General features: G+C 44.7%; 1 protein-coding gene across 1 annotated transcript; it reads right to left on the minus strand.

Moving 5' to 3' along the window:
- Window positions 1-432: 432 nt before the first annotated feature.
- CTR9 (CTR9 component of Paf1/RNA polymerase II complex) lies at window positions 433-39,737 on the minus strand. The gene is made up of 25 exons (XM_074997384.1): window positions 39,613-39,737; window positions 35,877-35,975; window positions 34,438-34,677; window positions 32,963-33,080; window positions 31,131-31,220; window positions 28,326-28,474; window positions 26,524-26,631; window positions 25,963-26,070; window positions 25,582-25,818; window positions 24,605-24,694; window positions 24,358-24,486; window positions 24,033-24,216; window positions 23,243-23,331; window positions 22,791-22,976; window positions 22,549-22,636; window positions 21,894-22,042; window positions 18,341-18,457; window positions 18,005-18,150; window positions 6,366-6,437; window positions 4,278-4,413; window positions 3,751-3,891; window positions 3,218-3,372; window positions 2,888-2,984; window positions 2,411-2,523; window positions 433-1,612 (listed from the first exon to the last, which is right to left on the minus strand). The coding sequence occupies exons 1-25, from the start codon at window positions 39,655-39,657 to the stop codon at window positions 1,168-1,170; spliced, it is 3,531 nt and encodes a 1,176-aa protein (XP_074853485.1). The 5' UTR covers window positions 39,658-39,737; the 3' UTR covers window positions 433-1,167.
- Between the last annotated feature and the right edge of the window lie 32,352 nt (window positions 39,738-72,089).

The raw sequence follows: 72,089 nt of genomic DNA on the forward strand, positions 1-72,089 counted from the left end.
TCACTCACACTCACACACACTCACACTCTCTCTCTCTCTCTCTCTCTCTCTCTCTCTCTGTGTGTGTGTGTGTCAGAAAAGGCAAAAGTTGAAGAAAGGTGCCTTGTACTTAGAGCAAAATATAGCCCTTGCTTCCTGGAGTCCATTTCGCAGTCTCCAAAAGCCACCTAAGAAAACACTCTCTGTTCTGACAAGCTTTACTCTCAAAAATAAGAGTTCCATTGTGCCAGAGGAGCATAACTGTCCAGATCACAGTCTTCAGATCTTTTAGATATCCTAAACTCAGGCCCTGGAGCATTCTGAGGAAAAGTGCTGTGACCATAAATTTGATTTGATTTGAGATTTTACGAAAACCCATCTAGAGGGTGGGTCTGCTGGGCTTGCAGTAACCTGTGACCTGTGAAGTAAAATAAAATCACTAAAAAAAAAGGATGGTAGTGACTATTTTTTATTATTGTGACAATGGCAGATATCTTCACTCTACTGTATCAGAATATGGATGGTTTTCTACATCTTTTTCAGCTGTCAACTTAATATATTTGCATTTTATCTATAAACCTGTAACATTATTTCTCAAACTTTTGTTTATATCTGCATCTTAGCTAATTAATTTATTTAAATTGGCATAGAAAAACTTCTGAAAATTAGGAGTCGCATCACAATAAGCTTATCCTCTAACAGAAAGTGAAAAAGTCACCGTTATTTCTATTCAGAATGACACAAGGAAATAAATACCTCAAATTCTTTGTCTCTTTCAATAAAATCTCTAAGATTGGCCTGTATCTTTTCTGCATATAGAAACATGGAACAAATACATCATAGTTTTAACCAACTCTGAACTTGGTGTTTAAGTTCTGCAGTATTTATATACACCTCATCCTCATTATGTGAGGTTACCACCACTCACCGTACAGCACTTGTGATCTTCAGTTATGTTAACTTCAGTGTAAGAATACACCAAGACAGAGAAATATCCATTAATGCCTTGTAATGTACAGCTTGATAGGGAAGGAAAAAAAATATGAAGCAAGTTTCACAACAGTTTTACAAAAACATTAAGCTTTTTTAAATCCGTTTTCAAATATAAAAATTGGATTTTCCTCCTCATAACTGAAGTATTTAAAAAAAAAACAAAACACATTTTTAAAAAATGGCTGTAGTTTAAATCTAATCACTATCATCTGATGCACCTTCCGATCCACGTTCAGACCCCTCAACGTTGGACACCTCTGGTTCAGATTCATTGCCAGACTCTCTAGCAGAGCCCTCGTTGTCAGATCCTCTCACAGAATCTCTATCTGAATCACCACTGCGAGAAGCTGGATGAGATTCATTCTCCGAGCCACCGGACTGGCTTCTTCCTGACTGTACAGATCGACTTCTCCCAGATTGCACAGACTCATTGTCAGACTGTTCGGAATCTGACCGTCTCGTCTTTCTGGCTGACCTGTCACTGTCAGAATCCTCATCAGATGGATGAGCACTGGATCTCCGTGGACTACCAACCTCACTACCAGACTTGTTTCTGTTATCTGAATCACTGTCAGACACGATGTGTTTATTGTGTTGCTGTTCAGCATCATCAGAATCACTGTTGCTGTTCCTGGCATTTCTGTTTTTAAAGAAAAAGCAGTATAAGCAAATATGGTCAGTATAATCAAATCAAAGATTGGCGTACTTTGATCAAGTGAGAATCCTGGATTTCACTGAGATGTTGATACTCGCACCGAGAAGGAAGAAGGGTAAAGGACACAAGTAATTCAGAGAGGAGGATGGTATCTTGTATCACTGTGCAGTTCTCACTACATTCCCACCTTAGTTATTCCCAGTCTTGCTACGAAAGCAGACATATGGCACAACTGTGTGGCTCATGAAGGAAACACGGTAGAGAAAGGTAAAACACAAAGAACCCATTCAGACTAACATGATAACCCTGACTTACTGCTTCAGTGACATAATGAAATATGGGACGTAGGTGGCATGGGGGGTATTGCAATCTAAGCCATACTAAAGAATACCTGAATATATGCTTTCACTGAGAATATTGTTAAAACCTCAGAAGTACACACTTTCTGGACACAGAATTGCAAACTACTGTCTGTGTGGAATTTTTGGCTGCTTAACAATAATAAGTTTGTTAATGTGTGGACTGCATCAACCCTAAAGGCATGTCAATTTAGATTTGGAATTAAAATATACTTAATTTTGTTTTGAAGTATGGGTTTGCAGCCTCCAGGGTTGGATGTTAAGGGGTCATGACCTGTCCTTTATATATTGCTTATTTAGAGAAGGATCTTAGCTAAATAGGAGGGGTCGCCCAAATGTGCAAAAGGTTGAAAGCCAATCTCAAGAGTTTTTCATCAGGTAAAAGTCAGCATTTGACTTGCAAAAAATCAATAAAAATTCATACCCATCATCAGCAATTTTGAGTTTATCCTCATCAGAAGAATCGTCACTAGATGAAATTATGGCTTTTGATTTGATCTTTCCCTTCATTGAAGGCGGCAGGCGTTCTGGTTTGGGCTGTATGGGGAAAAATGCAAATTAATACTGCTTGTTGACTGGAGTAAAATTGATACCAATAACTGTGAGCATGAAGTACAGCTGTCCTGTTGTAACAGGTGGATGCAGAGAACTAGGCTTATTTTTAACTGCTATTTGTAAATCTTCTGGTCAGAATTTGTTCAAATTTCAAAATGGAAGCAGAGAGCTTAACAAACATTTCTGTCACTACTGCTATATTATGATGAGGATGAATGCATGTCTGCTGCAAGAAGTATTTCCCATATTTCTAACCTACAGCGAATGTCACTTGGCTGAATGCTATAGCACTGTAACCTTTTAGATGTAAACAGGAACTATCAAAGCATTACACTTTTAAACTTACAGCCTTTTTCTTCTCTGCTTTTGGTGGACGTCGTTTTTTAGGTCTGGGGCCATTTTCATTTTCTTCATCATCAGTTCCATCATCTGCTTTCTGGGGTCTTAAACACATAAATCAAGTCAGAAATTAGCTATCTTTTATAATTGATATGCATGGCCACTTACAACAGGGAACGCCCTTTCTTTTTTTCAAAAAAAAAAAAAAAAAAAAGTTGTTGGAGAAAAAAGCAAATCTACCTGACAAAACACCATTTACACACTCTTGTCTAAGGCATACTATAAACCCAAACTGCACAATTACAAAGAAAATAAAAAAGGCATAAAACACAGTCACCTCCTCCTCTTTTTCTTCTTCCTCTCACCATCTTCTTCTTCACCATCTTGCTCACTTCCACTGCCTTTCCTCCTCTTTTTCTTTCTGGACACAGGCAGATCTTCATCACTCTCGTCATTGACAAACTCATCAAATTCCCCTCCTTTTTTGGAACGCTGCAATAAATTAAAAATCCACAACGTAACAGATCATTTCAAATCTGTCAACCAGTCATCAACATATGGAGAACCAAAGCATTTTCACTTTAATGCCTCAACTGTTCATTACCTGATTAAACTGATTCTCAAGATTAACATTAGAACATGTAATTCTGCCTGCTGCTATTATTTGATAGATAAAGTATTTATTTTCTGTACTGTACTCTTGGAACAATATATTAAATCTACCTTCCATCAGTTTCACTGATGAGCACTCTCTACAGCCTCACTAAATGTCAGATGAGTACTAACAACCTGTATCAATTCTGGTCACAGAGTTACTCTAAATTATAGAAAATACAGGGCAGGGAGAAGAAAAAGGACTCCCTTCCGTACCCTTCCACCACCACGTTTCTTCTCCTTTGATCCTTCTACTTCTCCAGTGAACATCAAAATATTCTTGGTCTTCTCCACATATTGGGCTCTTTGTTCAAGAAGTTTCTTCTGTTCTTCTTTCTCTCTTAGGCGTTTTTCTTCCTGAAAGAATAGGAACAATCTGACCATTACCTGGGACCTGCACTGGAGGTATGGAGAAGCAGCTAGTGCTAATCTAGTTCAGAGGTCACTTAGTGACAATGGAGGGCCTGCACTATAACCACAAATCCTGTGGGGTGAATTCTGTTTTTCCACACACACCACTTTCTCCTTTACTTCCCCAAATCCCGAATAAGCAGGCTCTGTAGAAGAAACTATTTTACCCTTATTTCATAGTCCTAAATTTTAATCCCCTCTTTGTTAAGTGCTTACATTAACAAAAATCACTTTGAATATTATGCCCTGAAACATCTATAGGTATCAGCACACAGCTATGGAAACAAATATACTCACTGAAGCTCGCACACACTATTACTGGGAATACGAACCTGTTCTTTGAGCAATTTTTGGCGGAGCAACTCCTTTTCTTGCTCTTGCTTGGCACGCAGCTCTCTCTCCTCTTCATCCTGCTTGCGGGCACGAGCCACATGATACTGAGCCTGACTCAGTAAATCAGAGCATTGCCTAGAACATTCAGTATTTTCAATTACTAAAGTTATTTATACCACTGAACAAAATACAAGCAGTGTGAAGGAACATAACTGAAGTGTTTACATAATTCTATAGATTATTCTTCCTTTTAAAATCCATTATAGTGGTATGATTTTCACTTCAGTTTCTTCAATCATCTTTTGAGACATATGGATTTTCCAGCAAGCTTTTTAAATTTAAGCCTGAAGAACACACTGTTTCCACATGGAAAGCTACTCAAAGCTGCCTTGCTTGTTAAAAAAGTTTGGCGAGCTCAATAATAAAAATCCTTAATATAAAGAAGCAGAGTCTAACTCATCTGTGCAACTCCACAAGTACCCCTTACAAAAGCTTGCTGTATTTAAACAGCTGTAATGAACCTAATCCAAACATATATTTAGAAGTTAATATTGTATAGGCAGGGCCCAGATTTTCTGAATCTCATTCAAAAGTGGCTTAAACAATGAGAAGTCCTGTGGCACCTTATAGAGTAATAGATTTTTGGAGCATAAGCTTTCGCGAGCAAAGGCCCACTTTGTCAGATTGACTAAACAACTTGTTTTTGCGGAGACAGACTAACAGGGCTACCACTCTGATAAAAGTGGCTTAGGTGCAACAGAGCCTAAATTCCATCACTTGTCAATAGGATTTAGGCTCTTAAGTGCCCTAAATCACTTTAAAAATGAGAGTTAGGCTCCTAACCAAATCAGACACAGTAATGGTGAGTGCAGCCCTTTCTAAATACCTTTACAGTCTAAGTGTTCCAACATCATGAAATGATGAAGTGCTTCAGTTCAAGGCCCTTGTAAGATGGTGTTCATTGTGAAGCCACCTTTTATAGTATGTTCACAAATATTTTTGCATATACAAAATATTTTTCTGCCTATAGATTTAGACATACCTGTAACCTCTTCTATTGGTATTGTGGTCTTCCCATAACAATCTGAAAATCCTGCATTTGTAAGATGTGCAATGAATAGAGCTAAGGGTGTTTTCATTCAAAATTCACCTGACAGATATCTATTTACTGCACACCTAAGTTAAAAGGGCTCATGTTGTATTATTTAATTTGGAGCACTGATAAAACCAGCTAAGCAGCTGCATCCAAAGCATTTGTTATTGAATAAACATGTTCTGAAGTCCCAGAAACCCTGTAACTGGTTACAGCAGAGCACTTAAAATCACTTCTTCACAAAAGCTAACTAGCTGTGCCAAACCCCACTTTAAAAAAAAAAAAAAATCAAAGAATTTTTTTTAAATGGACGACATTTGCAATTTACAAAAAACAAAGAAAAAAAGAAACAAAAACAAAAAACCCAAACAAATAAAAACCCAACATCCTACAACTCATCTTCATAACATTTTGCTCAAACTTCTTAACTTTATAAATAGTCCACCAGTGGACAGACATGAGGCCTGGCGCATTCTAGCCTCTCAGCAGTAAATTTTGGAAAATTATGAGCAACTGAAAAAAAAATCTAAAGGAAATGCTCACACAGCCTCTGAGCTGGCTTTTATATTCAAATTCGGCACATTAACACGTGGTTTCAATCGTGATGGGAACTTTCTGAGTCACTATAGGGGCTTGTCTGCATACTTGGCTCAATCTAATTCTTGACCTCCCCCCCTACCCTTCCACTCTCCGATTTGCTCACCTTGATTATCTTTTTCTGATTTGTCCTCCTTGCTTACTGTTTTTGGTTCTCTGTGCCTTAAATATTGAGTCTGTTCTGGTCTGGCTATGGTCTGAAAAAGTGGGTCTGTCCCACGAAAGCTCACCTAATAAACTATTTTGCTAGTCTTTTAAGTGCTACTTGACTGCTTTTTGTTTTGATAGCCTTTTCTATAGTTATCCATGTTCTCCCATTAGAACAAACAGATTGCTGGAGTTTAGTTCTGAAAAATACTCTTTTAATCAGGGAGGAAAAAGAAGGAATAATTGTTACCTGGCTTCAGTAGCAGCAAGGGCCAAATCAAATCTCATTTTATCTCCTACTTTACTTAAATAACTGAAGTATCTGGATGGAAAATGAAAAACAAATGCAAATTGAAATAGTGAACATTTCATATTTCATCTTATACGCTCCGTTTTGTTTTACTTAAGCACTCACTTAAACTAAAAGGGATTATCACTGCAATTTTCCTGAACTACAGATGTGGGGCACCAATTTCCACATGTACACACTATTTGGGCTTTTGATGGCCCTTCTAGTAACCTGCAGCACTCTTTTGTAACTTCCATCCAGCAACATCCCTGGACCAGAGAGCTCCAGCTGCACTGTGCTGGAGCGGAGCCCTGATAGTGACAGGGAGCCCTTAAGTCCTCTGCAATATGTCAGATCCCCAGAAGTATGAGCCGCCAACAAATAAGAGCAGGTAGACTCCTCTGGGGAGCCCCAGCCCCAGCACAGGGAGCTGGCAGGATGGGAAGGCCCACTGTGAGTATGCCAAGGATAGGAAACCCGGGGTCCTGAAACCCCGCCGTGGTGGAGGAGCCAGCCCATGCTGGTAAGCCCTGCCAGCAGCCCCATGGCAGATAGTTGGCTGGGAAGCCCAGCTGGGGCATGGAGCCCTACTGAAAGCCCTGTGGTGGCAGGGAGCCCAGGTGGGAAAAGTAGCCCCACTGGCAGCTCTGTGGCAGCAGAGAGACTGCCAGGGCAGGGGAGCCCCACAGCAGGGAGCTGGCTGGGGCAGGGGGAGCCTTGCAGCCTGCACTGGGGAGACATGGGAGGAGAGTCCAGCTGGGAACCCTGACCAGTGGTGTGGTGACAGGGAGCCACGGCAGAAGTGGACCTTGGGAGCTGGTGGAGGCCAAATTCCTTCATTTGGGACCACTCAGGTCCTGAGGGTGCAGGACCAGGAAGGTACAACCTGTACTACATTAACAGTTCCCTAAAATAAAATGCTTAAAATGATCACTACGTTTATTATTGCCCTTTTCCACCTTTAATCCAAAACGTTCACTGAACACTTCATAGTGACTGATTCACTGAGCACACAGGAATTTTTAAAAGTAGAACATGTTAGCCTTACAATGTTGCTGATACTTTCAAACTGTTTACAAGAAGTATGGGGGACCAGGGCTGAACTTTATCCAAGTGAAACCACCGGGAAATACAGGTAAACAGAAATGTGGCTGTAATAGCTCAGGTGAATAGCCCTAATTACTGGAAGGGGGTCGGGGGGGTCGGGGGGAGCGACAGTATGTTTTCAACATAGTTAGCTTTGTTCTATTCAATTTTAAAGTAGTCAAATTAAACCACAATTAGCAATCAAGTCTGATCTTTTTAATTAAAAATTAATTCTTTCTGAGATGTGTTGCTTGTACCTGTGCATGTGTGTACACGCGTTGGAAAAATTTCCCTAGCAACTACCGTTTTCGAATTGGCTGTGGAGCCCCCTGGAACGGCACCTCTGCAGACCCTATATATGATCTTGCTGACCTGACTCCCCTCCAGTTCCTTTCTTATCGTCTGCGAGGCTGTTGATATTGTGGCTAAGTAACTATTGCTATGGCAGGACTCCCTAGCTTTTCGTGTTTAAATAGCTGTATAAATATGGCCCCCTTTGCATCTCGAGAGAGGGAGGTTAGCACAGCAGTAAGGATCTGTGGGCGGTGTTTGAGTCTACACCTTCTCTCATGGCTTATCAGTCCAATATTGGATTTGCACGGTCGACTGCAATAACCGCATGTCAGTCTATTTCCAAATTCTTGAGTCAGAGTTTTTTCTTCTAACAAAGTTCCTTTGCATGGCTTGCACATATACTATCAAAGGATGATGTGCCCTGTCACAGCAATCGCCACCAGGTATTCAATTTGATGATGTCGATTCCCAGGATTTTGGATCTATGTTGAATTTTTTCACAGCGTTTTTGCATGTATCCTTGAATCTTAGCTTTCGCTTGTTCTCAACCCACATGACAGTTCACCAAAGAGGATTTCTTTGGGAAGATGTTGGTCACCCATTCTTCTCACATGACCAAGCCATCCTCGTCTTCTGCTGTTGAGGATTGCTATGAGGCTGGGTATGCCAGATCTTGACAGGACATCTGCATTTGAAACTTTATCTTGCCAGTTGATATTCAGAATTCTGCAGAGGCAGCAAAGATGGAAGCTGTCCAATTTTTTTTCTCCTGGTTCAAATAGGTGGCCCATGCCTCAGAACCGTATAGCAGGATGCTCAATTACACATGCCTGGTAGATTAGAATCTTTGTTTTCACTGTCATCTTAGGATTGTTCCATGCTCATTTCATAAGTCTGACAAAAATAGTAGCTGCCTTTCTGATTCTGATGTTCACTTCTTCATAAGTTTGTTGCGACAGTAGATCCCAGAAAACAGAATTGTTGAACCACATCTAAGCTACACCTACATGTGAATGTTACATCGAAATAGCTTATTTCGATGTAGCAACATCGAAATAAGCTATTTCGATGAATAACGTCTACACGTCCTCCAGGGCTGGTGCCGTCGACGTTCAACGTTGACGTTGGGCAGCACTACATCGAAGTAGGCGCTGCAGGGGAGCGTCTACACACCAAAGCGGCCCACATCGAAATAAGGGTGCCAGGAACAGCTGCAGACAGGGTCACAGGGCAGACTCAACAGCAAGCTGCTCCCTTAAAGGGCCGCTCCCAGACACACTTGCACTAAACAGCACAAGATCCACAGAGCTGACAACTGGTTGCAGACCCAGCTGCAGCAGCAGCAGCCAGAAGCCCTGGGCTAAGGGCTGCTGCACACGGTGACCATAGAGCCCCGCAGGGGCTGGAGAGAGCGTCTCTCGACCCCTCAGCTGATGGCCGCCATGGCGGACCCCACTATTTCGATGTTACGGGACGTGGATCGGCTACACGTGCCCTACTTCGACGTTCAACGTCAAAGTAGGGCGCTATTCCCATCTCCTCATGAGGATAGCGACTTCGATGTCTGGCCGCCTTATGTCGATTTCAACTTCGAAATAGCGCTCGCCACGTGTAGATGTGGCGGGCGCTATTTCGAAGTTGGCGTGGCTACTTCGAAGTAGCCAGCACGTGTAGACGCGGCTCTAATGGGATGTTATCCAGAATGCAATTGGGTCACTGAGGTATACGTTGACTGAATACAACAGTTTTCTTCATGGAAAAACAACTTGCATGCGGTGGATTGAGAATCGATCAGTGACTTACATACCTTCATTCTGAGCAACAAAAGCCGCATCATCTGCAAAAGTGTTCCCTAATGAGGGCTTTCTTGACATTAGTTCTGGCCTTGAGTCTTGCCAGGTTGTAGAGAGAGAGCCAGCTAATCTTGTGTGGAGAAATACATCTCTGTGTGAGTTTTGAAATGCACAATTTAGTAGAACTGAGAAGAATATGCTGAAGAGGGTAGGGGCAAGAACACACCCTTGTTTGACTCTGCTGTTCATTGCAAACGGATCTGATGTAGATCCGTCATATTGCACTGCTGCTTTCAAGAAAGGATGTTACGAGCTTGAGTGTAGGGTCGGTGGGCAGCCAATCTTGGTTAATACTCTGTATATTCCTGATCTACTGTGTCAAACACCTTTGTTAAGTCCACAAATGCTATGAGTAATGGCTTTCCTTGTTCTCTGCGTTTTTCTCGTAGATGTTCAAGAGAGAAAACCATGTCAATTGTTCACCTGCTAGCCACACTGTGTTTCTGGACAGACTCAATCTGCGAGTTTTTACAGGTGATTGACAATGACACAGGCAAATGCTTTCCCCATGATGCTCAGTAACGAGATGCCTCTGTAGTTGCCGCAGTCACCGTCATCACTTTTGTTTTTATAGAGTGATGATGTTTGCATTCTTCATGTCATGTGGGACATCTCCGGCTCTCCAACATTTTTGGAGTAAATCATAGAGGAAGGGGAAAAGTGCAGCTTTATTTGCCTTCAGGACTTCAGCTAGGATTCTGTCATTTCCTAGCACTTTTCCATCGGAGAGAGCAACAAGAGCTTGAGAAAGTTCCTCCTCTGTAGGCTCTGCATCTAGCTCTGACATTTCTGGTAGAGTTAGGATGAGGTTGTCAAGCTCAGGTTGTATTGTATGCTCGTGGGAATAAAGACCTGAGTAGTGTTCCACCCATCTGGCCATCTGCACCTTTTTGTCTGCGATCACCTGTCCATTTAAACGCTTCAGTGGGGCAATTTTGGTAATGTTTGGTTTCAATCCATCACACACAGTTTTCAAGTCACCCAAATCATATGCCTTTTGAATATTAGAACATAGATCACCCCATACTTGTTCACACACAACCTGGATTCTCTTTGAAGAGCAGATCTTGCATGTCAAAGTTGATCTCTTGTGCTCTGAGATGGGCTCTTTATGTTATTCAGATATGCCTTGTGGTTTTTCTTGAAGAAGAGGCCTAAGAATGTCAGTATTTTCATCAATCCAGTCTTTGTTAGAGATTTACATGTTCCAAAGGCAGATTTGGCATATTTGCATATTGCATTTCTCAGAATGGACCATGTTTCATCTACGATTTGTTGGTCAGGTTTGTATTCCATTTTGTGAGTGAGCTCATCTGCGAAGACAGAACTTTCAGTGCATCAATGGTACTGAGGGTATTGATCTTTGGCTTACTGCATTCCTTTGTCACATAGAGTTTCTTCGGGATGATTTTCACTCTGATGATGATCAAGGAGTGATCAGTGTCACAATCTGTGCTGTGGTAGATTCATGTAAGTTTAACAGCATTGAGATGTTTCCTGCGTACCAGCACAAGGTCAATTTGATGCCAGTGACCGGATCCGGGGTGGCGCCATAAAACCTTGTGACACTCAAGTTAAAGAAAGCATTAGTGATGCAGAGCTAATTCTGAGAGCTGAATTTGAGAAGCCTTTGACCATTTTCAGTAGTTAACAGAGAGATAGCTGTGCTAGTCTATATGCTATGAAAACAAAAATGCAGTACAGTAGCACTTTAAAGACTAACAAAATAATTTATTAGGTGATGAGCTTTCATGGGACAGACCCACTTCTTCAGACCATAGCCAGACCAGAACAGACTCCAGAGCAGTCCCACAAAAGCTAATCTCCTAATACATTTTTTTTTAGTCTTTAAAGTGCTACTGTACTGCTTTTTGATCATTTTTGTTCATTTTCCCAATACGGTGATGACCAAGGCAGACAGGCCAGGACCGATGGTTGTGTCCAACTCTTGCAATGAAGTTGCGAAGGATGTACAGTTGTTTGCCAGTTGAAAAGGGGGGTCAATAACTTTCTGAGGATTATAATAAAAGGAGTCCTTGTCTTTGGTGCATGATGCCAAAGTGGGTGCATAAGCACTGATGATGTTGACCTATCCTGACCTGGTGCAGAACGTCAAGGATATAATGCATGCCAATTCAGCTGTGGGTGCATTGACAGGTTTCAGCAGATTGTTCCGAACAGTAAATCCAACTCCGTATAGGCAATGTTCCTCTGAACTCAAGTCCTTCCAAAAGAAAGTGTAGTTGGTTTCTTTCACTGACCCAGCATCTGGCAACCTAGTTTTCTGGACAGCAGCAATGTCAATGTTCAGTTAGCGTAGCTGTTGATCTATGATTGCTGTTTTGTGTATTGAGTCCATGTTCATAAGGTCATGGGCAGATTCATGTCCTGGACACAGGGTCCACACATTCCAGCTACTGAGACGGAGGCAAGTTGATTTACTATTTTGTTTCATGGTGGGTACATCATTTATATCTATTTTTCAATTTTTGGTCTATCCCCATGCAACCAAAGAGGAAGGCAGATGTGGCGGGTCAGCACTTTATTGACCTGGGGCTGCCTGGCTTGAGGCAGGCTGTAGCTGACCAGTGCAGTGCGACAACTCCTCCCACCAACAAAAGCGATCCATGGCATCTTCCTCTTCGCCAGTTGAGGAGGGCTTATAACCCATAACTGCCACTTCCCATGTTGTTTCCATGCTATCAGCAAGGAGGGAGTGTCCTCTCCCTTTGGCACCCTCTTACATGCTGCATTGTCTGGGCTAGTGTTTGGAGCAAGTGTGTTGCCCAAGCAGCACTATCCACCTCTTGGCCGCCCCAGCTGAATCCAAAGGCAAGACAGAAGTCAGTATGTTTGGAACTGAGGTGACTACAAGGAGATGCCAGAAAGCAGGTTTGATGAATCCTCCCTGCTAGCTGCCTTAAAGTCTCCACTCTGGGATTTTCTGTCTGGGTTTACTCCCATAGCCTTTGCGTCTCCCAAACCTACCCAAAAGGCAGTGAGGAACTTTCTGACAGGGCTGTCTTCACTGGAGTGACTTAAGTAGTAATGCTCTCGTGGATGTCAGTGACCAAATCATGATTCGTACACGATTTGGATTATTCAGAATAATCCAGGGACGCAACTATCCCAGACCCTCACCTCATACAGAATGAGGGGGAGGTAGCCTTATTTGATGGTGGGCTACATTTGCCATGCCACAACATTGTCATCAGGCACTTGTAATTTTTTTAGTTGGGACAACAGATGCCAACCAGTGCCCCATCACACCCTGGTAAAGTTGCCTCTTCTGGTCCACAGCTGCATATTTGCATGACAAAGCGCCCTTGATTTGCAGCAAACCTCTCAGGAGAGGCGCCCTCCTATCCACCACCTGGGGATGCGCCAGGCAGTATGCAGTTCCGCTCCCCCATGCCCACCAGACAACACAGGCAAGTGGAAAAATAGGCAGGGTACTCTCTGAGACAGAGATTCTTTCCTTTCATGTATTTGGCGCTCCTAAAACCAACAACTGGATGCCTACCACAAACTGCAGACTCCAGAACCTGAGGACAGAAAGCTGCAGTTCTCTTCTACAAGAGAGAAGCTATGATCTCTATTAAGGCACAAATCATGCTGTAGTGAGTTGAGGGCCATCTGCTGTGCACGGTCAACCAAGATGGCTCCAGTGATCCCTGTGACTCCACGGAGCCCCGTTGGAGCATGGGGGCTGGGAAACACCAAAGGAACATGAGACCACTCTGACCTCAGCTAGCAAGCACCCAAAGTTGAAACTGGAGCCCAGGGACAGGCTGCCAATCAGGAACCTCACAGGAGAACAAGTGTCTAGTGCTCCCACGTAGGGCATCTCATCATCTCTCTGGCCCCTCTATTGCCAGCGAGGTGGCGAGCCCCAGGGTCAGTCTGGCCTGCTACCATCCGACTCACATGGGGAGGCCGCGGGAAGCCCAATCCCAGTAGCTGGCCCTGCTCCAGGGAAAAACTGAGTCTCTCTCAGTCACAGCCACTCCGATCCCCTACAGTAGTCTGTCATAACCACTGTTTCTAGCTAGTTAGCGTTAGGCAGTACTCGGGTAGGGAAGGCTCTTCTTCTTCTACCTTCTCCTAGGAGCATAAAAAGGCTCAAGACTTTAATCAGTGCAGCGCCTGCTTAAAGCCCATGCCAAGGAGCAACCCTCAACTGCCTACATAGTTTGGCTGAAGCTCATCAAAAACAGGTAAGTGCCATAGCTGCAGTGGTTTCAAGCCCTGCATTCACAAGAAGCATGATTTTTCAGCTCCATCAGCTACTCATGGAGTCAGCCCTCCAACCACCGCGGCACAGCTCTGCACTCCCTCCTTCGGCGCGCAACATGCTATCCTCTGCTCCAGGCCTGGTGCTGAAAAAGGGCTCGTCTTGACCGAAGCCTACGGCACAGCACCTCCAATCTCATTCTCTGGTCCATGCCTCCAAGACGCCTCAGACACTGGCACCAACTCCACCGACTTCATCACTCTTGGCAGAGACTGCATCAGAGGCTCACATGGCCTGTGATCCTGATGCCCCAGTGTCATGCACACCAAACCCAATCCCCCTGGATTTGCCCAGAGGTGATCTGGTGCCTGTTGGCTCTTTGCCTATACCTGATATGCACCAGGCAGTGTGGGGACTCACCAAGATGATGAACTCCCTGGAGCACACTGAGGCCCCTGTCCCTCGACACCTCCAGGGGTAATCCTGAACGTCTGGCTGCACCCATTCAGGCACCAGAGCCTGACTGCTCAGAGTCCTGGCACCGATCTCACTCTCCGCAACAATCTGTGAGCTCTTGCCCTCTCAACTCAATGCTAGCCATGCTCTACCAATGGGTCCAGCAGGGTCGGCTCTGCCATGGCCTTCTTGCTCAACCGTGCCTGCTTCCATTTAGGGGGCTTCGGTCATGTCTGAACCTCTGTCCTTGGGGACCTCTGCCTGGACCAGGACTCAGGCGCGTCCAACTGGCCTCCTTCACAGTGGCAGTTCTGGATGCTCTGGGAGTAACACGAGGTGCAGGGCACTATTACTCCTGCTTGGCCACATACTTGGCTACTTCCTGGGCTCCTGAGGCTACTGTCAGCCACCCCGCTTCAGATGCTCAGCCTTCCACGCCTCCAGAGGCGGCCTACCATACTCCACCTCATCAGCCAGAGGACCCGACACTGGTGATGCCTCCCTTGGCCTCCTCCAAACAAGGCAGTGTTGGGCTCGGTCTTGAGGCATCTGCCCATAGACTTCCAAGTGCTCCAGTAGCTCCTTTGGCAGGTGGCACTTAGTCTCAACTTCCCTGGGAAGGAAGTTTACTGATCCTACATGTGACATTCTCACTTTGGAGGGTCCACCCCATGTGGCCCTCCTGTTTAACAAATCATGTCTGTTGCCTCCATCTGTGACAAACACCAGCCTCCATTCCCATGGGTGGCTTGTAAATACTCTGTGCCAGTCAAAGGGTATGTATACTTATATACCCAGCCCCGACCTCTCTCCTTGGTGGTGGATGCCATTAATGAAAAGGAATATCAGAGTCAACAGGCTCTGGCCCCGAAACTCAAGGACATTAGATGCCTGGACCTATTTGGGAGGAACGTGTACTCCACAGGGTGCTTACGGCCCAGGGTGCCTATAGATGCAGAGCCTCTATATGATCCTGTTGACCCGAATCCCCTTCAGTTCCTTCTTATGAGCCACTCTGAGGAGTATTAGTTTTGAATAGATATGAGAAACACATCCTGAAGAACAACTGGTTTTTTTCTTAGCATTCCCACTGATGGTCATCTAATCTGCTTCTAATTTTGGAGGCAGGCCTAGTCTCTAGATACAGATGTGTCACATAGTTCCTATGCACTGCAGTTCTCACCACAGCAAGAAACTTAAATCTCATAAATATAGAGCTTTGTTGAGGGAGAACTTCAAAAATCATCTTCTCCTGCCGCCTTATGGATTAGTCTCGCCTGAGCTTTCACAGGCATCTCAGTATCTGCTTCTTCAACACCTGCCTAGCCCAATCCCGCAACTCTCATCAGCAAGGACTATGAATGGCATCAAAGGAAAGGATTCTTTAAAACCCTGCTCCAGTGGTTCCTAAGTATGTTGTTGGACCAGTCACATTTATCTGTTTTCCATTCCACTTCAGACTGAAACTGCGACGAGAAAGGGGAAAAAAAAATGGAAAAAATACACATTTTTTCCTGCTAGAACTCTGTCCTGGCCCAACTCACGTTCTTGACAGAAGGACAACCCTTGGAAATTGCCGAAATATAGGTAAGTGGGGATGATGCAGAGACCTTTAGATGTTTTGAGGTCTAGAAGTATAGCTTCTGGAAAGCATGCAATAGAGAAAGATTTCCCAACCCCCTTAAAGATCACTATTCAATCTGCATGCAAGGAATTGTCTAGATTTACTTGGGCTGGCATCATCAAAGAGGGCAGGATTTTGTGACATGGAGGTGTCTTCCAGCCCTATCTTTCAATATCTTCTGAAGTGTCATTAAAGAAGTTTTGCTATGCCAAATCTTTTTCTCTGTGCTAATATGACCTAGCATTCTACAGCAAAGGAAAAAAAATCACATGAGACACAAGTTTCATGCTGCATCCTCACATTTATCCTGATATTCAGCAGCAAAAGTAAAGCGTGCTGGAAGTCTGAATTCCCCAAGATAGAGGCATCAACTACCCTTTAAAAAAAAAAACGACCTAATTTATGGGTAATATTACAAGGCCTGCAATACTTTAGTAAATACAATCAAGCAGGGTAATTAAGATTCCACAATTGTGATAAATTCAGTCACATAATTTCAAGCCATTTTCCTACAGAAGATAGATACAGTAAATTCTTTCATATCCAGCATTCTATCATCTGGAACTCTCAAATAATCATCGTTTTAACCATAAGTAAATTTTAGTTATGTTTCCCACAAGGACAGTATAGTGAAAGTAAATACAAATAAATACACTATCAGTTTACAGTGTACGATATTACTGTTGTGGGTTAGAATACTCTGCATACATTTTTGTTTTTTAATATCTAATTTTGTTTTTCTTTAGTGTTATGCATTGCTAGGTATCTCTCTCCATTATCCAGAATATTTGAATATTCAGCAGCCTCCTGGTCCTGGGGCTGCTGGATATGAAAGTTTACTGTAATAAACTTCTCTTACAGAATTTCTGAATGAAAATTGGTTTGACTAGATTTTTGCATTACAGCACACAATACAATTTTGAAGTGAGTACTTGTATAAATAAAAATATTTTTATTTAAATTTGTGCACAAAGTTATTAGAAGCATATACCCTGAAGAGATATTTTGGTCAGTACTGGGAGAAAGCTACTGATGGGCATGAAATGAGGACATAGGGCAAAAGGACTCAGTCAAAGTAAGTCCCTCTAGAATAGATATTTGAAAATAAAAGGTCTACTAGGGGCAGCATTGCCTCACATTTCAGAGTTGTGCTGATATCCACTATTTCATAGCAACATTTCACATTTCATCTTATATTCCCTGTTTATAAAGTGAGTGACAGCAATGTCAGCCTGGGTGAACAAATGGGAAGCAGGGGCTTTCGAAGACTGGGCAGGTTGTTTCAAAAGGCCCCCAGCTACACAAGTAGCATGTGATTTGAAAGCGGCACTTTCAAATCACTGTGGCCACCATTATACTAATGAGGCTCTGCATATTCATATCAGTGCCTCATTAGCATCTTTCGGAAGGGGCATGTTAATGAGGGAGTTCGAAAGGAGGGGGCTCGTGTAGACACAGCCTTAGTGAACAGTGATTTGTGATGGATTTTCTCCCCTTTCCTTGTGATCTTTTCCCATCAGAATGAATTACATTAGGACAGAGAGAGAAACCAAAATCTGAACTAGTTTTGAGATTAACTAATTCACTTATAAGGACACATGACATCAAAACAAAATAAAAAAAGAAAAAAATGGCTTTGGATCAAAAAGACTGGCAGGGCTCCATTTCTTCAAGTTCAATCTTTCTACATCCACTAAGAATGCAGTGAGAAAGATGCGTTTAAAAAAAGTTACAAGAGTTTTACAGACAACTCTGCCACTTATACTCAACATTCAAATTTTAGATCCACACTGAGTATTTTCTAGAAAGTAGGTGTGTGCAAAGTGCCCAGCACCCGCTTCCCAAGCATCCCCCACCCCCTGCATCTCTTCCTGTGGTCCTCCCACAGGTTGGGGCTGCACCAGCTAACTGGAGGACCAAAAAAGGGGGGCACAACCTAAAAAGTGTGCTCATTCCTATTCTAGAATACAGTATTTTCTTATCTCTTCACCTATCTACAACATACTAAAACAATTTTAAAAGTCAGAACACCGTTTTTATTGTATATTGTTACCTGTGGGCTAATTCCAGTTCTTTCACAGCATTGAGTACTTCCTTCAAGTTACTTTTTTCATCTTTCAGGACAGAGGTGGCTAACCTCTGAAGCACTAGGGCCACATTAAACATAAGGACTGTATCACTGGGTGCTACATGCCTTGCCTGTGAATGAAATGCACATCTTTTAAATAGCAGAAAGTCACCAATGACATATGGATGGTAATTATTTCAACTCCAGATTATAGTATTTAAAGAGCTGTACAAATACATGTACAATAACCCAGTGATATGAAACATTGTGCATTAAAGAATAACATTACTTTAAAACTGCAGTATCCATCCATGTTTTTACCTTCAGCAAAGTCTGTTTGCATTCTTGTAATTTGCCACACTTGAAGAGTGCTCGGGCCAAGTACAACAGTACTTCGGTATTCTGATGCTTATAAAACTTTCTCAGGCAGTTTTCATACTGAAATGGAGAGATCAAATTATTAAAGAGATAGTGAAGTTTTAAAGAATTCCTGTAGCAGTTTTATGTTGCAGAAAACTACACGAAACTTGGATCCTCTTGATGAAATATATTTACTCAAGATTTTATTTTTGTAAAGAATTACATCAGGTTGCGTGCCTCTATTCCATTTCGTTTATTTTATACCATACTGAGTTCCAGTTCTTGTAAAAATATGTAGATCCCTTAGGACTCCTGCAAGTCCTTACTTAATACAATAGGATCCTATGCATTTTTTGGAATGGACAACATTGTAAGCAGGTCCTATTCACTTTACAGCAATAGTTCTCAGCCAGAGGGATGTGTATCCATAGGGATACAATACTTCCAGGCATACATGAATTTACCTAGATATTTGGCTAGTTTTACAACAGGCTACATAAAAAGCACTAGAAAAATCAATACTAACTAAAATTTCATACTGTGACTTGTTCCATATTGCTGTGTATATTACATGCTCAAATGTAAGTACAGGTTGAACCTCTCTAGTCCTGTACCCCTGGAACTTGACTGGTGCTGGATGAGAGAATTTGCCAGACAACAGGAGGTCAATATTGTCTAGAAGCATTGCCTGCACTTCCACTGTTTACTGGGCTCTTAGAAGACATTTAGAGGTAAATTAGAGCTAAACAACAACACAGAACACTGAGAGCCAGGACTGGTGGCTGTAAACAAACTTTATGGGACAATGAAAAATTTGGCCACCCAGAATAAGTGGTCACCCAGCTAACTAAAATCATGCTGGATTATGGATGATGCCAAATGAGGGAGTGCCAGATGAGAGGTTCTACCTGGATAGTATTTATATTCCAATCAGTTTATTATATGGGGGAAAAATGAGAAAAGTAAGCTATTTTTCAGGGATATTGTGCTGTGACACTTGTATCTTTATGCCTGATTTTGTAAGCAAGTAGTTTTTAGGGTAAAACTTGGGTTACATACGGGACAAATCAGATCCTCAAAGGGAACAGTCTGAAAAGATTGAGAATCACTGATTTATAGGATGAAGAGTAAAAATTACCAGTAGGGGATGCAAACAAAAGATCAGTTTTAAGTACATTTCTTTAAGCTAGCAAAACTCTCTCTTTTCATATTTACATAATGTTACCATTATCTGAAATATACTTATCTTCCTCTCATTCTCTCACCCCCCACCTCCATTCTTGGAGGAAAAAGAACAGTTTTAATAAATGCATATCAAGCTCATTCTATCCAGCTAACTCAATATTCTTTGGTATAGTAACTTATCTAAGTGTTGATGAAGTGTAAGGCAGGCACAATTGGCCTACAACTGGGCTTTGTACTGCATTTAGAGTTTTAGTCCCAGTTTCCACTGGTCATTATCACCTTCTCTTGATACAGTGGCAGGCTGTCATGTAACATTCCATTTCTCTTCCTCCACCGCAAGCCCCCGTTCACCCAAAAAAAAAAGTTATGCAGTTTTTTTTTTTTTATTATTATTTAATAATTTGGAATCATCATTTCTGACCATTAGAGGGAAAATAGCTCTCTTCAACTCCCTTCCATTTCAAATATTTGTGGTGAAAGCATCTCAATCGCTAATAAATTGGCAGGAGTCACTGCTTTCTGGATTTGGACTGTGCTGTCCTCTCCTAATTTTCCATTGTAGTTTATGGCCAAGGATTCTTTAACTGCTGAGAAAGCTACCTCAGCTTTGCATATTTTCTACAGACCACCATCTACCGCAGTAATTTGTGGCTGTAACAGACTAAGTTGCTATATCTGATTTGGTCTTCATGCAGACATCAACATTAGTGCGCTCCTAGCGCTTTGTGCATTTTTATTTCCATGCAGAACTGTTTCTGTTGGCAAGCCTACAGAGTGATCCTGCACTTCTATTAGGACACAATCTTTTGATCTCTCTGTACTCTGCAGTGGAAGAACTTGTTGCTGAGCTGGTCTTAACTTTAGCATTCTTTTCCACAGGTCAGAAGGATATGGGTGTACCCTGTTTCCCCCCCACCCCCGCCCTTGCTTCCCCACCTCCACTCCTTCCATTTTTCCCTCACATTCTAGTGCTCATGGGGTATCTGCAAAAATGTTAAAGTAAGGCTTCTAATAAGATTTTTGTCCCAATCAGTGCAATTGGATGTTAAAGTAAGCTCACTTGGATATAGATAACTCGACTCATATTGCTATCAAATCATTTTATCTACAATTTCAATGAAGAATTCTATCTAGTAGGTTTTTAATGGCACATGAACTATGAAGCCACAGGGCATTGCTGTTTCCTGTAATGCTTTTATAGCCATTCTGAAGCTCTTGGGTGTATTTACTCTAAGGCCCACGTACATACAATATAAGGAGAGTTCTATTTGCGCATCTCTAACATTTTAGCTTGTTCTGAGCTTCTCTGAAACATTATTTCAGATAAGTTTTGCTTGCTTTTATTATTTTAATATTGACTTGTAGGGCACACGTGGTCCAGTAGGTCTCCAGCAGATGGATATTTCTTGAAGACAATTCTGCGCAGACCAGATTACCGGATCACCAGCATACAACAGACATTTTCCTTCTTAATTATTTAGTAGGGGTCTTGGGTTTGTGGACTGGGACAGAGGAGTCAGTAGGATCAACTGTATGTGTTGAAAGGTGATGCTGAAGTGACAAGAATTTTTGTGATAGTCTTTAAAGTGTGTTATACATATTTTGGGCCATGGTTATGAAAACTTTACCAAGAAAGAAAAGCAGCAAACTGTACTTATTTACTTACTCCAGGAGACATTTACCTAGGCAGCTCCTGGACAACAGCCCTGCTTGCTGTGCCCCTGCACACTGCTCAAAGCAGTCCACCACAAGGGCCTTCTCCATCTGTGGGCACCCAGGAACAAAGCGGGAGGGTGAGCCTCTTCATGCTGCCTGTGCCACAAGCACTCAAGCCAATGAGAGCTGCGAGATTTGCTGGGGGCAATGCACGAAGCCTGTCCCCCACTCAACTCCCAGGGCATATGGTGTGCAGAGACTTGCATGGCCCTTGCTGGCTGCTTTGAGCAGCATGCAGGGGTGCAGCAGGCAGACAGCCTGCCCTAGGCTTCCGCTGGGCTATGGAGAGTGGCTGGCTGGATCCAGCAATTTGGTGAGCTGTATTTTGCCTGTCCCTGTAGTAAATCAAAACTCCAATCCACTTTATATTTTAACTCCGTTTAGGAGAGGAATTGAACATAAGACAAATACACAAAGTTGATAGCTCCTCTGTTACTCTTGTCCACAGTTAGCAGTTTATTTTTAAATCTAGGCATAACCTGGCAGCTAACAGGACTTTGTGACCTGGTAAGAGGACAGTCTTCAGATTATCTGAAGTTGTCAGCAATGACCTCTAGTTATTCCTTTGCTACCTCTTTCCAGTATTTTCAATGGATCAATTTACAGAGATTACCATTTGCACAGCACTGATGTACTGTTTCTGTTCTACGTAGATGTGCGCCAAATTCAGCCACACATCACTGATATCTGCTGTTGCTTCTCTCACTTGGGCAAAAACATCACGGGCCTCACGGAAGTATCCTTTGTGTGCCAATACAGCTCCTAAAGGGGAAGTTAAATGTACAATGTAAGATTCCAGATTTACATACTATCTGCAGGTTGCACCTCTCTGACCCAGCATCCCTGGGATCTGGCCAGCCCTGAACGAGGGAATTAGCTGGATGGAGGGAAGTCCCTGCCCTGCTGGCAGCTCCACAGCCCACTGGTTCCCCTACTTCTGCCCCCTTACCTACTGCCTTGGCCTGTGCTGGCCATGATCCCAGATGCAGCTGGGCTTGCAGCCCCACCCACCCTGGGCACCAGCTTCAGCTCTGGTCAAGCTGATGCCCCCTTCTCCTCCCCGCCTCATCCCCAGGGCACCGACTATAGAAAATTGAGACAATTAACTGCATGATATAGCGAGACATCCCTGCCAAGATTATATATAGCCCCTGGGAAAAAAAAGCAAAAATGATGTTTGAAATGGTCTGCAGATTATATCCTAAAAGAGCCAAATCCAAAACTCACCACTAGTGAACAACTAAAGGGAATCCAAGTGTAATAATCACCTATGCCATTAGCAGCATACAAATTCTTTGGATCATTTCTAAGTACTTGCTTGTAGATTGCTAGTGCACGATCTTGATGACGCTTTTCCTACAAAAAGTAAATAAAAGACTAATCATTCATCTTCATGGTGTCACAAGTTATGCCTAATAGTTTACAACTGATGAACCTGCCATACCCACAACATAAAATACTTGGCCTGGAGAACGGCATCCCAACGCACGTCAAGAGTTGTGATATTTACCTTCTCTCTGTCCCTGGTGGGTTGATGCAAAGTTTGCAACCACACATTGCCAAGAGCCAGCATGGAGTAAGTGTCATTTTGGGTGGATGGCTGTTTCAATATCCTTTCAAATTTCTTCTGTCCCGGACCCCACTCTTGTTTAGCCAAGTGAAGATTACCAATCAAAGACCAAGCATCTGGATGGTCCTGAAACAAACTCAACTATGAATAACTTAAAGACCGCTTCTGTGTTAGAGATCTAAACACAAGCCTTTACCATTGGATTACTTCATATGCATTATATGGATATGAATTACATTTTTACATACTAAAAACAGAGACAAGGAAGTTAACTGGAAGAAAGGCCTAATTTGAATAACTTCCACATATTTTTTAAAAAAATAGAGGCAGTAACCCAGTGAATCTAATTTGAAATTTCACTTCTAAATTAAACATTTAAGGGTCTTACTAACCTGATTTATCTGAAGTGCTTCTTTAAACCAATCAGAAGCCTCATAAAAATTTCCTTTATCTCTAGCCATAGCTCCTAAGCGCAAATAGCCTAAAAACAGAAAGTGATTTTCAATCGTCAGCTAAACTGGAATAAACTCGATCAAACATGGATTTCAGAAGCTTTACCTTTTTCCTGATATGCTTAGGATATCGAGCATCTCCATATTTTTATTTCTATGCATAGATACACATTACATATAGTCTGTGTCTACACTACAAAAATAACTTCAAAGTTGAGCATCTACACACACCCTACTTCGAAACTAAGCTAAGCTTCGAAGCAGGGCACTACTCCATTCCCGGGAACTGAGTAGGGACTTCGAAGTTGGGCTCCCTACTTCGAAGTAAGGGAGAATGCGTGTAGAGATTCTGCTGGCTACTTCAAAGTAGTGCTTAACTTGGAAGTTAACTTTGAAGTTAGTTCCTAGTGTAGACGCACCCATACTGTTTTATTTATGCTAAAGAATAGCTTCTGAGTTGGAAAACTTATGCTATTTCTGGCTTTGTCTTTTGTAAGTGTTAATTAAAATAGTTAACATATGAAGACACTCTGATTTGAATTATTAGCTATGGACTGAATAGAAGAAAGAAAAATACCTAGGAAGATGGATACACAAGACAAGGAGCTCAGCCTCATGAGGTCTATTACAGAAAAAAATCTTAAAACAATAAAGGGGCAGATAAGGGCTTCAAAACAAAAATCTTTCAGTTTGAAGAGGACTGTTGAACCAAAATAGAACAATTCCTTACAGTCAACATAGTTAGGATGTTCTCTTAATATGTTTTTATATAGCTTTTCTGCTTCATGGAATTCACACATTGCCTCATATAGTCTGGCAAGATTATAGGATGTTGTTACTGAGATAGCATTGTAGTAATGCTCATCATGTTCAGCTTCTGCCTTAGCACGATCCAGAGATGCTAAGAAGTATTTCTAAGGACAGAAAAAAAAAGAGAGAGGGAAAAGAATAATATGCTTTAAAAAAATTCATGCATGACTAAATAAAGTCAACTCAAACTTTGAATAATTACTTAAAATTACATTATTACAAAAAGTAATAGCATAGGTTAGTACCTTCGCTTCGCCTAGGTTCCCAAGCCTGAAATGGAGAGCACCCACATTATTCAAAATCTCTGGTGGGACATCAGCCTGCACTTTCTCCTGAAGGATGCGCGTTGCTGTGCCGTAGGCTGAGAGGGCACCCTGAGCAATTGTAAGATTGACGAGGGAATCAAATAGCAGAATGAGTTCCATACCTCACTTTGTAACTTAAAGCTAGTGTATATGTTAAAAATTGTTTCCATTTCTTCAGCATTAATACCTGTATGTCAGTCTGCTCAAGGATTTGCGCAAGTTCAATCCACGCTTCTACATCATCTGGATACTGTTCTGTGACTTTCTTCAAATGACCCTGGGAAATCCCAACATTATATTAATCTTTTCAGTGCCTACGTAAACAGCCACAAAAGGCACTACTGTTGTTTTTGTCAACTTGTTTAGACTTGAAAACAATACATGCCTCTCCTGTAAAAGGTATAAAACCTCAAAATGAGCATATTAGGCAACAAAGCCATCCTGGTTCATCACCACTTCATTAAGTACCTTGTATTTTTCCCTTCTGCACAAACCCAGCCACCACATTTATAAATACACTTCTAAATATTCAGGGCTTCTCCTGTAAGAAAGAATATAAACTTCTTCAAAACTACTGATTTCCCACATAACCATTTTCAGGCAGGTCAGCCCCAATGTTGTGCCAAGTTACTACACTGGCATTCAAAGTCTGAGGAAACAGTGTTGAGTAAATACTAATAAAATCAGTAGGAAACGATCTAAGCATAAGAAAAAGGAAACAGACAGGGTATTTAAAAAAAAAAAAATGTTGCACCAGTATGTGACAATGCCCTTTTAGAATGTTAAACTTGGAAGACAAGACTATTCCCTGAAATTTGATCTTCAAGCTGTCACTTATAGACAAAAATCACCTTTCCTGTGCAGAGGAAAACAAGTTGTTTTTTCCCTGTGCAACAGAAACCAGACTGGTTTTGTGAGCCTTGGTTAATGGGTCTCCTACAGTGGTCCCACTTCCGTTCAGATGACATTACCTTCTCTCCATTTAAACAGCAGGTAAAGTGATTGACTTACTAAAACTGTAACATGCCTAGTTCTATTTTCATAGCAAAATAAACTAGTAATACCATAGCTCAGGATTTTCAGGGCCAAGTCTTTCCCTTGAATTAGTGAATGACATACAATCAAGGTCAAACAGATCCAAAGTTCATCAAATATTGAACATACTTTTGCAATATCTCGTTTGTCTTGGTCTTCTGAAGCCGCATAAAGAGATCCAAGAATTTTCATAGTCTCATAATTATTAGGATAGGCTTTCAAAACTTTTTCAAAGCATTGTGATGCATTCTCTTTGTCTCCTCGGTAAATGTACATTTGACCCAATCCAAAAAATGGTAATACAAAGGAGGATGAGGCAAACTGTGTGGCTTGGTAGTAGTACTGGAAAGCTTGGTCATAATCTTCCTAATTTACAAGAAGCAAGGAAAAGAAGAGCAGATGGATTATATTTTCTTACAAGTTTTATTTAGTTTTCTTAGATGTGGAATATATTTGCATATTACCATGTTCTAGATATAATCTTGAAGATTTTTTAAATATTCATTCTACCTGTACGTGAAAAGACCGGGCCAGCTGATAGCAACTTTCTGCTTGCATAGCTTCAACTTCTGTATTATGGAAAGCATGGAGAGCCAAGTGCTGGACTTTACCATAATCCTGAATTATGAAAATAAAACTCAGTTTGAAAAAAATCCCAACCCAGTTACGGTGAGGTTTATACATTTGTGAAACAGATCTGAACTGATTCATGCAAAAAAACATAAGCAGTAGCATTTGGTAAATTAACTTCAATAGATTTAGTTTTACAAGTTACCGTTGTTCTCTCCAGGCCCCAGTTTTTAGGATAGTAGTGAAGAAATGCCTTCAGGAATGTAAGTAGATTTAAATTAAGAAAAAGTGTGTGTTTTCTTGTCTGTCTTGTGGGGGAAAAAGCCTAATAAAGAACGTAAAAATTGAACTTGTCTGCATATTTTTAAAGTTTTACTTTTAGCCCCCTGCTTTATGAAAGACTTAAAAGGATTTTTGGAAGGCAGAAGCAGTAATAAGTTTGATGTAAGAGCAGTTATTGTTCAGAAGGTTATGGAATTTTTCATTCATGTGTTTTCTTACCTTTTTGAAGAAGAAGTGATTAGCCAAGTGGTTCAGTACCATTGGGTTACTGGGATCAATTGTGTAAGCTCTAGAAAGGAGCTGAACACCATTTTTGATGGAATCAGCCTAAACGAAATATTGATAGATATTAGCGCACACTCTCTCTCTCTCAACATATTTTCTAATATAACAGCTATTCTTCTCACAAGTCCCAGGAACTTTGGCTCAGAAGGTCCTTCCCACTGATGGCTAGAAGCTGCATCAGAACCAAAAGGGATCCAGCCAGAACCTCTTTACTCCCCACAGACTCACGCCTTTTGGCAGGGCACCAAACACTTTCATAGGTAGGAGAAAGGCAAAACAGGATGTCCTGAGACGGAAATATTTTGTACCTGTTAATTGGTGCCTTGCCCCTACCCTCCATCCTCCAGACGCTCTCATGGCTGTACTCCCTCTGCCTACTATGCTACCTTCCCTCACATTCAACTCCCTTTTTCCTATTTCCTTACCCACCCCAACCCCCACTTTCATCCCATCCTCTGGCCACAGTTACAAATAAGAGGAAACAACTTACATGCTCATCTTGACTATTCTGCTAATATGTTGTACCCCTATCCCCACCCAATAAGCTTTTATCTCTAATGTGCAAGCTCTAGCCCTTCTGTCCCTATGTCTTTGTACAGCGACTAGCACTTTGGAGCTCCACGCTCAGCTAGGGATTTTGATCACTACAGGTTAAAACTCTCAAATCCAGCATTCTCTCATCCAGGAACACTCGTTGTCCAGCAGGACTAGGGATCTTGCAGGACCAGAGAGTCCTCGGCTTTGGAGGAGGAGGGGCCAGCCAGACCAGCGTCAGGAGCCCAAAGCAGTGCAGCCACAGCTGGTGTGGTGGTGGGGTGGCTAGCAGCAACCAGCGAGCCTGGGCCAGGAGAAGCAGCAGGGAGCAGTGGCCCAGGCTGATAAACTTGCCGCTCATGGCTGTGGCTATGTGGGAAGCCACGGCTGGGGAGCGGGAGTCGAGGCTGGGAGCCAACAGGCAGGGATCCTGAGTGTCAAGAGAGGATGTTAGAAAGCCGCAGGCAGGAAGCCTAGCAGCAGGGGCTGAGGCCAGAACAGGGGCAGAATTGACGTCCCCTGGTCCCAAGGGTGCCAGCCAAGGGAGGCTGAACCTGTACTACACTACAAAATATTAGATATGCATTTGCTTTTATAGTCTGCCCTTAAAAATTACGCCAGTCAGAACCCATGACAAGCGCAGTAACTTGAAAGCTGGAACATATGTGAAATTGTCACAGGCAAGGCACCTAAACTCTAATTTCTGCTCTGCCACTGATTCAATGTATAATTTCCGGCCACTTCTTTATCCTCTACATCTCCGTTTACCCATCATAAAAAGGGGTAAAATACCTATATGAAAAGATTAATATTCATGAAATGCTTTTAGGCAATCAGATCAAAGGTGCAAGAGTGTTTTATACTCCAAAAATACTTTTCAAAGCTATCACAGCAATATATCCTGGACTTAGTTTAATGAATTATTTATGAGCTCTGGTTTTAGAACATTACGGTTTGGATCTATAATTTTAATAACAAATTCTTACTGATGCTGTTTTTCAGGTAAAAGCCCTTGTGTAGATACACTGCTATCACTTTAGTTGGTTTTACTTCCCCAAAATAGAATAACAAATGCATCAACAGTGATGCTGACTGAAGCGATTATGTATTAAAATGAGAATGATCTTCAGCCTGTTTTGAGACTCTTTAACTATTAATGCAACACAGCACTTCACACTCTCCCCATCCCAGCTCACACCCACCTCTTTGTTATTGAGTTCTAGAACAGCCAATCCAACCAAAGCCCCTACACATTTCGAATTGAGCTCCAGAGCCCTGCTGAATGCCAGACGAGCTTTTTCCAGCTTGTTCAGTTTCACGAAGCAATGGCCCATGCCCAACCGAACCTCAGCTAGGAAACGAAAGCAAGTTATTCACAATGTCAAAAAATCAAAACTCTTTACATGTACGTTTTTTTACTCTGATACAGAATTGATAGTTTTATTACTTGATTGACACTGTATTTAGAAATGGCTATAAACAATGACCTTGTACTCAGCAGCAATGCTGACATTAACAGATAGTAAGGCTCCTAGTATCTACTGCAGGTTTATACTTCTGAAGTAGTTCCAGAATTTGTTTTCATTAAGTGAACTATGAAAGATGTGTCTGTCAGTGTTGTCTTGATGTTCATTTGATATAACTTTTTATCTACTTGTTAATAATCTTATTATCTGTGTGGTGCAGAAGGAAGAACAGTATTACACTATTGTGAAGCAAGACAACAGGAGGTTTGATCATCTAGAAAGTGGACAGTTCTGGAACCTCTGCAGGAGTAGGAGATGATATGGGATTGTGGGATAAGCAGTTATGCTAGGAGTTTCTTCTAAAACAATTAGCAGCAAAAGGGTTAACAAAAGGTTGCTAAAGTTATCAGTCATTGATGTTCTTACACAGTTCAATTTAAAGAGAGAAGTTCGTATTGTTTCGGGCTGCCAGCAGACTCAGGAATAAAGAGCCATGTTTGTTTATAGTCATTTTAAATTTACAGGTTTTCCTTGTAAGCATTGCTGAGCATGAGCACTACTACAATGTTGAATAACCCTAATTATACTACAGAGTTGAATGACCTTAATTATAACTCATATTTAGGACAAAAAATGGCCAAGTAGCTCAAGTAGATGTATTTTCATCTTTCAGTGTTTTATAAAACACTTGTTCCTCTATTAAAAAGGAATACCTGACACACTCTTCAAATACTATTTTAACTTCTGAATACTGCATATAAAAGTTCTGCTGCCTTTGGTAGTTTCTCCAGAATTTTAGTAACAAAAAAATCCCATACAATACAACAAACTATCAGCTCATCAGCTATTTTTGTATCATTTGACAGCATCTTAGATAAATTTAATACATACATCCTTTGTTTTATTCAAAACTCTAGTATTTCAATCATCCTCTCTTTCTAAATTCTTATTCACAAAGCTTAGAGCTAGTCTCTGTAATCCTTTCTAAACAACATTTTTGATTCATGTAGCATTCTGACATCCCCTTTGTACATTTGGCACTTTCTAATGGCTTTTTAAAAATCTTTTGGTCAGAAACGCATGGAATACTACTCTGAACTAGGTTTTCTTAAGGAATTTCTATTCTTTGAACTGAAAGTATAAATCCCAGCTCAAGGAAATATACCTCCATCAGCTCTTCTTGAGGTAACATACTAAAAATAGGGCATGGGTGCTGCAGCATGAGCCACTCACTCACTCAGAATACACAGATGCCTAAGATTTGAGGCATACTTGAGGTGGCCAGCTCCTCCCAATAGCATAGCTGTGCTCTTGTTGACATGCTAGTTCACATCAAAGTATGGCCAGCACTGAGATATGCACCCCACACATCACCAAACTTACTCATTTCTTTCTCACCAATATCAATTTTACATTCAATCCTCTAACACATAAACCAAACTTTGGGAACAGCCACTGGTAGAAGGATAGCTCCCCCATATACCATCCTCTACAGGGAACACCAAGCAGAAAAATTTCTGGACAAATGCACCACAAAACCAGTTATATGTCAGATACATCCACCATATTTTTGTCTTCAGGACAGAGAACCTAGACTTCTTCAGATTTCCATAGCAACTTCAGTCACTCCTGTTTAAAATTTTCTCTAGTACACTCCTGCACCAGCATCAACTTCCTGGACACCACAATGAGCTTCAACAGTGGAAGTCTACACAATGAACCCGCAGGTCACATTTATCTTCACAGATCCAGTAACCACACAAAAAGTACCAAATCAATTACCTACAGCCAGACACACAGTTTCTTCTCTGAGCATATTCTGCACTGAGTCTGGGATACATACTTTAACACTTTGAAAACTGCCTTCGCCAAACAGTGACACCCCACTAGAGAACTACATTGCATCATGGAATACACCATGCAAATACCCCGAGAGAACTGCTTCAGTACAGGGGGAAAAACCCTTCAACTGCACAGCCCTATTTTTCTACCTATTGCCCCATATTGGAAGCTCTATAGATACCATAAAACAATCACAACCCACACTCAATGGGGACACATCCTCAAAAAATCTTCCCCAAACCCCCTCTTTCAGCCTCCAAACTTCACTATGGCTGTGTCTACACTAGCCCCCTTCTTCAAAGGGGGCACAGTAATTAGTGTGAATGGGGAATAATAATGAAACACTGCAATGACTATGCAGAACCTCATTAGGCTAATTCTCAATGCGGCAACTTCAAAGTTGCAAACTTCGAAGCACCAGCATGCTGTGTAGCTGTGGGCACTTCAAAGTACCCGTGCAACTTCAAAGTGCACTTACTCCCAAAAAATGTACTTAATTAATAGCTATTACATAGCCAGCAGAAAGCAAATCTGTCCTAAAAGAATAAGGATTTCATTTGTGACACTGTGAATTGGGGAAAAAAAAAAAAAAGAATGATGATAAAGCCAACTTTCTAACTTCAGGAATTACACACACCAATTGTAGGTTTAAATAACTTGATAAACTCACTTCAGTATCAATTATCTTCTATGCCTTACCTGGACAACCTGGGTTGGTTCGCAGTGCTTTCTTATAGTAAGCAAGGGCTCCTCTATAGTCTTTCTTGTTGAATGAAATGCATGCTTTACCTGTTACAACAAGCAAGTTACAGAAGTTGCTATAGGTTTGCTATTCAGACTTTTTCAGTAGTTAGTACCAGAATTAATGGAATTAGTGAAGGACTGCATGTGGTCAAAAACATTAATTTAATTATAGCTGCTTTGTGCATCTTGATGCTGAACTTACAAGTGTCAAGTATCTTAGAAACTAAAATTAATGAAAGGCAACAAAGTAAGGTTTTAAAATAATATTAAGAGCCTTACTTTCATTTTCCTTTCCTGGTTAGGAAGTTTGCATGAAAATCGCCTTAAGCTTTATTCTAGAATACCAAACGAGTTTCTACTTGCTTACTCTTACCTACTGAAAATATTCTCACCCCAGGGAGAATATATAGTACCGTTAGTGTCAGCAGGAGAAAAGACTTATAAGTAAGATCAGCTGTCACAGGTGATTGGTTCCTTTTGGAGGTAAAGGGTCTGCCTCACTCAGCTCTCCTCTACAAATTTGCAAAATGATAACATAAAGGTGGTCCTGTGATTAAATCATCCCCAAACCCAGGAATAAAAGCAAAGCCTCCAGATGGGTAGAGAATGAGCAGTTAGCTTGAAGAAGGCCTACCTGCCTAGTGAAAGTACGACTGTGCACTTGCCTGTTGGCCCTTCAGCCTACTGACCTCTTGCAATCCTGGAGGGAAAGAACCAGGATTAAAAGAGGCCAGCTCAGAAGCTGAGTGAATGGTGCAGTCAGCCTGAGTTATCAGCAGATGCCAGGAGCTCTTGATTCTCGACTTACAGAAGGATAGTCTATGGCAGTGGTTTTCAACTGGTGTGCCATGACAATTCAGTGCGCCGTGGAAACTTCATCAATTTCCTCTCCCCCTAGTTGTCTGCAGAGCTGAGGTGGGAGGGGGAAATTGATGAAATTTCATGACACACTTAGATGATCCTGTGCCCTGCACCAGCTGGGGGCTCAAGCAGCAAGGCTGCCTGATTCCCAGCTGGCACGGAGTTGGTCAACTTCCCCTCACAGAGGCTTTGCAAACCAGCTGCGGGAGGGAAACTGATGACCCCACACCAGCAGGGACTCAGGAGCGCCCAGCTGATGCAGGGTCATCGATTCTCCCTCCCCACTGCTGTGGCTCCGCATTTATAAGCAATCAATTCATCTGTAAAAACTGGGCGTGCCGTGGAATTGCTTCTCCTCACTGAAGTGTGCCATGTTACTGAAAAGTTTGAGAACCACTGATCTATGGGAACATTCATACACAAGCCCACAAGGAGGGATGTGGGAATCCTGACTCCGAAGGAACAAGGACTTGACTTCAAGGGATAAAAACTAACTGACACACTGTAAAGGATCTATTAAAACATGACAAATCTCATTTTAAAACATTTTGGCCGGGGAGCGACTTCTTGCAAGAACTAGACAACGTGGGAAGAAAAGGCAGTAAACCTGAAGAATCAAGCCATGCTACAAGCGGGCATCCTGAGAGAAGGTTGCCTTCCACACAGACATAGCCATGCAAGCATTAGCATAAACCCGCTGCTAATGCTCATGCTTCCAAACACCACAGCTTTCCATTCTGCAAGCACTTCCTAAATTTATCTCAGAATCTTAAGGCATCATGCCCTAGACTGAGATTGCCCTTCTTTATTGCAAGGCCCACAAATGGCTCTGAGAATTGGAACAGAGCGTGAACATGCATTTTCTACCATTCCCACACTGCGCGGGAGAGATGGGTGTTTTGCAGAGATATTCACAAAATTCTTACCAAGAAGGGCTGGAATATTATTTGGAGACTGGTTGAGCACAAAATGAAACTGTGCGTCAGCCTGGTCCATTTTATCTCCCTCCAGCAGACAGAAGCAGGCTCTTCCCAACAAGTGATTCTAGATGAGAAACAGATTTCTAAGGTATTGCTTTGCATTTCAAAACCAATACTAGGATTTTATACTTGGGTGCTCCTTGAAGAAGCTGTATTAGCAAAGAAGTAAAATTAGACAAAACAGTGCTAATGTAACATGGACAAGAAGAATTGAACCTGGGACTTCTGGAGCACAGAACATAAGCTTCTACCATGTGACCTAAAAGCCAGCTCACTCTTAGCTAAGACTGTAGAACAGACTTCTTAGTCTGCCTGTAAGTAGTCTCAGTGCCTCTATGTAAGTGGTCTCTAGAGGAGACAGCACACCAGACCCGCAAGGGGCACCAGTTACACTAATATACTACCTTAAACCTTGTTTTGTTATGATTAACTTGATTCTCCTGCATCAAGGTTTGTGGCAATACCAATGTTGAGACTGTAGCTTCTCACTACTAATTTCTATAAATCTCATACCACCAATGTAGGAAGGTGTATCAAGCACAGTATTTCCTTCTGTTTTGTTAAGCAACAAAAAAGGAACACACAGGCATTTGTAAATCAAAAAGCTTGAGCTACGATCACTTACAGATAGTCCCTGAATACCTGGCCGTAACTCAGTTTGGTCATAAACTGGAAATACCCTTACACTGTAATCCCTCGAGGTATGTGAGGATTGTGTTCCATGCAACCCTGGCATACACTGAATTTCATGTAAGTCGGGGAGGGCTTGGGTTGGGGGCCTGGGAAGGGGCCAGCGGCTAAGCCTGAGGTGAGTTAGGGCAGCAGGGGTGGTGGGAGGGTGCAGTTGAACAGGGCTTGCAGGGGGTTGAGCTCAGCCAGGGGGGTTGGAGCCAGGGCTGCAAGGGTGATGGGTAGGGGGGTTGAAGCCGGAGCCCCGCATGCCAGAGAATGTGAGCTGGGGCTGTGGGGGATTGGGAGAGTTTGAACAGGATGAACCAGGGCAGGGTAGAGCCTCATGCACCTGCAGTGGATGACAGCTGGAGCCCTGCATGTGCTTGGGGTAGGGGTGAGCTGGAGGTTGGCCGTTAAGTATGAATGGTTGCAAGTTGATAGGTTCGTAAGTCTGGGACTACCTGTATTCTATGGCAGTGTTATGTATGTGCCAATTTAATCCAAATGTTTATGAAATCAGTGGTGTAATACACACGGATATTATACAGAATTCAGGATTATAAGCATATTATATCATCAGAGGCAACTTTTGCTTCAAAAGGTACAATAATTAGATATTTGGTTCCTTTCAAAAACATATACTTTGAATGCACAGTTCGAGTATGTAAACTATAGCAAAGCTGTAAAGTATGGTTAATGACAGTTTAGGGCTACGTTTCTTTGTATAAATGGATACAGTCTTTTTTTACCTGATCATACATGATAATTTTGTCAGCCATAGTGTACAGCAAGGTAGCTTGTGTAATGAGCTCCTTCTTGTTGTCTTTATTTTTTTCCTTCCGTGCCTGCTGTACATAGTATGCTGCCAGAGTATCCAAGCATGTCATCTGATCTTTTTCGTGGTCTCTATAATCCAAGTTACCATCTATTCGTGCAGCTTCCAACAGCTTCACAAAATCTTCTGTTTTTCCTTGTTTGTAATATTCCAACTATAAAAACAAACATTTTAAATACTTTCATACACTGTCCTCCATGATATTTTTTCCAGTTAAACTACAGATATTCACTTACATGATATTTGCAACATGTTTCAATATAGCTCCTTTTGTACTAAGAAGAAGTACTCCCTCTTTCCACTGACAAATTATGTATACAAGTACCGTGGTTATTAGAGCACATGCTCTGCTCTTAACAGTAATTCATTCACTCTCTCTCCTGCTCACCGTCTCACACAAAATTATTCAAAAATGAAAGTGTTGAACAGCACACAAGTTATCTGCTACTCCTGTCCAAAAGAGCTCTGGGAGCCTTAAGCGTCCAATTGGACTACCAGAGACTAAGCAAAACAAACAAAAATATCAGTTTGAAGCCTGCTTGCTTCCGAGATTGCAGAATCTAGTAATTTATATACAGTAGTCAGAAGTAAGTGAGCCTCTTCATGTAAGACTTCAACCCTACAATTTTCTGGTACAGAAGAAAGCACCTACCAATATAATTCAATACTCCATCTAATGGACACAGGCTATATATACACATTAGGAAGATGGCAGTAACAAAACATGCACATCAGATTTAGCAAGTGAGGCCTTTTAATCAAAATGAAATGTTACTTTACACGGAAAATGTCCAGGACACCAAATTTCAACTTCACTTACATTGCTAACTATCAATACAACAAGACAGTATAAACATCAGACAAGAGTTTTACACATTCAAAATTGAAAACACCGCATTAAGGACTGGATAAATTAACTTTGTTTAGGACAAGGAAGTGAAAAAATTGAGAAGTAATGAGGTTTCTTCTATTGAAGTGGAACAGACATATTTGGTTATGCAGCCATGGAAAAAGCTGTATCTAAACTGGCTCTCAAAATGTGACATATAATCTTACATTTATAGTGTTCCAAAAGTACATAGTGTGGTTTAAAACATATTTGGAAATTCAGCCAAAGCATACAGAAGTTGAACTTTACAAGCAAACTGTTTGTACCATTTAATCCTAAAAGTCCATGTTGTTGAGTCTTTTATGTATTCAGAGTCTTTTATGGCAATTGTCCTTCCATTCACTCTCTTCTTATTTATCAAAGCACTCCCCTGGGAACTGTTCAGACCTCCCTTACAGGCAGCATGAACTGGATAGCGTAGCTATGTGACTATTGCTAGCGTAAATATTTGTGTAAATACTGACCGCTAAGGCAATCCATATGTGCAGTTGAGTATGTTCCTGTTTCAGGATACTTATAACTTCATCCCCCTCCGGTAACTGATCGAAGTCAAGCTCAATGACCTAAAAACAGCAATATAATATAATATTAAAGTGTTAACTCATCTTATTTACTTTTTCAAAATTTCATTTGAAGTCTGTAATTGCAATATTTATAATAGAAACTCAACAGAACATCTAATACTTACTTTCTCCAGTATGCAAGAAATTAAATACTCTAAAGGGTGTGGATTTTCCAACTGAAGAGTTTTTCTCCACTACCACTACCCTGTAAGTACATAGCGGGTAAATATCTATAGGATTGGGAGCAAATACTGCTCTCAGAGCACAAGTGACCACTGAGATCAGTAGGAATGGGACATATTTCACAGCACAGAAAATAATCCCTGTTTTTGCAGTCTGTGGACAAAGGAAGAAAGAAATCTGTCTCTATCATTTACATGCAATGAATGTGCTCAGCAACGTAAGACATAAAATGAGTCTCTTTCAAAAAGGTTATGATCCAGAGGACAGACAGATGGTGGGGAAGATTGTCAAATGGATAAAGTGTTAGCCTGAGAATCACGGAAACCCAGACTAACACCTTAGCCAGTACTATAAGGCTACAGTTACACTACAGTGATCTGTCTACAGAAGTTACTGTCGGAAGAGATGTTCCAACAAAACTTCTATCAGCAGATTGCATCTACACATACAAGCGGATGCATCAACCTTTTGATCTGCTCTGGAGCCTCTACACAGCTTTTCTGTTGACAATTTCTGTTGACAATTCTCCACCTCATTAAGTTGCAGAAACTGGATTTTGATTTGAATATTGAGTACTGCAGTATCATTAAGCAAGAAAATGGTACCATAAAAGAAGAATAATATTTTGCAATTAAATATCATTTTTCACTGACTAACAGGTCTCCACTTTACAGCCAGAGACACAAAGACTGATGATTTGCCCAGTCACAATGAAAGTCAGCTGAAGAGATGGACTCCAAGTCCTGGCACTATACCATGAATCATGCTGTCCCCAGCACTATTTAGCAATCTTATTAACAGAGATAATGCTTTGTAACAATAAATACATACATTAAAATACATTACCTAGTCCTAACTACCTATTTAAACCATCACAACTCTTTTGGAATGAGAATAAAGTTTGATTTTGAAGACAAGTCATGAAAAATTCACCACACCCTAAGGTGAACTTTTCCAGTGATCACTCTTGCTGGCAGAATAAAAACAAAAAAGCAGTCAAGTAGTACTTTAAAGACTAACAAATAATTTATTAGGTGAGCTTTCGTGGGACAGACTCACTTCTTCAGACCACAGCCATACCAGAACAGACTCAATATTTAAGGCACAGAGAACCAAAAATAGTAATCAAGGTTGAAAATCAGAAAAAAAAATTATCAAGATGAGCAAATCAGAGAGTAGAAGGGTTGGGGGGGGTGAGAAGTCAAGAATTAGATTAAGCCAAGTTTGCAAGAGAGCCCCTATGATGACCCAGAAAATTCGCATCCTGGTTCAAACCATGTGTTAATGTGTTGAATTTGAATATGAAAGAGAGTTCAGCAGCCTCTCTTTCAAGACTGTCGTGAAAATTCCTCTTCAGTAAGATGCAAACTTTTAAGTCATTAACAGAATGGCCCACTCCATTAAAATGCTGGCTGACAGGTTGGTGGATCAGGAGTGTTTTGTGCCCATTAACTCTTTGTCTGAGAGAGTTTGAAGTCTGTCCAATATACAAAGCATCTGAGCATTGTTGGCACATGATGGCATATACGATGTTAGCTGAGGAACATGAGAATGTGCCCGTGATTCTGCGAATAACCTGGCTAGGTCCAGTGATGGTATGTCCAGAATAGATAAGTGGACAAAGTTGGCAACAGGCTTTGTTGCAAGGAAAAGTTCCAGGACTGGTGTTCCTGAGATACAGACTGTGGTTGTGGGTGAGAATCCTCATAAGGTTTGGAGTTGTCTGCAGGAAACAACAGGCCTGTCACCTAGGGCCTTCTGGAGTGCAGCATCCTGATTAAGGATAGGTTGTAGGTCTTTAATAATGCATTGCAGTGGTTTGAATTGGGGGCTGTAGGTAATGACCAGAGGTGTTCTGTTCTTAGCTTTTTTGGACCTATCTTGGAGCAGCTGGTCTGGGTGTATGTCTGGCCCTGTCGATTCGTTGCTATCAGAATGTGTGTCTTCCTTCAGCTTCCAACTATTTGAACTTGTTAAGCCTATTTTTTTTTTTTTGCAGGGCTGGGGGGAGGGCTAGATTAAGGCACTTTATTGCAACCGGTGAACTAAAGGGGGGGCAGGAAAAAAAACCCCTCATCTTCCTTATAATCCTTCATTGCATATAGGTGGGCTTAGGTGGTGACCAAATGAAGCTATAGAAGAAAAACTGTAAATTGTACTCTTAATGCAGTCTGTGGAGATTAATGCACAGAACAGCATTCCAGGTGGGAAGAAAAGTAATTTTGTCTCACATCAGAAGCACAGATGGACATTATTTCAATGACCAATACTAAGATTACAGTAGCCTCTCGAGTTATGCGAACATCCGTGGGAATGCAACACTTGGATAACTCACATTTCATATAAGTCAGAGGGGAAGCTTTTTCTACCCCAGCAGAACATGCGCTCTGCAGCCAGGGAAGCAATAAGAGCACCGAGAGCTCCTTTGGAAAGGTAAATCCTAGGACTGAGGGAGGCAACTGGGGAGGGTTAAGCCCAGCAATTGGTTAGGGCTGCAGGTGGGTGAAGGTGAGCCAGAACCATGCGCAGGGGGTTTCAGCCAGAGCCACGCAGGATGAATGAGCTGGAGCTTAACCGCTCTGCAAGGGGAAGTGATTGCGCAGGCTGAAGATGAGGGGTTTGAACTGGGACTGTGCAGGCTGGGGGGTTGAACTGGGACCACGTGGGCTGGGGTGCAGAACCAGGACCACACGGGCTGGGGGTGCTAAACCAGGACCACGTGGGCCATGGCCATTGAGCCAGAGATTGGGGTGCGGGAACTGGATTTTGAGTGGCACTGAATTCGTATTAATGAGAGTTAACCAACTCAAAAGTGCATTTTGAGGGTTTACCGTTCTTATCTTTGTGGGCAACCCTGGTGAAAGTAGTTTCGGAGGAAAGAGTAATACTTATACACATACAACACCTACTGAAAGAAAAACATCCTTTAGTTAATCCAATGTGATTTTGTGTGTACACAACACAAAGTTTAATCGCTCCATGCTACAGCAGAATAACACATGATCAAATGAAAGACACTAGTCCTCAAAGGAGTTCAGACTAAGCACTGTCACTGTAAGCTTCTTACATTTTTATTAATGAAGCTTATACTGGGGAACGAGGCCATCACTCGCTCCTTTATGGGGCATATGTGAAAACACCAACCGTGGGAGCTGCAGCCCGGAGCCCCATTAGCAGCAGCTTTGCCTCCCCATGATAACCCGAAATACACAATCCCGCAGACCCCAAGGGGCGAGCCACAGGCCGGTGGGTGGGTCGGTGGATGGGTGTCGGGGGCGGGGGAGAGGGAACCGTTCAGAATGATGGGGCCAGATGACACTTCACACACTGTCCTGGGCAGCTTATGGCTGCGCCGCAGGGGACCAGCGGAGCGCACGGCGGGACCGGGGGTAACCCCAGATTACACCCCCCGGAGCGACTGGCTGTCCCCGCCCCACGTACAAATCCCCCTCACCTCGTCAGTGTCCCGGAGGGGGATCTCGATGGAGCCGCGTGACATGGTGGCGGTGCCGCCTGGAGCGCGTCGCTCCCCCGCTCTGCCGCTGCGAGCCCCCGGACAGCCAACACCCTCCCCTCTACTCCGCGCTCCCAGCCCCCCTCACCAACGGGCCCCTAACCCCGGAAGAGGTCGGGCGGAAGCGATCCAACCAGCCAATCAACGGCAGCCTCCTCTAAGTTTCTCCCCTTCCGGCCCCGCCCCTAGTCCAGGACGGGGCGGTGAGCATAGCCCGGCCGCCCTAGAATACTCTCCCCCGCCCCCCCTTGGTGCGTTCTCGCCTCGGTTCCAGGCGAGGCCGCGCCGTGGGGTGTCGCTCCTGCACGCCCAATGGGCGTGTTCGCGCAGGGAGCCGTCTTCGGGGTCCTCAGCTTGGCTGGGGCCGGGCCGCGGGCGTCCGCCGGAAACCGCTGCGCGGGCGCTCACGTGCGTGCGGTTGGGGTCGTGTGTGTTATGCCGGCTGTCGCTGCCAGTAAGAGCCCTGGCGACTAGGCCGTGTCTAGGCTGCAGGCTTCTGCCAGAGCCCTGAGCTCTGCTGACGAGCTCGGCGGCTCCCGGAGCCGCCTGTGGCTTCCCGCTCAGCCTGGTCCCACGGGGCTACGGCTCCACTAGCAGCTCCTGTCTGCAGACCGTACTGTCAGAAGAGATGGTCCAATAAAAGGACTGGTGACCGACCGCGTCCACGCATAACAGCAGCTCCATCTTTTGACCTCCTCTGTCATCAGAACCTGATGCAACACTGTGGCATCCCATCCAAAATTATTAACCTGGTCAATTCAATGTACAATCACTCAACGTGCAAAGTTGTTCACAATAGGACGGAATCCTTCAGCATCCTCTCAGGAGTGTGACAAGGGTGTCTAGGTTCACCTTTCCTGTTCTTGATCACAATGGACTGGATTATGAACAGGATAACAGATAGCCATCAATGAGGCGTTTGGTGGACACTTTTCAAACACCTAGAGGACTTTGACTCTGCTGATGGTGTCGTCCTCCTTTCACAGCAACATGAAAGCATGGAAGAAAGGGTCACAACATTAGACAAAACTGCCTCACTGACTGGACTGAGCATTCACAAGGGAAAGACCAAGACAATAAAAATCAACTTATCCAACACCACCACCATCACACTGGGAATGGATGTCTTGGAAAATGTGAAGCAGTTCACCTAGTTGGGGAGTATTATGGGCAGAGATGGAGGAACAGATGAGGATATCAGTGCCAAGATAGGGAAAGCAACAGCTGCATTCAAGACTCTCCATCCCATATGGAGTTCACAAATAATATCTGCGAAGACAAAACTGCTGATCTTCAATATAGATGTGAAGAGTGTGCTCTTGTATGGATGTGAGACCTGGCATACGAAAAAGTCTTCAAATCACAAGCTACAGACATGCGTAAATGGATGCCTGAGGTACATCCTTCATATCAAATGGCAAGACTTTGTCACAGTGAGGAGCTTTGGAACAGAGCAGGACAAGAACCACTTGACATTCAAATCAAGAGGTCTATGTCTGCATGGAGCTCTGCCCAGCACTGCTGCTGGCAGAGCTATGCAAAGTGAGCTTCTCAGGATTGCAAAGGGCTGCCCATCTGCATACTCCCTAAGCTCATTACCATAGCCACACAAGAGGTCGGTGCTGGCAGAACGGGGTGTCGGCACTGCAGAGGCCGTGTGGACGACTGGTGACAGAGGCAGGGTGTAGGCGGCAGAGGCATGTCCACACAGCCTCTGCAGTGCCAACACCCCCGCTGCAGGCACTGAACTCTCGCGTGGCTATGGTAATGAGCTTAGGCAGTATGCAAATGAGCAGCCATTTGCAATGCCGAGGAGCTCTCTTGGCATTGCTCTGCCGGCAGCAGCACTGGGCAGAGCTCTATGTAGACCCAGCCAAGGAGAAAGGGGGGATGGCTAGGCCACAGCCTCAGAAAACCATCATCCTGCATAGTCCATTCAGCTCTCAAATGGAACCCGCAAGGAAAATGCAAAAAGAAGAAAACATTGGACAAAGTGGAGAAGATCGACTGAGACTGATGGACAACAACTGGAGTACTCCTGGAGTCAGCTGGAGGTTTTGTCACAAGACAGGATGAAATGGAGGAAACTTGTAGATGACCTATGCTCCACTAGTGGTACAAGGGTTTAAGTAGCAAGTAATGGTAGTTCTTCTGGCAAAATACACATTTACTTAGGCCCTGATTCTCCCACCTGTATTGTCAAGCTCTGTGGAGCCCTTTGGTCCATAAAAATGCATGAATCCATCTGTGAAGAACAAATTGCAGGATTGGTCTCTTAAACTGGTATTTTGCCTCATTTACAGCTGTAGGATCAGCTCAGTGTGACAACAAAGGCACTGGATTTTCAGTATTGAGTGGATGATAATTTACTATGAAAAAGCAGCTAGTGCTTTTGAAGCTGTATTGAAAGAACATGATGACGAGGAATGAAATTACTATTGTACTGACGTGAGAATCATAACAATCAGTGATGCACTTATAGTTATGCTTGTATAATCCCACTGCAAAAGTGATAGAACTGCATGACAACTCTATCTATACATACACACAGATTTACCCAGAGTTGCTTGGGTCCTTAACTCAATTTTTTTAAATAAAAAGGAAAAAAGCCCTATTTAAATTATGTAGTTTTGAAAAATAGTTTTATTTTTATCAAGTTAATTTTTCAGATTTCTTTAAAAAGGGATAGTTAATTTTTAAAAAAAAAAATGGGAATTCCATCAAGTGTGTTTTTTCCTTCAGACCTATAAACTCTTATTCATTGTTTTAGTAATAGAAGACTATCTGGTCAATTTTGTTCTCAATAACATTTTCTTCTAGTTTTCAAACTTTAAGCATTGATTTAGCTGTCGCAAAAACAGGGCACTACTACAAATTTCTCTGCTTTACCATTTCTGTAAGGTTTAATGAGAAGCAGTCCTAGTCCAGGTTCATCCTACTTTTCTGGCTCATCTCACTTTAGTCTCTTTTAACATTCAATTATGAAGACTACTTGATTTGGTGAGTTTGTCTTTTTTCTGTATGATTTCCTGAGAAGCAGTTCCAGTCTACTTGTGGAACACATGATTTCCTATAATTTCAAGCAGAAAATAAAGGGTCTGATCTTGAAAACCATTACAGAGGTACCTCTTGGGAACTGATGAGGTAATTTGTTTGCGAAAGGGTTTGCAGGATCAGGCTCAAATTAGCAACAACTTTGATATATTCTTCGGAAATCATAAAAGTAAAGTAAATAACTACCAAAAAATGTAAGTCATTCTTTCCTTCAAGATATAAATGTCTACAGAATTACTGGTCAATAACTTACATTTTTAACCAGGGGTGGAAAAAGTACCCAAAAGGTTACTTGAGTAAAAGTATAGCTGCTTGGGGAGTCACCAGTCCCTCTGGAAAACTACACAAGAAAAAGTACATGCACAACCCACACATCACACCTTTATTGTACTCAAGCACTCAGAAATTAAAGCAGCTGCACTTTTACTCAAGTAACTTTTTGGGTACTTTTTCCACCTCTATTTTTAACAAACCTCAAGAAAACCTTGAGAAAGTTTGAGTTCTCTGAAGCCAGGAAGCGTATTTTTGTTTATATCGATCCAAAAAACAGATAAACAGTCTATTGCAGAGATATCTGCGGTTTAAGGTCATGAAATAAACCCTCTTAATGAGAAAAGAGGTAGTCACAGGTTCTTTGCTCCTCCAGAAGTAATTACTTACATTGGGTATATTACGAAACAAAAGGGATTTTACTGGTTTTAAGAGGTAGCAGACACAACAAAGTCACTGAGCAAAATAAACACACAAGCTAAGCTTAATAAACTACAGAAACTAATTATATATAAGACCTCTTCCTAAATGTGATTCTAATAACCTTCACAGGCCAGACACCCTTCCAGCCTAAGCCCAGTTCAGGGTTAGTTGTTTCCAGCAATCACCTGGGGTGAGATAGCTAGGGAAAACTGATGACCAGGACTACTCTTTCCTCACCCTTAAAGAGGATTTACATAAGGCGGGAGTCCCATATTTCAAGTTTAGCCCCCTCCCAGCTTCTCATGGGAAACTAAAAATCAAGAGGAGTTCCTGTATCGGCTGCCATGATCACGTGTCCCTGTAGCCATTTTTCACTGGCTGACCCACATGTTCTCAGGAAAGTTAATTTTTTCTAGGCTATGTCTAAACTATAACACATTTTCAAAATGCGCCCTTTCGAAAGCTACCTTTTGAAAGAACACCTTTCAAAATTCCACGTACACACACGCAATGCGGATCAAGGTAACAATCCGCTATTTTTAAAGATCAGTCCAACATTTCGAAAGGGAGCATCTATACCGCCATGGCCACTCTTTTCAAATAACGGGCCAGGAAATGCAGCAGACAGGATCGCATGGCTACCAAGCCCTTCCAGAGGATGCAACCAACCACTCCTTTAAAGGCCCCTCCGAACACCCTCACCCTGCATATGCAAGGACCTGAAGTCTAGCAGAGACCTCATGGCTCTCCAGCAGCTTCCCAAGGGAGAATTCCTCCAAGCCATCATCAGCCTGCTGGCTGCACTGCTTGTGGCTGTCCACCCAGCAGCATCAGAGGGCCAAACACAGGTTCCATCCTGAAGGCCATCTGGCAGGGACTACATCCACAACCCCTCACCCTGGCAATCCTGCGATGGTGGGACTACCCCACTAGCACCAAGTGGTGGGAACACCTTATGCTGGGGGACTCGGATGGCAAAGCAGACTCTTTAGGAGCTCTGTCACTGGCTGGCCCCAGCCCTCCAGCACCAACATACAGCTTATGCTCCCTTTGAAGAAAAGGGTAGTGATTGCAATCTGGAAGCCGGCCACCCTGGACAACCACCAGTTAGTTGGCCACCAGTTCAGGGTGGCCAAGGCCACCACTGAGGTCATCCTCATGGAGGTAAGCCAAGTTCAGGTCACACAAACCCCATGGGTAAGAGTGAAGAGGTTACCAGGCAAGGCAGGCCCTGCAAGAGCCAGGGAGGGGACCCTGCAAGGAGTTGGGGAGCACCTGGCCATGAGGTCATGGACATGTCTGTCTTCCACCCCATGCAGGTCACCAGGGCAATAAACACGCTCCTCCTTCACTGGTTTGTCTCTGTTGGGGACCTGGACATCGCCTTCATGGGATTCACAGATCCAGGCTTCCCCACCTGTTTTGACACAATGGATGGGATGCACATTGCTAGCTGGACCCCGTACTACAGAGTGGGTGCTTTTAGCAACCAAAAGGGGTACCACTCAGTGGTCCTCCAGGCCCTTGTGTATGCAAAAGGCCAGTTCATGGCCATATGTGTGGGCTGGGTGGGCAGGGCCCATGATGCCTGGGTGTTTAGGAACTCATGGCTCAGGAGTAGGATGCAGGAGGGCACCTACATCCCTTCATGGGAGCTCCTGGCTGGGGACACAGCCATGACCCCCTGCATCATGGCTGACTCTGCCTACCCCCTGCACCCATGGCTCACCCAGCTCAACTTAGGACACACAGACCCATCCCAGGACCTTTTTAACACACATCTGAACCAGGCCAGGAACACCGTTGAGCAGGCATTCTAGCATCTGAAGGGGTATTTTTGCTGCCTCCTTGTCATGTTGGACGCCAGCCTAGCCAACTTGCCCACGGTGGTGGCAGCCTGCTGCACTTTCCACAATATTGTGGGGAGCAAACAGGAGCCCTTCATCCGGGGTGGGCTGGCAAGACTGGTGCCAGGTATGAGCAGCCACCTGCTGCCCCATGCCACCAGGCACAATGGGACAGGGTGTGGATCAGGGAAGCTCTGAGAGAGGCCTTTGCACAGGGGCCACAGTGACCCTCCCTCCACTCTCTCCTGAACCCCCACCCTTCACCACTCCACCCCAACAAACCCCCTTGCGCACCCCAACCCCTCACCACTCCCCCATCAGACACCAGGGACACAGGAGTGGTGCTGAGTCATAAACCCTTTAGTGAACCACAATAGTGAAAGTGATATGAAACAGTGCAACATGAACCTTAAACTATTTACAAGGAGGAATGGGGGAGAATTATTTACAACAGGGGTCCTGGTGTGGGGGTGCAGGCAGCCAAACTTGGAGGAGGATCCTGGGTGGTGATGGGTGGACCAGGAGCTGTGCCAGCTGCAGGAACCCCTGCAGCCTTTGATCCAAGGTCCCCATTGTGGCTGGGATGAGGCTGGGACCATAGGTAGATGGGGTGCGGGTGGTGTACGGCAGGCTCAGGGATGGCAGGGTGCATGGGGGGAAGTGGGGTAGGTGGGATGGGAGGGACCAGCTCGCCCTGGGTGCTCCTGGCCACCTGCCACTGGCCAAGTGCCTCCTGGGCAGTGGGTGGGAAGGCAGGCAGGAGTAGGGCAGCAAGGTTGGGAACTGTGGGAGAAGGGGATAAGGGGCGAGCTGGAGAGGGAGAGGGAGAGGTGAGGTGGGTGGCCACAGCCTGGGTGAGGGTGTCTAGGCTGTCTGCCACCCACACCCACACCTCCCGCTCCATCGCCACCCAGTCCCACAACATGGCCGTCATGTTCCACAGGGCGGCTGTGTTGGCAGCTGCCTACTCCTCCTCCCCCTCATTGGCAATGGCAGACGTTCCAGTGACAGCTCCACATAAGCACAGGACAGGGTGGGTTCTCAGCCTCCTTGCCCTCAGCTCCCATGCCCTGGCCTTGGATGGGGCTCAGCTGGCCCCTGGACAGTGGACCTTGGGAGACAAGAAGGGAAGAGTCGGACAGCATCCTGACCCCGAGGGACTGTGGGTGGGCTGGTCAGGGAATGGTGGTTGGTTGAGGCGGGTGGCCACAGCCCGAGTGAGGGTTTCCAGGCTGTCTGTCACCCTCGCCCACACCTCCTGCTCCATCACCAGCCAGCCCCAGAGCAAGGCCATCATGTCCCGCATGACAGCCTGGTTCACCACCGCCTCCTCATCCCCTGTTGGCGACAGTGTCTGTCCTGGTGGTGACTCTGTCCCTTGGCAGCTGGAGGCAGCAGACCTGTGAAGACAGAAGAGGACAGAGGGACGGCCCATTAGTCCTGCATCCTGACACCAGGGGCCCAGGCCCCCACTCCTGTGGCCCCCATCCCGCCCCCCATGTCCAATGGCCTGAGGCCCCATGGGATACTGGTTGTGGAAGTGTTCATTAATGGTGTGGCTCACACTGGGTTCGGTCAGCCCCTACCCCGCAAACCCGAAGGTCCTGGCTCCTCTTCACTGGGCAACTCTGGCTCTAGCTCTGTGTCCATGATGTGGTTCAGGAGCGCCACCTGCTTCAGGCCAAGGAGGTGGTCCAGCTCCTCATATTAAGGGCACAGGGTAGCCAATGCCCCCGATTGGCTGTCTGTATCCCGGGTGCAGCATACACCTGCCAGGGTTCTTTCACTTTAGAGTGCACTTGGTCTGGAGTGCGGCTGGGGTGCTCCCCAAGCAGTGAGGCCATTGGAGAGCAGAACAAATGTGGTGGAATTCCAGTGCCAGACCCCATTTTGCAAGAGGACCTCCTCTTCCCCACAAAGTCTGAAGAGGTCCTTCAATTCGGCCTCTGTCCAGGACAGACCCCTTTTTCAAGGGCCCTGGCTCGGTCCCTGGGAGCCCTGGTTTGTCTCACCATGGGATCCCCGGGAGGCACGAGGCTCCTGGCCACTGACCATGGCTGTATGCAGTAGTTTGGGGACCCATTGATGGCTATGGTGGGTGTGCTGCAGGGAGCTTGTGCTCCCCTGCTGGCAACACGCTCTCAGCTTCCTGCCACAGGGTTTCTGAGTCTTCAAACGCAGCCGGCAGTAACCATAGAGCCCTGCTTGGGCTGGCCAGGGTGTCTCCGCGCTCCTATCAGACGGTGCCATGGCAGACCTGCTCTTTTGAAAGAACAGACCATGGAGCATCTACATATATCCTCTTTCAAAATTTGACTTTGAAACAGGGCACTTCTTCTAATATGGGAATGGAAGAACGACTTCGAAATGTAGGCCACGTTCCCTTGAAATCAATTTCAAAATAAGGCATTATGTGTGTAGATGCTCTATGGTGTTTTTCAAAAGGGGCCTGTCCTTCGAAATTATTTTCGAAATTCATTGCTAGTGTAGACATGGCCCTACAGTTCATCATCCGGACTGTATCTGAAGTGGATGCAACCCAAAGCAGCAAATATGAAATTACAGATACACAAATCAATAGACCTAATAAACGCATACAAATGGCACAAACATATTCAGTAAATTACAACCTTGGCACAGACATGTTACATGAGCCATATTGCATCAAGCATGTCTGAGTTATGACATTTATATGATAAACACACTTTTATAAAATAGATGGACTATTACATCACAACAGTCTTTGAAGCTATTGAGATTTTACTGTCACTGACAATGAAGATTTCAGTTTGTGAAGTAACTTGATAAGTTAGACAAGCTGGAATTTGTTAGTGTTACAGGTTGAATCACTCTAACCCAGATCTCTCTCTCTCATCCAGCTAGCCAGATGACCACTTACCAAGGGTGTGGCCTAGTTTCCTGTGGGCTATGTCTACATTAGCCCCTGCCTTTTGAAAAGGGGATGCTAATGAGACACTTTGGGATATGCTAATGAGGCGCTGTAATGAATATGCAGCGCCTCATTAGCATAATGGTGGCCATAGCACAGAAATAGATCGGAGTAAGGGAATGTTGAAATGGGATGCTTATTTTGAAGTTGCCCCCATCTTCACTGTCAATCTGCAATTCGAGGACTGCACTTTGAAATCTGCATGGCCACCATCATGCTAATGAGGTGCTGAATATGCACATTAGTACCTCATTACCCTGCTTCGAATTTCCTTATTACCATGCCACCTCTGATGGCAGAGTGAGAGTGTAGAACCAGCCTATGTCTACCTGAGCTGCATTCATACCTCAACTGGCAATAATGACATACCATTTGTGGGAAAGAAGAAATAAGCTGGGCCCACAGAATTCTGAAAAGATCATCTCAAAAACACCAATTTACTCCTGTTCTTTACTAGAGTAATTTCTACATTCAGAAGAAAATAGCGAACATTAAAATGGGATGATTTAGTTGGGGTTGATCCTGCTTTAGGCAGGGAGCTGGACTAGATGACCTCCTGAGGTCCCTTCCAGCCCTAGAATTCCATGATTCTATGACCTCCAACCTCATGAGGAGGCAGTGAAAGCACCTTGTCAGAAGCCCGAATGCCCACTCAACAGTGTGCCTGGTCTGGTTTAGACATGCGTTAAAAAGGTCTTGGGACAGTTTGGTGTGTCCTGTGTAGGGCCTCATGAGCCATGGGTGCAGGGGGTACACAGCATCAGCCATCGGGCGCTCCAGTGAGGGTATGTAGGTCCCCTCCTGTATCCTGAGCCCCAGCCATGAGTTGCTAAACACCCGGGCATCATGGGCACTGCCTGACCAGCCCACACACATGTCCATGAACTGACCCTTGACATCGACAAGAACGTGGAGGACCACACAGCGGTATCCCTTTCTGTTGACAAAAGCACCCGTGCTGTGGTCTGGGGCCCAGACCGCAATGTGCATTCAATCCAGCACGCCAAAACAGTTCAGGAAGCCCAGCTTCACAAAGCCAGGAAGGGCGACTTCCAGATCCTTGACAGTGATGACCCAGTGAAGGAGAATGTTGTTTATCGGCCAGACGACCTGCATGGGGTGGAAGACAGACACATCCATGAGTGTGTGGCCAGAGGGTCCCTGGACCTCTTCAGTGTCCCTCTCCCCAGACTCCCTTCCCTGGCCCCTCTCACGGCCCCCTCCCCAGGCCCCCCTCCTCAACCCTCTGCAGGCCCCCCCCTTGTTTAGTGGCCCCCTCTGCACAGTGGGTGTATGGCCCAAGCCGGGCTTACCTCAAGCAAGACTGCCTCGACCACGGCCTTGCGTACCCCAAACTGGTGGCCGATAGACCAATGGCTGTCTGGAATGTCCAGCTGCCAGATGGCTATTGCTACTCTCTTCTGCAGAAAGCATGCAGGCCGCATCCTGGTGTCATGATGCTGGCAGGCTGGGGCGAGCCAGCTGCAGAGCTCCTTGAAGGTGTGCCTGGTCATCCTCAAGTTTTTTTAGCCACTGGTTTTCATCCCATCCCCCCAGCATGAGGTGGTCCTACCACTCAGTGCTGGGGGGTAGATCCAGTGTTGCTGGATCAGCAGGGTCAGAGGGCACTGAAATTGCCCCTGGCAGACAGCCCACAGGAGGGGGCCTGTGTGACTGGTCCTCTGGTGCTGCTGGAGGACAGCTGCAAACAGCATGGCCAGCAGGCTGGCCACAGCCCAGATGAACTGCCCCCCCAGGGAGCTGCTGGGAGGTATAGTGTCCCTGCTAGAACTCAGGTCCCTACACAGGGTCTGCAGTGCTGTGGCAAGCCTGGCAGTCCAGAGTGCCTGCAGAGTATGTCTTGGGAGAGGCCCTGTAAGGGCGTGGCTGGCTGTGGACCCCAGAAGGGTTTGGCAGCAATGCAATCCCGCCTGCGGTGTTTCGCGGTCCCTTATTTCGAAATAGCGGCCATGGCTGTGTAGATGCTCCCTTTCAAAATGCTGGGCCGCTCCTTTGAAAGAAGGGATCATGGCTCTGTGTGCATGGACACGTAATTTTGAAAGCCGTTTTTTTCTAAAAGTGAATTTTGAAAGGGATCCTTTCCAAACTGCGACGTAGCCCCAGAGTTCTGTTGCTTTGGCAGGGAGAAGAATAAAAACCTTGGTTTTTGTTAGTTGGGTAAGAAGATCTGACCTTGTACGCATTCAGAATTCAGCCCTTTTGAGTCAAGAAGCGATTTTCAATATGGGCATCTTCCTGTTATGACTTCAATTTGTGCCAGCTTTCTCCACTTAGTAACATTAGAGACTGGACATGGATACTGTGTATGATGAATGAATATGGCTTCCTTAAAATGAGGGTCAGAATAATGTGAATTACAGTAGAAAAAACATTCTCTGAATTTTGTTTTATTGTGCAGTGTTGTTTCTCTCGTGATTTGTTTTGTACTCCTTAATGTGTATCATATTCCTTTCAGGGCACTGAATATCTTTCTTAGTTCACTGTTCTTTTGAATTCCATGAATCAGCTGTGCATGAAGTGTTGTCAGTTGAAGAAGCCAGGGAATATTTTCAGGATTTATTTCAGGAAATAAAATCTCAGAAGAATAGCGTAGTCCTGGCCCTGATGAATGAGACTGTCAGCAACTCTACTAGTCATTCTATCTTGAAGGCCAATAAAATGAATGTTTTATATGTCTTTCTCATTTCTTTATTTGAAATTAGGTCTTGCAATCAGAATACCTACCTCTCTGATACTTTAATAACAAGAGTCAAGCATGCTTATATTTAGAAATACCAGGAGAGTTCCAGGTTAGTTTAGTTTAGCTCTCACCAAAGCAACTGTTTCATCCCTACCCATTAAGGGCTTGATCCTCCAGTTGTTTCACAGTCGTAGTCTTGTCTGTTGCTTTGTCTAGGCTAGAGCGATCTGTTGACAGAAGGTACTGTCAGAAGATATCTTCGGACAAAATATCTGTCTGCAGATTGCAGCAAGACAGCAAAGTGGACTGAAAAAGAGATCTGCTCTGTCAACCGAGAGTGGCCGGACTGCCTGGCCACTGTCTCAACAGTGCAGCCCCCGGAACACAATCACACAGGGTTGCTCGGCTGCAGTTCCTTCCGAGAACCCCAGTGAGACATGCCCTTAAAGTGCCCCCCCCGGTGCCCATTTTCTGCCCATGCTGAGACTTGCCTATCTCCATGAGGAACCGCACGGCTGCTACAGCAGGGCTTCAACACTTGCTGAGAGGCACAGAGCTTTCAAGCTAGCTATGGTGCCACAGCAGCCCCTGGCCTTGAACTGGCACCACCCAGAGGGGCCTCAGCACCTGCTGCACATCCTCATGGCCATCCTCCTCTTCCTCACAAAGAGTGATCCTGACACCCGTTTTGAGGAATGTGCCATTGCTGCCACAGTCCCACCTGTATCCCCTCGCTTCCCCCACCCCACCCCTGGTGCATAGGAGGATCTGGATGCACCGCCCCAGTTCTGATGGATGAGACCAGCTCATCATGAGGTAGTGGGATGACCAGCAGTGGCTACAGAGCTTCTGCATGCCACCTTCCTGGAGCTGTGTGCCTGGCTCGCCCCAGCCCTCTGGAGACAGGACACCTGACTGTGGCCTGCTGTCCCTGTACAGAACTGGGCTGCCATCACCCTCTGGAAGCTCTCGACCCCCGACAGCTACAGCTCCATGGGAAAACAGTTTGTTGTGAGGAAGTCCACTGGCAAGGCCCTCATCCTGGAGGTGAGGCACCCTTGGGCTGCAGTCCCTGCAAGTGGGTGGGGTGTCCCGCCAAAGGGGGACCCTTGGTAAGCTTGATTGGGAGTTCAAGGGGAGGGGAAGTCTCTCACCCAGGGGAATGTGCTGTCCCACCCTCACACAGCCCTGCTGCCGGGGTGGGGGGGAAGACATGCTGCCTTGCACAAGGTTCCATGTGCAGGGACCACAGCACAAAGTCCCACCTGAACCAGCCTTGCGATGCTCAAATCATGCCCCATCTGTTCCCACCTCCCCTGCCTGAGGGTTGCAATGCGAGGGGTACTGACCAGAGGAACTCTTGCCCAGCTGTGAAGCACGTTGGAATTGGCCTGGCAGATGGAGACTGACTCCAGGGTGATGACCATCATGCTGTTGCTTGCCTCAAATCCTGTGCCCACCTTGGGCTCCAGCAGGGGTTGAGTCCCAAGGTGCTGTTCCTCCTTCTCTTTGGGCTCCAGCTGCATGGGAGAAGGGGGACTCCTGCGCCATATTGATGGGAAAGGTTGGTGGAAAAGTGCAGTCTAGCCCCAGGAACTGGTGCAGCTCCCAGAAATAGGGGCAGGTCATGGGTCCTGCCCCAAATCTCCAGCTGGCATCATGGGCCTGGGTGTAGCTCTGCTGGAGCTCTTTTGTGTTGGCCTGCACATGCTCCATGGTGTGGGTGGTGTGGCCCTATGACACTAGGGCAGTGGCCAGCCGAGCGTACGTGGGAGCATTGTGCTGCTTCGTCTTGCAGTTGAGGGGGGTCTCTTCCTTCCCCCACAGGTCTAGGAGGGCCCTCAGGCAGCCCCTGGGCACAGGCACCAGCGTGCTGCCAGCCTAGGAGGGCCTGGACCTCGACCTCAGTCCAGGAAGGGGCCCACCTTGTGGTGCCCCAGGGTGTGTCCTGGGACCCCTCTGGCTGGTCCCTTGACAGCCCCAGAGAGGGTCTCAGGGTAGCTGGCTGTGTGCCGTCTGTGACAGCTCTAGTGCAAGAAGTGGCTGTAAGGGCATGGGGGACTACTGCCTGTAGCCCTGCTGCTTTCAGGCTCTCGGCTTCCTGCCACAAGGTTTCCTGGGCTCCCTGTGGCTTTAAAAATGGCCAGAGGCAGGCACTAGAGAAGTAACCCTTCTGCCGGAAGGAGTCAGCAGCAACTAGTGCCAGGTTCAATATTAAGGCTTCCTTTAATCCATCTCACACGGAACCAGCTCGAGCCCCCACCCAGTAGCCTGGGAAATTCACACACCCCTTGGCACCTCGGAGAGGCAGTGCTTCCCCACTCGCACGCACAGAGTCTGAGTGTAGGAAAGAAACTTTTAATGAAAGAGGCAGAGAAGTCACATGACATTAGCTTGGGAAAATACCACACCCAGAGTTCATAACCAACCCTCGAGTAACTGTCCCAGCTCAAATGGATTGTGCAGTGCCCTTTGCCTCTCAGGCTCACCAGTCCAGTACTGTAAGGGTCGCTGTAGCGAGGTGCTGTGGCATCCCCAACTCAGAGGTGGAGGAGGCCGCTCAGAGACCCTGGTGGGTGAGCCCAGAGTTGGAACACCTGTGCCGCGCCCCTCAGAGGGCGGAGCTTGAAGCCAGAAGGAGCAGAGGGGGGGCTCGAGGCTCATTAAAGTCCTGGCTGCCAAACAGGGTGGAGGGCTCTGACCAGGCTCCTGGGTGCTGGGACTGGGGGACCCCCTGCTGACTGGCCCACCAGCGAGAGCTGCCCCCCAGCAATCCAGACCAGCCTGGGCAGCCGCAGCCAAGTTGGGCCACTACCCTGACTTCCCGGATCTACCAGGGCCCTCACACCGGTGGCAGTTCCCCTCCCCAAGGCCCTGCCAGGACCAGAGAGACAGCCCGTGGCTAGTTACCCTGGGGTTCAGGAGGAGCGCAGTCCTGGAGTCCTGCCTGACGCCCGCAGCGCTGAGGCCTCTGACCTTCCAGAGCCCCCAGTCCTGCCACCGGAGGACTGCCTGAACGACATCGAGGTGTCTGACCGGCCAGACATACCCGGAAGAGACCCACTAGCCTGGACCTGCAGACCAAGCCGACTGGGACCCAGCGCCGGTTGAGGTCAAGGTAGGAAGTGGCCTGGGGGATGCTCCCCTTGAGCCCATGGTGGTGTGTTGCCATCTGAATCTCCATGACCAAGCTCAGTGTGCGAGTGATCAGTAGGGCCCTGGGCCGGGATGCAGTGGAGTGGGAGGGCCTGTGTCTCCCTACCCCACCTCCCTGGAGGGGCGACCCCTCTCCTCTCCTAAGCCACCCTGTTTGGTGGATAGCTGCTTACTGGTGGCCCTGCCCTGAACCGAGGGCTGGGCTCCCAAACTGTTTGTGTGACTGCTGCCCTGCCATGAACTGAGAGCTGAGGTCCCAAACTGTTTGTTTGCCTGCGGCCCAAGGGCTGAGCTTCCACACAGTGGTTTGGCTGCTGCCCTGCCCTGAACCAAGGGCTGGGCCTCTAAATTGCCTATCCGCCTGCTGCCCAGCCCTGAACTGACGGCCAGGCTTTCTACCTGTGGCTTGCCTCCAGCCGTCCCGTAAAGGGGACAAGGCGGGGCAAGCTGCATTGGCCCGCGCGGCCTGGAAAAGGGCACTGCTGCGGGTCAAGGTCATTACAGTCCCATTCACATACCCAAACTTTCTCTATATCCCACTTCACATGTCTCATTTACAACTCTGTCCAGTCCATGCAGGCCCTGACAATCACCCTGATGCATTCCATCATTGAGCCTGAGGCAATGCCACCTTCAGGCTGGTCCAGTGTCCTGCTTGCTCCTGCCAGCTTCCCCACCAGCCACCCTGCTTGATGCCCCCAGCTTCTCCTACTGGCCTCTCTTGCCAGCCACCTGTCCACTGTATTGTGAGTTTTGCCTGTGTGGTGCCCTGGAAGCCTCTTCCGTCAACAGAAGCCCCCCTCCCCAAAACTTGCAGGCTGTGTCTACACAGCACTCTGCCCAGCGCTGCTGCCAGCAGCACTGTGCAAAATGAGCTTCTCAGGATTGCAAATGGCATGCCGTTTGCATACTCATGAATTTCATTGCCATAGCCCTGCGAGAGTTTGGCGTCGGCAGAAGGGGGTGCCAGCACTGCAGAGGCCATGTGGACGTGCCTCTGCCAGCTAAACCCCCCTCTGTCACCTGTCCTTTATGCCTCAAATGTTTGGTTTTGGGAAGAAGGGTCTTTCAAATCTTTTCGAAAGGTCACTGTCTACAGGAGCAGCGTGCGTTTCAAAAGTAGCAGTTTCGTAATGCACGTGGCTCCCATTATGCTAATGGTGGGGAAGTGCCTCATTAGCATCTGCTAAAGTGGCTCATTAGCATACCCCTTTCAAAAGGCGGGGCAAGTATAGTCACGGATTTTGTGGGGAGCAGGATAATGCTGTCAACAAAGTGCCATGTTCTGTCGATTTTACTGTTGACAAATCACCTTGGAATGTGGACACTCTGCAACTTTTGTCGACAAAACTCCACGTTTATTGACAAAACCCTCTGGACCCATGGAAGGAGGATCCTGAGGAGTTCCACCATGATTTCAACAGTTTCCAGCCCACCATCAACCTCAGCCTGGACCAGTCCACACAAGAGATCCACTTCCTGGACACTATTGTGCAAATAAGTGATGGTCACATAAACACCATCCTATACTAGAAACCCACAGACCACCATGCTTACCTAGATGCTTCCAGCTTCCATCCAGGGCACTCCAAACAATCCACTGTGTACAGCCAAGCACTAAGGTACAACCACATTTGCTCCAATCCCTCAGACAGAGACAAAACCTACAAGACCTTTACCAAGCTTTCCTGAAACTACAATACCCATCTAAGGAAGTGAAGAAACAGATTGATAGAGCCAGATATTGGTCAAGGAAGGTGCAGGACCACTACTGAGTGGGGAAGGTGACCTAGTGGCAGATAATGTTGAAAAAGCTGAAATACTCAGTGTTTTTTTTGCCTCTGTCTTCACAGACAAGGTCAGCTCCCAGACTGTTGCATTGGGCAGCTCAGTATGTGGAGGAAGAGAGCAGCCCTCAGTGGAGAAAGGATGCATTAAGAACTATTTAGGAAAAATGGACATACACAGATCCATGGGGCTGGAACTACTGCATACCAGGGTGTTGAGGCTGCTGGCTGATGTGATTGCAGAGCCATTGGCCATTATCTTTGAAAGCTTCTGATGACTGGGGGGAGGTTCTGGAAAATTGAAAAAAAGCAAAGGTAGTGCCCATCTTTAAAAGAAGGGAAGAAGGAGAATTCAGCGATCTACTGACTTGTGAGCCCTACCTCAGTCCCCGGAAAAATCATGGAGGGGATCCTCAAGGAATCCATTTTGAAGCAATTGGAAGAGAGAAAAGTGGTCAGGAATAGTCAACATGGATTCACCAAGGGCAAGTCATGCCTGACCAATCCGATTGCCTTCTATGATGAAATAACTGGCTCAGCAAATATGGGGAAGGCAGTGGACCTGGACTTTAGCAAACCTTTTGATATGGTCTCTCACAGTATTCTTACCAGCAAGTTAAAGAAGTATGGATTGAATAAGTGGACCTTAAGGTAGATAGAAAGCTGGTTAGAATGTTGGGCTCAATGGGTTGTGATCAATGGCTCAATGTCTGGTTGTCAATGACAGTCCCGCAAGGCTCGGTCCCTGGACCAGTTTTGTTCAACATCTTCATGAATGACCTTGATGAGGGACTGGATTGCACCCTCAGCTAGTTTGCAAATAACACTAAACTAGGGGGAGAGGTGGATATGCTGGAAGGTAAGGATAAGGTCCAGAATGACCTAGACCAATTGGAAGATGGGCCCAAGAAAAATGTGATGAGGTTTAATAAGGAGAAGTGCTGAGTTCTGCACATCAGGCATAAGAATCTACCACTACAGGTTGTGGGCCAGCTAGATAAGCAGCAAAACAAACCAGTAGAAATGGAACACTTTAAAGACTAACAAAATTATGTATTTGGTGATGATCTTTCATGGGACAGACCCACTTCATCTGATCGGCAGTTCTGCTGAAAACAAGCTGGACATTACAGTGAATGAGAAGCTGGACATGAGTCAACAATGTGCCCTTGTAGCCAAGAAGGCTAATGGCATATTGGGGTGCATTAGTAGGATCATTGCCAGCAGATCTAATGAAGTGATTATTCCCCTTTATTCAACACTGTTGAGGCCACATCTGGAATATTGTGTCTAATTCTGCCCCGCCCCCCGCAGTATGGAAAGGATGTGGATGCATTGGAGAGAGTCCAGCGGAGGACAGCAAAAATGAGCACATGACTTACGAGAGGCTGAGGGATTTAGGCTTACTTAATCTGCAGAAGAGACAAGTGGAGGGGAGGTGGGGGGGCAGATTTGGTAGCAGCCTTCAACTGCCTGAAGGGGGGTTACAAAGAGAATGAAGAGAGACTGTTTCAGCGGTGACAGCTATCAGAACAAGGAGCAATGGTCTCAAGCTGCAGTGGGAAAAGTCTTGGTTGGATATTAGGGAAAAAAAACTATTTCACTAGGAGGTTGGCAAAGCACTGGAATAGGTTACCTAGGCCGTGTCTACACTAGCCCCAAACTTCGAAATGGCCACACAAATGGCCATTTTGAAGTTTACTAATGAAGCGCTGAAATGCATATTGAGCACTTCATTAGCATGTGGGCGGCCGCGGCACTTTGAAATTGACACGCCTCGCTGCCATGCGGCTCGTCTTGTCGGGGCTCCTTTTTGAAAGGACCCTGCCTACTTCGAAGTCCCCTTATTCCCATCTGCTCATGGGAATAAGGGGACTTTGAAGTAGGCGGGGTCCTTTAGAAAAGGAGCCCCGTCGGGACGAGCCGTGTGGCAGCGAGGCGCATCAATTTCAAAGTGCCACAGCCGCCCGCATGCTAATGAAGTGCTGAATATGCATTTCAGAGCTTCATTAGTAAACTTCAAAATGGCCATTTGCGTGGCCATTTCGAAGTTTGGGGCTAGTGTAGACGTAGCCCTAGAGAGATGATGAAATCTCCATCCCTAGAGGCTTCTAAGCCCTGGCTTGACAAAGCCCTGACTTCGAGGATTTAGTTCGGAATGGTCCTCCTCTGAGCAGTAGGTTTGACCTCCTGACCTCTCTTCCAACCCTATAATTCTACGACACACTACTCGTTTGCTTCCCTTTTAAAATGATCTGCATTTTGTTAATCTGCTCTCAAATCCAGAAAGCTTTTGTGTGGCTGTGTTGGAACTGCTAGTCTGCCTGAAGTCATGACTGAGAGTGCATCTGAAGCAGGGCATGCTTCTCTGCCTGTTACCCAGCAAATGCAGAGCTTCCCTAAATGGAGCTGAGTGAGGCTGTTGATGCCTGTTTCATCTTTAGTGTGCACTGTCTTAAAAATACGAGTTAAAGAATCCAAATAAACCAAGGGATTCCATTAAATAGACTGACCTGAATGTAAGATGCAAGAAGATCTGTTACAACATTTAACAAATTTGTCATGTCTTAGTTCTGGAAGAGACATTATCTTCCATACAACCTAAAAAGCCCAGCAGAGGGCAGTATTAAATTGTTCATAAAGGTGGCTTTTTTTAAAAAACTGCTTCATCTGCAGGGCTGGCAGGTTTCCAGTTTTCTCTTCTGAACATAATAATTTCTGTAGATTCTCACTTGCAATATAACAGCAGCTAGGACTGTAGTTCCTTCATAAGTAGGGTTGAAAATGTTTCCCCTAGAGAATCCTGTTATATCAGCATTCACAAGTCAGCTGACTGGTGTCCTATGCTGAAATGCAAAACTCTTCAGACGTTTATGAACAACAAGAAGTCTTGCGGCACCTTATAGACTAACAGATCTTTTGGAGCATAAGCTTTCGTGGGCAAAGACCCACTTCATCAGATGCATGAGTGGTATTTCAGAGGGGTATTTAAAGAGTGGGGTCCCAGTAAGGTGGGGGGGCCAGAGCTGACAAGGTCTATTCAGCAAGGTGGAAATGGCCCAGTATCAACAGTACTTATCAAAAGAGTTAAAAACAAGTCAGATCAGACAGGGGACGTGAGCCTTTGTCAGAGATATTAACACCCAGAGCAGAGAAACTGCCTTTGTAAACTGTGAGCCACTCCCAGTCTCTGTTAAATCCATGGTTAATGCAGTCAAATTTGCAAATAAATTGCAGCTCAGAGATTTCTCTCTCCATTGGATTTTTGAAATTTTTTTGTTTCAGGACTCTCACCCTTAAATCTGCTACTGTGTGTCCAGGGAGATTGAAGTGTTCTCCCACAGGCTTCTGTACATTACTGTTCCTGATGTCTGATTTATGTCCATTTATTCTTTTACAGAGAGACTGTCCAGTTTGGCCAATGTAAATTGCAGTGGGGCATTGCTGGCACATGATGGCATATATTATATTAGTAGATGTGCAGGTAAAGGAGCCCCTGCTGGTATAGTTGATGTTAGGCCCTGTGATGATGGGGACTTAACATCATCATCACATCATCACAGGACCTAATACCACATCATCACAGGACCTAACTGGTGGCTGAGCTCTGGAACTTTATCCTCACACAGAACTATTTCAGATTTGGTGACAATATATACCTCCAAATCAGTGGGACAGCTATGGGCACCCACGTGGCCCCTCAGTATGCCAACATTTTTATGGCTGACCTGGAACAGTGTTTCCTCAACTCTCATCCACTTACACCCCATCTCTACCTATGCTACATTGATGATATCTTCATCATCTGGGCCCATGGGAAGGAGACCCTGGTGGAATTCCTCCAGAATTTTAACAACTGCCACCTCACAATCAGCCTCAGCCTGGACCAGTCTACACGGGAGATCCACTTCCTGGACACCACGGTGCAAATACGCAACAGCCGCATAAACACCACCCTATACCATAAGCCCACTGACCGCGACGCCTACCTTCATGCCTCCAGCTTCCATCCCAGACACACCACACAATCCATTGTCTACAGCCAAGCACTAAGATACAACCACATTTGCTCCAACCCCTCTGACAGAGACAAACACCTACAGGATCTTTACTAAGCATTCTTGAAACTACAATACCCGCCCGAGGAAGTAACAGATCAACAGAGACAGACGTGTACCCAGAAGATTCCTACTAGAGGACAAGCCCAAGAAAGAAACCAACAGAACACCACTGGCCATCACCTACAGTCCTCAGCTAAAACCTCTCCAGTGCATCATCAGTGATTTACCACCCATCCTGCACAATGATCCCCAACTTTCACAGGCCTTGGGAGGCAGGCCAGTCCTTGCCCACAGACAACCTGCCAACCTGAAGCAAATTCTCATCAGCAACTATACACTACACCACAGCAACTCTAACTCAGTAATCTACCCATGCAACAAACCTCGGTGCCAGCTCTGCCCACATATCTACACCAGCAACACCATCACAGGATCTAACCAGGTCAGTCACATCATCACAGGTTCATTCAGCTGTACATCTACCGATGTAATATATGCCATCATGTGCCAGCAGTGCCCCTCTACTATATACATTGGACAAACTGGACTGTCCCTATGGAAAAGAATAAATGCACACAAGTCAGATATCAGAAATGGCAATGTACAAAAGCCTGTAGGAGAGCACTTCAGTCTCCCAGGACACACAGTAACAGATTTAAAAGTAGTTATCCTACAGCAAAAAATTTTAAAACCAGAGTCCAAAGAGAAACTGCTGAGCTGCATTTCCATCCGCAAATTTGACACCCTCAGCTCAGAATTAAACAAAGACTGTGAATGGCTAGCTAAATACAAAAGCCGTTTCTCCTCTCTTGGTATTCACACCTCCAGATCAGCTGCAGGTAGTAGGCCTCACCCTCCCTGACTGAGATAACCCTTGCTCTGGCCTGCCTATTTATACCTGCCTCTGCAAATTTCCACTACCTACATCTGACGAAGTGGGTCTTTGCCCACGAAAGCTTATGCTCATACATTTCTGTTAGTCTATGGCTACGTCTACACTAGCCCCAAACTTCAAAATGGCCACGCAAATGGCTATTTCGAAGTTTACTAATGAAGCACTGAAATGCATATTCAGCACTTCGTTAGCATGCGGGCGGCCGCGGCACTTCGAAATTGACGTGCCTCGCCGCCGCGTGGCTCGTCCCAACAGGGCTCCTTTTTGAAAGGATCCCGCCTACTTCGAAGTCCCCTTATTCCCATGAGCTGATGAGAATAAGGGGACTTCGAAGTAGGTGGGGTCCTTTTGGAAAGGAGCCCCGTCGGGACGAGCCGCGCGGCGGCGAGGCGTGTCAATTTTGAAGTGCCGCAGCCACCTGCATGCTAATGAGGCGCTGAATGTGCATTTCAGTGCTTCATTAGCAAACTTTGAAATGGCCATTTGCGTGGCCATTTCGAAGTTTGGGGCTAGTGTAGACGTAGCCTTGAAGTCATATAGGCTACAGCTACATGAGAAGCATCTTTCTACAGAAGTTACTGTTAGAAGATATGTTCCAATTAAACTTCTGTCAATAGATCGTGTCTACATTTAAAAGCGGATCAATCTTTAGATCCACTCTGTCGACAGAAGGGCCCCCTGGACCATCTACACAGCTTTTTGTCAATAGTTTCTGTTGACAAAACACGTTTTACATGTAGTCACTCCACAAGTTTTGTCTGCAAAACCCCAGGTTTGTCTACAAAATTCTCTAGTGTAGACACAGCCATGGAGTAACTGGAAGCAGAAATGTTGGAGAAGGATAGATTCCATGTTTACTAACTCCATGTGCTTATTTTTAAATCTTATGACTATTAATACAGTTTGAGATGTGCCTTCTACTGGGACCCTTAAAGCATCGTATTTTCTAGATGTTCTTCACAGCCATAAAGGTTAAAAATGTATTCTTAAAGTTGAAGTTTTCACGTATTAATATAATTCCAGCAGTTGGGGCTTTAAGAAAAAACCTCCATTCCTGCATTTTCATCCCCATTCTCATAACATTGGAAGGGCTCTCGCCAAGCAGTCGCCTATCAAAGAGGAGGACTAGAATGAAGACTGGGAAGGGTGCTCAAACAACAGTAGAGTTCCTGTGCCACCTATGGCAGCACTACAGATGGCATGAACTGTAGGCAGCTTGCTGGCCATAGTGCTGGCGGGCTCCTTCCAGCTGCCTGTGTCAGTTCACAGGTGGACCAAGAGCCTCCCTATATGAATGCAGGTATACATATGCATTAGAACAGTTCTATACAATTAAAGTTTGAACAAAAACACCTGGCTGCAGACAGCCTTTTCTCTCTTAGGGCTTGTTTACAGTGGAAATTTACCAATATCTGTATCCCAGTATATCTCCCCATGTGCACATCCTAGTTCCTGGACGTGTGTGTCTTTTCTGATTTTTTTTAGCTTATATGATTTATGGTTTATGATTCATAGTAATGTGATCAGCTATGTCAGTGTATTATTTTTGCTTCCTTATTGGATGATTGAAACATATAAGAATGAAAAATTAGTGAACATGGTACTACTGGAAACAAATATTCAAATAAATAATCATTGTGATAAATACCTGACACATTTAGAATTTAGGAACTTTTTCAAGAATAACAGACATTCATCCAAATACTCAAGCACAATTAATAAAATGACCTTTATATACAATATGGAGCCAAATTTGCCACTTCTATCTCAGCAAAATAATTTTTTTTTTTTTTCTGTTAGTTTGCTCTTAGTGGCTGAAGTTTGTTTTGTGGGCCAGAGCATATTCTTGCCCTGTGTCTACACGAGCCCCTTCCTTCCAAAAGGGGAATGTTAATAAGCAGGTTCAAAAGATGCTAATGAGGTGCTGCAATGAATATGCAGCACCTCATTAGCATAATGGCAGCCACAGCGATTCAAAACTGTGGCTTTTCGAATCGTGCGTCGCCCGTGGAGACAGGACCTTCCGAAAGGACCACCCCCCCAGTTTTCGAAAGCCCTTTTTCCTAACACCAGATAGGAAGAAGGGCTTTCAAAAACTCGGGGGGGTCCTTTCGGAAGGTCCCATCTCCAAGGGCAGCATGCGATTCGAAAAGCCACACTTCCGAATCGCTGTGGCCACCATTATGCTAATGACACACTGCATATTCATTGCAGCACCTCATTAGCATCTTTCGAACCCGCTCATTAACATGCCCCTTTCGAAAGGAAGGGGCTCATGTAGACCCAGCCTTGTAGTTTCTTGTGTGGGTCTTCTGGAGTTTTTTTTCCAAGGCTATGTCTAAACTAGAGGGTTTTGTCAACAAAACCCACAGTGTCCAAATTCCCACGGGTGTTCTGTTGACAGTAAGTTGACAGAACGTAGCACTTTTGTTGGCAGCTGTACCCCACTCGTCACAATGAAGAATGCCTTTGCCAACAGAGATGAGTGAACAAAAAGTCAGTATGGACATTCTGGAGGCCCTTCTGTCAATGGAAAGGGCTTCTGGGACACTGGGCAACCCTGTCTGTGGTGCTTCCAATTGGCTGTTTTGCCGATAGAGTGGCTGGGCAGTCTGGCCACTATCTGTCAACAGGGTGAATCACTCTTTTGATTCACTTTGGTGGTCTGGCTGTGATATGTCAACAGAAGTTTTGTCAGAAAAGATCTTCTGACAAAAATTTCTGCCAACAAATCCCTCTAGTCTAGACATAGCCCAAGCAACGATAATGTAGGTGAAGTAACAAATTCTTAATGTGGGAAATCATTGCTTATTATAATACTAAGCCTAATGTTCTCATAGGGAGTTTACTGACACTTGTGGCATGCTAAAGTACTTCTGACCTTTCTTTAAACAATTTACATAAACTAACAATTTATCTCATTGGGTTCAAGAAACAAGTCTTCTCTTAGGCTGTTTCTACACATGCCACTTTCTCTGAATGTGGCATGCTAATAAACAGCCTGAAATGTGCTAATGAGGTGCATATGTAAATCCCTGGCACCTCATTAGCATAAGGTCACGTGATTTGGAGTCCAGAAGACTCTTCCGGACTCCAAAATGGCATGTAGAAGTGCGGCCCCCGGGGGTCTTCCGGAGGCCCCTTCTTCCTGAAAATTTTCATTCATTCATTCAATTTCTACTCATTCACAGAAAGCTGGAACAAAGTCATAAACCGATAGAAAACAATACTTCTGGAATGTCCAGAATTTTCAACAGACTTGACCAGGTATGTCAGTTGTTTAGCTGAAAAGTTCCCAAAAAATGTCTCTATTTCATTTTTTTCTTCCATACAGTCTAGAATACTGTAAGGCTGCTTCCATCTTCTTGGTGGTGGATGCTTCTGTCTATGCCAGAGTTGAAGAGGAAGGGTTTTTTGTTTTTCTTTTGTTTTTTGTTTGAGTTTCATTAGTTGTTTTTAAGTCTCATACTGATGATTCTGCCTCTGGCTTTTCCAGCATATAGCTATTAATGCATAGACTGCATGGCCAGACCGTGACCCTATAAAACAAGCAGATCTGATAGAGCTGAAGAAGTGGGTCTGTTGCACAAAATAATTCTGTTGGTCCTTAAAGTGCTACATGACTACTGGTTTGTTTTGAAAGAATACAGACAAACAATGCTACCTCTCTGTTCCTGTAAAACGGAATGATATATTTAGAAAAGGTACTGTGCTAGGGATAAGTTCAATCTATCTTGGATGCCCAGTCTTTTAACACTCTTTACACAAACAGGCGAACTCATTGCTCTTATCTCTGCCTATTTAAGATTTACACCATGTTGGTAGCATCAGTTCATTTGCTGCATGGAATAATGCACACTGGTGTGCATGGAATGCTGGGGAAAGCTAAGGTTTCTCAATCTGAGCAAAGCGTATTTTCGAGGGGGGCTGGAGTTAGGTTCTGCTGAACTAGTGTAATTCCCCACCTCCCCACACAAAGGAAGTAGTAAGTAAATTTGCTGTTCAGCTGGTAGAAAAGCATTGCTTAGAACACAACTGGAGTAGTGGATGTGTGAACACCAGGGAATTGCTTCTCCTCTCATTAGCACTTGGTTTGCTCTGGTATAATGCTTATTTATTTTTACTAGTTCATCACCATCAACAACCATTGTCTCAGTGCCCATTGGTGTCTGACGCCTGCCTCAACATTTCCTTCCATCTTTCCCCATCCAGTGTGGAGTGGCTTAGTTTTCGTGGATTAGCTCCACACCAATCTACTATATCATCTACCCATTCTCTGTGGGGTCTGCCTCTCCTATTCGAACCACTACCCAAATACCAGGGTCTTGACTTTTCGTTTGTTGTTCATTCTGCAGATATGCCCAAATAGCTGTAACTTGTGTTTGTAGAACCTTCTGCAGTAGGTTCTCTTTCAGCTGTATCTTCATATATAATTCTTCGTTGGTGACCTTCTACATCCTTTCTATTCTGAGGATCTTTCTATAAACAACTACTCTCAAATGCCAATATTCTTCTCTTCCAATCTTTCATTATCACCCGTGTCTCACATCTGCACAACATGTTGCTGAATACACACATTTTCAAGATGTTCAATTTCATTCCTAAGCTAATTGCTTTGCTTTTCCAGATCTTATCCATCACCTTCAAACTCACTCTTGCTTCTGCTATTGTACTCGCTATTTCCTTCTCACAGTCTAGATCATATGTTATGTTGCTTCCCAGACGCACGAACTTCTCTGTGTTCTCTAGTTTGAGCCCATCTACACTGATCTTCCTTCCTATTTCCTTATCTCCTCTGATACGAAGGATTGAGGGGAACACCACCTGTACTCCAGACTCCCTCACCTCCAGAGCCCTGTAGTCACTCTTGATCTGCTCAAGGTTACACCTTGCAGTATCTTTCATGCCTAAATGGATGAGTAGCTTGGGGTAGTAGTCAGAGGGCCAGATGATCCTCAACAATCCCTCTGTAATGTCTCAGATATGGGTCCCTGGCAGGCAGCCTACCTCCTGGGACATCAGGTCAGGGTGACAGATGAGTACCTCTGTTCTTCTTAGAAGAGAGTCTTCAAGCACCTCTACCTTGTGTTTCCTCCTCAGAAAGGTGGTTGCAGACCTCCCAGCCTTGAAGATGCATGGTGTCTCCTCCTCCTCCTTTGGGGATGATACCTTGGCTCTTGTATCCAGGGCAGCATAATGGTAGGCCAGAGCCACAAGAAGAAGGTTGGGAGCCGTGATGGAGTTGAGTGCTGTCAGCTGCAAGAAGTAAGCAGCTGCCAGTGCCCACTTGGAGACAGAGCCATCCCCTCCTCCACTAGTTGTGCACCAGCAGTCCTCTGTAGCTGAATAGACTGCTCAGCCTTATAGGTCTCCACATGGATACTCTCCAGAAATTCCTCATGGTCTCAGATGCTCCTCAGCCTAGCCACTTCCTCCTGCAGCTCTACCACCTGCTGCCTGAGAGATGCCACCAGCAGGCACCTTTCACATTGGATGCTCCCCTCAGCCTGGATTTCTGTAAGTGGGAAATGTGATCCACAGGCTCTTCAAAACCACACCAGGGTCTAGGTAGAGACAGCCATGGTTAGTTGATCTGTCTGGCTACAGACACAGGTGGAGAAGACAGGAGCAAAGTTGGCACAGGTGATGCAAGTTTTCCTGACCTTAATAGGACTCCCTCAAACTCCCTCTTATAAACACCCTCTCAAACTCTCCTGTTACCAGCCCCCTGCTGGTCACAAGCTCCTGCTGGTCTCTTGGCCTCTGACCTTTAAAGCCTTCTCTCCTTGGTCCTTCCTACATGCTGGTGAGTTACAAGGGGAGGGGCTTGAACACTCCCACACACACTGTCACAGTTACTGAAGAGCACCAAAAAAAATATATCTACCTTAGTGTAATTAGACACAGTTCCATTGTCATCACTGGGGTCTCACTAATACAACTGAGAGCCAAAACTGAACTTGATATTCTGATTCCACTCATGCAAAGCATTTTGCATAGGAGTCCTGTTTGGAGTTGGCGTAATTACTTATAAAAGTAATGCTTTGCAGGATCATGCCAGATTCCACTCTGTTCAGTGTGTTCAACTCCATTAACTACAATGAGTTACATGTTTGTAACTGAGAGTAAAAAGTGGCTCTAAGAATTTCTCTCTCCATTCAGCAACAACTGGAAATTAAAGACAGAAATAAGTAAACTAAATGAAAGTTTAGAAGCCATATATTGTCAAATTATGGCAAGGGTTTTTAGGAATAAATAGCCATGAAATAATCTTTTCTTGTACTTGATGCCAGTAGAAGGACACTTCTTTGTGTAACTCAGTACCAGCATATTAGAAATGTTTTGCTGCTGTGTAAGCAGGGTTATGGGATGATGATGATAGTATTGTAACAAATCCATTTCAGTTTTAGTGGCATGTCTGTTGGGCAGACTAAACTGTCTTCTTATCAAAACAAAAAAGCAGTCCAGTTGCACTTTAAAGACTAACAAAATAATTTATTAGGCGATGAGCTTTCATGGGACAGACCCACTTCTTATTGTAGGTCTTTTCTCTCTCACACACGTTAATTTAATGTCCCTATTTGTATTTTTCTAAATGAACTAAGCAATTTGATTTTAAGAAAATATAGCATCCTGAGTGGTAATGATAAACTTGAATTCGCTATTTGACCTCATTTACTTCTTGTTAGAGGAGAAAATAAGTCATCGTAACCAAGACAGTGGAAGAATAAGATAAACAAAAGTTGATCTCAGTAGCTAACAGTTACAAAAAGAAAGGTACTCTCTCGTCTTAGGTTCTGGCAGTTTGCTGTATTACACTTAACTGTAACATTCCTGGATCTAAAGCTTTGTAAGAGAGAACCGCCCAAATATTTAGTAAGAAATGTAGGTGTTCCTTCTTGCTACAACTATGTTGACAGGCGGTGTTTTCCAATGAACACTGTACAGATCTAAAAGACTCAGTACCTTTTTAGTTTAGTTTAGTAAAGAGTCAGGGTTTCTCATCCTGATTCCTGTGAGGCCAGATCATAGTGTCCAAGAGGCTTTTGAGTTTCTTTACCTTACTATGTCTATTTCCTCACCTGTAAAGGGGTGAGAAGCATGGTAATACTTGGTCTGTGTCTACACTACGAGATAAATTTGAATTCCTTAATATTGATTTTATAATTCTCAAATTTATAAATTTGGCTTTCACTATCCTCACCTCCCCATGTGCGCCTCACAAAGTTAATTTATTGCTTCCACACTCAGTTGGCAAACATCGACTGTTGCAGCAGTGCATTATGGGAACCTATACCTCAGTTCCCTCACCCCCGGAGCATTTTGGGTACACTCGCTGGTCTCTGACATCATCTTCCCACATTGCATTTTCCTCATTCCTCTCTCATGGTAAACAAAGACCCATTTTTCCCATTGGAAGGAAGGAAAAGTAGGGCATCCACAGAGATGGCAAAAAAGTTTACAGAAATGTCTTTCGTCTGTAGCTGAATCCTCAACTGGTCATGGACTGAGTGTGCCACCTCCCATGATTGCATCCAACCCCGGAAAATAATACAGTGAGCCTGAAAAGCTTGAAGAAAGAGAGAGAAAATAAGAAAGTTTTGGAAAAGAGAGAGTTGCTTAGGGGAGGGTCTTTGGCTTTCCAGTGCACTGTAAGGCTTCTGTGCACAGGCTGTGTTCTCAGTGGCCATCCTCCGAGTGTCCCCCCTCCCATGATTGTATCTGATCCCTGAAAATAATACAGACCCTGACTTTATTCTCTAAGTTAGAAGAAAGAGGATAGAAAAGTCTAGGAAAAAAGATTTTTGACTTCCTTTCTGCTACACAGACATTGTCAACATGTGGGATCTCAGTGAAACATCATACTCTGAGCTTATAATGGAAACAGGATTCTCAGCTTGCCCTCCCCGCTGTGTCTTTTGCAGGGGTCAAAGCATGAAAACAGATAGGAATGTTAGGAAAAAGATTTTATAACGGAAATATCAAACCAGCAGGTGTCTACAATGGACAAGAAGCCCCAAAATATTTTTGGCAGTTAGGGTGCTGTGGACTGCGACTGCAGAGGAGGTTGAAATATTTATGTAGTTGAAGTAGTTCCCCCAACCTGGGCTTCCTGGTCACAATTTGAAATTCACGGTCTTCCTGTTACATAATTCTGGAGCACCTGGAGAGCAGCAGCCAGAGCAGAGCACCGGGAGGGTATTGTGAGGTACACACGGGACTCCTCTGGAGGCGAATAAATTTGAGTTTAAGATGTGGTGCTTTAATTGAACTTTTGAAGTCGAACTTGGTGCTATACCCATCAGGTAATGACGACATTGTAATCTTGATACTAATGCTCCCAAAATCAAGCTAATGGTATTTACAGTAAAGACAGTCATGTGGTAATATCAAGCTAATTGCCTTAAATTTGAACTTATCTCGGAGTGTAGACATAGCTTTGCTTTTCTGCCTCCCAGGGGTTCTGTGAAAATGACTGGTTTACATCTTGAAAGCATTTTTCCCCACTCAGCATGCTGTAGCTATAACAGGCTTAAATCCTATGATGATATCCATGTGAGTCACACTTTGCACTCCCATGAACCTGTATTGATCTCATTTACTTGTAGGATTGGCCTTCTAGTACATAAAGACATATTTAGTCATAACCTCCCTCCATACACTTATGTAGGTACTGAATGACAGCTGACACAGGAGGATCTTTTCATTTAAGACGTGCCCTAAAGCATTTCCTTCTAGTGAAAGGCCACATATGGATCCTCTCTTAATTTTGAAGGGAAACATCAAAGAAAATTACAAGGAGTGGCCAGTCCTGTCTGAATTGACTAGCTATATTTTACCATATTTCATGATAATCACTACAATCTTTGTCTGCAGACATCTCTGATTGAACGATGTTATAAAATTGCAGGTTCTGATGTGTTAAGTTCAGCCAAAAATAGCTCTAGTCCTGATCAGCCTTTATTCTTTATTCTATGTAAGATTGTTCTCCAGTCCGTTTGGGGGAGAGGCAGGGGAGATGTGTATTTAGACTTTTTTTTAAATTTTTCTTTAGAGTTTAAAAATTTAATATTTATAAACAATGAAGGGGGAAACAGACAGCAAATATGAAAAAAAGGCCAAGGGCTTAATTCTGGCCACAATTGTGCCCATGCAGCTCCATTTTCTTCAATGGGGTTGTCTTTATTTAATTTGCACTAGCAGATGTACCCAGTGTTGCTCAGCTCTTTAAACTGAAATACATTTTGAGGGGAAAAAAGAGAAAAAAATGTACATGCTGTTTTCAATTGTAGTATTTTTCAAAAATAAAGAAATATGAAGGCTGGAGTGAGGGTTTGGGGTGAGGAGAGGCGGGGGTGGGTGCCTTACGGCAGAGAGTTGGTGAGGGGCTCAAGGCAAGGAGGCTCAATGTGAGGCTGGGGGTGCAGAATTTAAGGCAGGTGCAGGTGCAGCAGTTAAGGCAGGGGTATTATGGGAGGGGGGCTGGGAAGTGGGGAGGTACTGGGCAGTGAAGGTGACATCGCTTCTATGGTGGCAGCTTGTCCCAGAGGCCCAGGGCTGAATGTTTCTTGGGTGGGGACTGGGGTGCTGTGGGTTGGCCCTGGCGTCCAGCTGCCCCCCACCCTGCAACCTGTGGAAGGGCAACACTCTGGGGACAGACCTCAGCCTACTGCTGCCCCCCAAGCCTGTGGTTTCTCCAGAGGGTCTCTGCTTGGGGAAGCAGACACCCCATCCAGCAGCCTATTGGAGGTGGGGCAGCAGTCTGTGGCACCCAGAGTCAGCCCCTCTCCCTGGCCTTGCACTACTCTATGGGGTGCAGTGCTTTGTAGGGCTACCCCAGCCCCCACTGGCCCCCTCCATCCTGCAGCCTGCGTGGTGGGGCATTCCAGGGGCTGACCAGGCTTTGGGGGCTGCTCCCCACCCCCAGGTGCCCTTCTGGCCTACAGGCTGTCAGGGGGGAACAGACTCTGGGGGGCTGCCCTTCCCTTCTTCAGACCCCTTCCCTCACAAAGCCTGTAAGCTTCTGAAGTAGAGGAAAGGCCATAGAGGCTGCCCCTAGCCTCCATCAGGCTCCCTGTCCCCATAACCTGGATGCTGTCTGGGGGCAGGCTCTGAGAGTCATCCCACCCTTCATCAGCCCCTCTGTGTGTGCGCCACTCCAGTGGCCTCCCACGGAGTGCAGGTTTTCCCTGGTCCAGGCTCCAGGAGTTCTATAGCCCTGACAGGCACACTCTACAATATAAATAGACAGACAGACTAGCAAATTGAACCAGCATTGCTGGCGTATTTAAATGAAATAAAGTTTGGGGGGGTTTTTTGTTCTGTTTGCAGAATAACAAGAAAATGGATATGGTTTATGTAAATTATTGTATTTTTGGAAAGTGAAGGAAAAAAGGTTGCCTTAAGAAAAGTCTGAGAGTGATTCAAAGCTGACATGGAGTTTGTTGGTAGACAACACTTGCAGTTTTCCTGTCTTTTGCTGGGAGAAACAGAGGGGAGTGCCGGGATGTTGGGATCTTGGAGTTATAGTGGATAGTTCTCTGAAGACATCCACGCAGTGTGCAGCGGCAGTTAGTAAGGCAAATAGGATGTTAGGAATTATTAAAAAAGGGATCGATAATAAGACAAAAGATATCATACTTCCCCTATATAAAACTATGGTACGCCCACATCTTGAGTACTGCGTGCAGATGTGGTCTCCTCACCTCAAAAAAGATATATTGGCATTAGAAAAGGTTCAGAAAAGGGCGACTAAGATGATTAGGGGCTTGGAACGGGTCCCATATGGGGAGAGGCTAGAGAGACTGGGACTTTTCAGTTTGGAAAAGAGGCGATTGAGGGGCAATATGATAGAGGTATATAAAATCATGAATGGTGTGGAGAAAGTGAATATAGAAAAATTATTTACCTTTTCCCATAATACAAGAACTAGGGGACACCAAATGAAATTGATGGGTAGTAGGTTCAAAACTAATAAAAGGAAATTTTTCTTCACACAGCGCACAGTCAACCTGTGGAACTCCTTGCCCGAGGAGACTGTGAAGGCCAGGACTCTATTAGGGTTTAAAAAAGAGCTTGATAAATTTTTGCAGGTTAGGTCCATAAATGGCTATTAGCCAGGGGTAAAGTATGGTGCCCTAGCCTTCAGAACAAGGTCAGGAGATGGATGGCAGGAGATAAATCACTTGATCATTGTCTTCTGTTCTCCTCCTCTGGGGCACCTGGCATTGGCCACTGTCAGCAGATGGGTTACTGGGCTGGATGGACCTTTG

Source organism: Carettochelys insculpta, chromosome 6 (genome assembly GCF_033958435.1).
Source record: "Carettochelys insculpta isolate YL-2023 chromosome 6, ASM3395843v1, whole genome shotgun sequence".
NCBI lineage: Eukaryota > Metazoa > Chordata > Testudines > Carettochelyidae > Carettochelys > Carettochelys insculpta.

What these genes read in the sequence shown, in the direction of transcription:
- CTR9 (XM_074997384.1), bottom strand. Translation starts at nt 39,657, where the DNA reads ATGTCACGCGGCTCCATCGAGATCCCCCTCCGGGACACTGACGAG. An exon ending in ACAAACGAGATATTGCAAAA is followed by an intron (nt 24,695 to 25,581) that starts GTATGTTCAATA and finishes GGGATTTCCCAG; the next exon opens with GGTCATTTGAAGAAAGTCAC. An exon ending in GTATGCTGCTAATGGCATAG is followed by an intron (nt 22,043 to 22,548) that starts GTGATTATTACA and finishes CTTCCCCTTTAG; the next exon opens with GAGCTGTATTGGCACACAAA.